The 72,089-nt window shown below is 41.6% G+C and overlaps 2 protein-coding genes across 4 annotated transcripts; one reads left to right on the forward strand and one right to left on the reverse strand.

The window, feature by feature from the left end:
- Nucleotides 1-27,878: 27,878 nt before the first annotated feature.
- Nucleotides 27,879-33,487, forward strand: LOC139411438 (BTB/POZ domain-containing protein 10-like). Its single transcript, XM_071157807.1, is given in 9 exon segments — nt 27,879-28,252; nt 28,255-28,292; nt 29,894-30,092; nt 30,250-30,562; nt 30,742-30,844; nt 31,456-31,576; nt 31,773-31,970; nt 32,332-32,442; nt 32,553-33,487. Coding segments are annotated over 9 exon segments (1,467 nt in total). The 5' UTR covers nt 27,879-28,197; the 3' UTR covers nt 32,882-33,487.
- A 43-nt stretch (nt 33,488-33,530) lies between these two features.
- On the reverse strand, nt 33,531-58,582 carry LOC139411436 (basic helix-loop-helix ARNT-like protein 1). Of its 3 annotated transcripts, XM_071157803.1 has the most exons (19): nt 58,487-58,582; nt 47,859-47,942; nt 44,051-44,119; nt 43,719-43,863; nt 43,331-43,351; nt 41,965-42,027; nt 41,656-41,813; nt 41,426-41,505; nt 41,219-41,311; nt 40,519-40,636; nt 39,829-39,978; nt 39,412-39,658; nt 36,643-36,749; nt 36,217-36,367; nt 35,721-35,797; nt 35,441-35,549; nt 35,164-35,257; nt 34,877-34,970; nt 33,531-34,776 (listed from the first exon to the last, which is right to left on the reverse strand). In XM_071157803.1, exons 3-19 carry the CDS (start codon nt 44,061-44,063, stop codon nt 34,619-34,621), a joined length of 1,878 nt encoding a protein of 625 aa, XP_071013904.1. In that variant the 5' UTR covers nt 44,064-44,119; nt 47,859-47,942; nt 58,487-58,582; the 3' UTR covers nt 33,531-34,618. The 3 variants fall into 3 exon arrangements, with proteins under 3 accessions (XP_071013904.1, XP_071013905.1, XP_071013906.1); XM_071157804.1 differs by lacking the exons at nt 47,859-47,942; nt 58,487-58,582 and adding an exon at nt 45,891-46,242; XM_071157805.1 differs by lacking the exons at nt 44,051-44,119; nt 47,859-47,942; nt 58,487-58,582 and adding an exon at nt 42,356-42,419 and having other exon boundaries at nt 43,719-43,751.
- Between the last annotated feature and the right edge of the window lie 13,507 nt (nt 58,583-72,089).

Consider the following 72,089-nt stretch of genomic DNA (forward strand, 5'->3'; position numbering starts at 1 on the left):
ATCCCCATTGGGGTATGCTGTTACAGAATCCTGAGTTTTAAGTCCTTACGTTAAGAACTGACTGATTTACACAGGGTTGAATGCACTATGTCTGTCAAACTGCAGGCAGGGTATGGGTAAACACTTTTAGGGGCATTTTAACCACTTCCGGTTGGTCCAGGAAGCTCAGAATCAACACAGGTAGACCTCATAGTGGCCTGATGGACTGGTACCGAAGACAGGTTCATACGGCATTCATAACCCATATAGACTTCAGGTTGAAATTAGGGGTGCAGGCAATGTATTCCTATGGGGAGAGATGACACTGTAATCTGTGAGATCAAAAAACACTGTTTTACTCTTAAGGGTTAATGCCACACGGTCAAGGTTAGGCTTGTACAGATCGGGAGGACCTTAGGAACATTCATGTGGTGGAATTTTTCTTCTCACCCTAACGGTTCTCTCACTGTCACTCAAAAGCAAATGACATTGTGGGGCAGGCTTCATTTTGGGCCTACTTTTCTAATGGTCGTTGCGCTTAGACCGAGCGAGCTACGGTCAAGCGGGATAGCTCGTTGAACTCAGCACAGTCTGGAGACTATGGTGATGCCATTTTTTGTGTTGATTTCAGAATGACATTTTGGTGATGGTCCCTCTCCGTTTAAACATATTGCAAATGCACAAAAGTCAACTAGCAAGTCAGTGTCCATCAGTCAATTAGATGTCATTATGACACCAAACCCACTTTTTACTACTCATTTAGAAGCCAACTATCACATATGTCAGAGCAGTCCCATAATTCACAGCGCCTTTAGTTTAAAACATAATAAAAAGGTAAAACACATAGTTACGTTCTAGCTGCGGGTCCAGTTCGGACATTATGTGAAGTCCTATGTGAGGCGACCCCGAATCCCGAGTTTCGGCTCGATAGGTCATTTGGCGTCCGAGAAAAACCCTAATTGGTGCTGAAAATCCACTTTTTTCCATGCCTTCCTACGGGGTCCTTGAACGAGCTATCGGACAGAAACGTTGGGGTCCGTCTCTATGGGCCGAGCCGGTTTCAATGCACCTAGCCTTGCGTCTCTGAGACTTTTCTAAACGTCGTCATTTTTGTAATGGTCAAAATGAATTGAAGGTATTGCAAATGTACGAGGCTGTTTCTCGGTCCGAGAACCGTCTAGAGCCACGTAACTCACCACGCACCATCGACCGGAGGTCTAGAACAGGTTTCTAAAGTTTCGGAACTCTAGGTCTGACGGTTCTTTTTTAGCTCGAACAAAGCTAACTATTGCAGCCACTGTCTGTCTCTACGCACCCCAATACGTCCCTCCATTCAAGTTGTGTTTTAGTGTGATTTTTTTTTCCTTTGAATTTTTTGGGGAAAAATGACTGATTTACAGTTCATGGGGGTTGCCTAATCACATATATGAAGTTTTGGACAGATCAGACTTTTTTAACCCTTTGAAACAGCCCCTGAGACACCAATTATGGCACTTCCGGTTGGCACAGGAAGCTATAAATCACCACATATCCTCATTGGGGTATGCTGTTACAGAATCCTGAGTTTTAAGTCTTTACGTTAACAACTGAGTTATTTACGGAGGGTTTAGTATGTGTGTGTTATTTCAGAAAATCATAGAAAATCACAGAAATCTCGCAGAGCTCCGCAGCACACTTTAAAAAGATTCGTATGAACACCCTGCAACTGGATCTGTAACCGTTGAAAAAAAAAAACGCCTATTTGTGACCATTGCCAAGTTGTCATTGTTCCATTTCTCTTAAATGACGATAGATAAATGGCTGGTTCTTTTTTTATTGACACCGGAGGCTCCTTGACTTTGACCTGAAGTGGAAAAATAATTTCTCTATTTCCATTTAGGACCTTTAATCCCAGAAAAACGGCCATAACTCAAAAACCGTCGAGGCCTAGACGCCATCTTGTTCGGGGCCAACTGCCCATTATGCCAAACCTACGCTCACCGAGTTTCGGCTTCGAAATATTTTCCGTTTTCGAGATAAGGCCCCGTCGTGATTCGTGATGTTTTGCCAAATTGCCATATGATTCCGTATGCCCTCTTGTGGGAAATTCCGGGATAGCGGAAAAACGGTCAAAAACTTGTTTATTTTATAAAACGGAAACCGAATGTCCGACAAAGTTCATTTGATGACTTCCCGGTAGGTCTGGCCCTAACGCACGGCCCGACGCCGACCGCGAATTTTACAAACGATTTCGGACGTCTAGTAAGGGACCGTACATTTGCAATATGGACTTTCTCACTGATCATACACGAAATGCCGAAATGTTCCCTTAATGTATGTAAAGCCTTCGCCACCCAAGGCAGGCAGAGAGCATGATTTTATTGACTGATTTCTCTCACAGAGGATGATGGAACACAACTGTTGAATCCTTGTAAAGAGGTGACTGGGGGAACTGTGTGTTTCACTATAGACTGGATAGGTGAGTAATTATGCTGTTGTGGGAAACTGGGGATACACCCACACCTCCAGAGGTGTCATGCCCATAGAAGGCTCAGGGGAAGGTGCCCCTCATATTTGTCCCGTTTAAACAATATATATTGCATGTTTTTGTTAAATTTGTTGTTGTTTCTCTGTAATACTACTAGCCACTAGCAATTTTATGAAGTTGGTTTTAGCTAGCCCAGATAGGTTCCCAATCTCCCAACCTCATAACTAGCTACCCCAGAAGCCATTTCTGGCTATAAAACACGTTTGAGTAGCATGCTTTTCTATCTTTGCTGGCATGCAATTACTAAATGTACTGAATAAGACTCACATTCCTTTAAAAAATGTTACCCAGATTTTAGCAGAGATGCAGGGAAGCATATTTAGTTTATTTAAAAGAATAACCACTTAGGGCCTCCCGGGTGGCGCAGTGGTTAAGGGCGCTGTACTGCAGCGCCAGCTGTGCCATCGGAGACTCTGGGTTTGCGCCCAGGCTCTGTTGTAACCAGCCGCGACCGGGAGGTCCGTGGGGCGACGCACAATTGGCCTAGCGTCATCCGGGTTAGGGAGGGCTTGTCCGGTAGGGATGTCCCTGTCTCATCGTGCACCAGCGACTCCTGTGGCGGGCCGGGCGCAGTGCGCGCTAACCAAGGTTGCACGGTGTTTCCTCCGACACATTGGTGCGGCTGGCTTCCGGGTTGGATGCGCGCTGTGTTAAGAAGCAATGCGGCTTGGTTGGGTTGTGTATCGGAGGACGCATGACTTTCAACCTTTTAGTAGCTACTAAAAACAATTGGATACCACGTAATTTTAGAGAAAAAGGGGTGAAATTTAAATAAAATAAAATTGTAAAAAGAATAACCACTTAAAATAACCACCAGTCTTAGATATGCTTAAATATGCAGAAAAATATACATATTTTTTTCCAAGAAATTAAGCATCATGATTATGGCTCTGGATTGCAGGAAAAAGCTGTTTCAGGTGTTTACATTAATTTTTTACTTTTTTGTACTTTGTGCCCCATCCGATTTTGGTGTTCATGCTGAAGTGATGTGTTTTGTGTGTATTAATGGCACAATACAAATGTAAAAGTGTGTCTTACTGTTAAAAGAATATCCCCACTGCCTCAGTTGGTTAAACTCAAAAATGTCCATACTAGCAATGCCACAAGAGTATTTGATATGGGCTCTCTTTTAAAAAAAATATACTAGATCTTTTCTCTCCTTTCCATTTTCTCCATCCCTCTTCAAACCTAACATTTTAACCTCCGTCCATGGAAACCCTTCAGAGCAAGAGGTTCCGCCTCGCCTCTAATCTCAAAATGTGCCAGCAGCCAGCAAATTCCTCCTGCAGACAGGCTGGCTCATCAGGTGGGGAGCCCTGGATGTGTGAGCGGAGTAGGAATAAACCACAGGGCTCACCACAGGGCTCACCACAGGAATCAACCACAGGGCTCACCACAGGGCTCACCACAGGAATCAACCACAGGGCTCACCACAGGGCTCACCACAGGAATCAACCACAGGGCTCACCACAGGGCTCACCACAGGAATCAACCACAGGGCTCACCACAGGAATCAACCACAGGGCTCAACACAGGAATCACCACAGCAATCAACCACAGGGCTCACCACAGGAATCAACCACAGGGCTCACCACAGGAATCAGCCACAGGACGATGACTCTGACGGTCCCTGAATCCCCACACAATTTGTAGATCTCACGTCCGCCATTGCTGTGTCTCAGCAGATCCGGGCAGGTGTATGTGCATGGAATGTTAACCGGTTGGAGCTGGGTCAGGACTCCCACTGTCCATCAACTTTGACCCTGTGACCCCCACAGCTCCATACAGGAGAACATGTTTGGAGAATTCCCTGCTCATTGTAGGAGAGCCAATTAGATGCCCTGCAAGGTTACCCAGAAAATAAACATCCAATACCAGAGACACGTGCTGTGTGCTGGGCTGAGCTGATAGGAAACTCCCTGGAGATTTACCTTCAGGAACCACTCAGTGTGGATGGTTCTATTGGCTAGGTTTAGCCACTTCAGACAGCTGAAATTCATTTATTAAGGACCAAAATTGGGGGGCTGGTTCATATGAATAATTCAGCACAGCTAGCCTTTGTTCTGAATGTAATTCATGTTATTCATGCTGAGGGTTGAGTCAATTAAATGTGCATTCTAAAGAGTTTTTTTCCTACTCTTCCTTTGCTAATGGATGATTTCGGATCTCCTTGACCCATACACCATACACCGTAATTTAGAGCTTACTGTAACACTCTGAAATGAGCGTGTGAGCATGTACAAGCGTCTACATGGTCATTTATGAGGCGAGAGAAAGGCGACGGCGATTCCATACAGTACAAATTTGGGAGGGGGTGGGCAGGGTCCTTCAACTTACCCCATAACTGTATTTTGGATACAAGGTTTGGTTTGGAGTATGAGACCCAATATTAAGAGGGTGGGTCAAGCTGTATGGCGGTTGATAGGCCGTTACTGTGGAGGCTGGACCTCCATCTCTCAGAGTACAGCTTGTCAGAGAGCCTGCCTATCAATCATCAACCAGTGTGCCTCAGTCCTCCGCAGGCATACCACACTGCAACACATCATCCTGGAAGAACCACACTGGAGTCACCCGGGCAGAGCAGACTCCCAGAGGTGCAGAAATAAACCAGTTTCTCCACAGAACTTTCTTTCTCACAGCCGCAAATGTGTACTTGAAGAGTACACACACTTTGATGTGCCCGTTGCAGTCCATTGCCTATATCTGTTACACTTTACCAGCTCTGCAACATTGTAGAACAGGGAAAATAGTAACGTTCAGAAATTCATATGAAAACCAATAGGCTGTGACATAGCTGAAATAGTTCAGTAGTTATAGGACCACTTCAGTACATTGGCTACTCACCAGACAGTAAGACTGCTAATTCATTGGAGGGATCAGAAAAGTTCTAGAGGCGGGATGAGATCATAAATCTTGAAGCAACATAATGCCTGAACTCCTAATCGAAACCAGCCGGGGCCACTTTCCTCGCCTGCAGAAATCCCATTACTGGACACCGATTGATCACCAGCACCTCCCCATTACATTGACAGAGGGCTCCAACGTTATGCTGTAAGCATGTGGGATGGGTTAAGACAGGATCCTAGATTTTGACAAAAAGGCATTGCGACAGGTAGGATTTTAAATCTTGTTGAAATAAGATGTATCATTGTCAAATAATGGAACTTGCCAGTGAATTTGTTTCCACTAAACTGTGTGGAAGCATACTGACCTCTTGTGGCTAAAGAATGGAGTTACTTATTTTATGTATAGTGTTGTGGGCAATATAAAACAACAGAACAGCGCAGCAATTTAAATCGCAAGTCTCTTTCCCTGCCCTCCTTTTCCTCCACACGTCCTGGGTAGTGATTCGAATGCAGGAAAAATACTTTTAATCCACAGTCTCTCTGCTAACCTCTCACAGCTCAGAGGACTTTCCTCTATCTCTGGAATCTTTGTTCCTGCTTTGACTCCCTGTGGAGCAGTTCATTTTGAATGACGTTCCAGCTCTGGCACAGGGATCAGACAACAAATAGACATGCAACTTGCATAGAGGTTCACCTGTAAAAGACAGGTCTGATGCCCTCATACAAAAGCAGCAATAAAGAGTTTCACATTCTCCTCAGTCCTGCCGCAGAACGCGATTGAGACCATGACAACGGCAAGGCGAAATGTACTAGTCATTTCAGTTAGAGAAGAATCCCAACTGTAGAACCGTGCATGCAACTCAATTTTCACTAAAGCCATTCAATGAGAAACTTTTATGAAAGATTGATTGTGCCAAGTCAAATAACGGTTAAATAAAATAAAAAAATATATAATAACTCTAATTTCTCTGACTTTCTCTCATGCCAAAGATCTTTGGCTTGTCTCTTAAAATTATATATATTTTTTAAATAAAAAATAAAAGAATTATCAACACTAATTAGCTACTTTTTTTTATTTTTATTGCCCCATCAAATTAAATTTGTATCTAAACATTTTGCAAAAACATTTGAGTAATGCTTTTTCATTCTCCTGCCTCAATGACTCCTCATGTTTTCTTTTCATTAATGCCTAGTTCCATAATGGAGACTGTGTTCTGATCTCAAGCAGAGATCTTTGGGAATTCCCTTTTGTCCATGCAAATGTACATCCGTACTGATGGCACATTAAAATGGTAACTTTAATCAATGTTTTTGAATATGTAATTCCTCTTTAAATATCTTTCCATAATTTTTGGACAATCTACTGAAGGAAGCTGAAAACTTGTCTTCACTTTCCATGTTCCAGGTAAACACTGCATAAGTTATCAGAGTGCAATTAGCAATACAGCGTGTCTTCTCCCTCACAAGGGATACACTCACAAGAGTTGACAGTAGTCTCAGTAGTGTCACACTGTACTGCTTTTATAGCTGTATAAGTCCACAGAAGGTGTTACATTTTGAGGAGCTGCCCTGGGATCATAGCCCTTCCATTCAAATTAGTGCTGGAACGTTAGTGTTTTATTTTTCATTTTTCTAGTTGTTACCTCTTCAAATTTCTGCCGCTGAAGCAGAATTTAACATAATCTAATTATGGTCTCTGAAATGCAAGGGGGCAACAAAGGGAGTAACTATGTGCTGAGAATAGAAAGCAGAGAGTTATGCTAGACTCTTCTTGCGGTGTCTGGAAATGGAGAGGGAAGCAAGTTTTGTGCCTTAGAAACAGCTGACAGACAGGGTGACATGGCAGAGAGACATCGCCACAGGCATCATCTGTTTGATATCCTATCCATGGCTACAGGTTGGCTATTGTGGGGAATGCTGGACAGATTGAAACCTTTTTCAGATGTTGCAGAGGCGTTTGGGATGTTTACACACACACCTATAAAAACGTGCATTGGTCTATCGTGAGCACACAGCAGCAGCCTCTATTTCCTTTCAGATGATAAAAAGCAATAAAAGTGTCACTCAAGGTCTGAGTCATTTTGCTGGTGGATATTTACTGTCCCTCACACTGTAGTATCACCTCTCATTGTGTTTTCCTCATCTAAACTAGATGTTTTCTATTGTTTTCTCATTGCAATTGCATGAAAATCATCATGTCAACAGACATAATGAATCACAAATATTAACAGTCTTAATGCTTCTCCATGTTTGACATTTACGGTGGTAGTGCACTGTTATATTTATGTTTTGAAAGGCATTGGTGATGTTTAGAGAAACTGTTAGTATAGACAGGGGAGGACAAAATGCTAACTTTGAGTTATTTCTCTAGTTGGCATTTAAGTTCATTTGCTAGTTCTTGGAGTATATGTAGGCTATCATGCACTCTGTGAACAAGAACCCAGAGATCCCAATGTGATTCTCTTAACACCTGTGCAAAGCAGTCAGACAGAACATGGCAAATGTACACTGTGATGGATGTGTAGGAACATGTCTACATTGTGTATCAGACAATTCAGTGAGCAAAACAGTTACACACTGAAGGAAGGAGGGCAGGCTTGACATGATGTTGGCTGGCCCCAGAGAGCTTTGATATACACGCCTTTGATACTTGTATAGCTATTGGCTGATCAAAGCATTCTAACATGTTCAAATGTGATACATCGTTTTATCACTAAATCGTTGTATGTTATCACTGCAGTTTCAGTAAACCTTGTGTTTGTCTTGGTATAATGATTAAATATGCTGTAGACCATCTAAATATAGCCTATTTTGTCAAATTATAAATACAAGTTTAGTGACCTCATTTCTCGAAAAATAGAGATCCATTTATAGATTTCAGGGAAAGCGAGGATAGCTGGTATGGCTTCGCATAGCCTTGGAATGATAATGTATCCATCCTTAGTGAAAACAATATACCGTACACAAACAGTTAAATATAGATTCCTTTTGTTCTACTTATCTGGTTAAAAGATACAAATTGAAAGGAACCCTGCGTGATTTTCATAAGTGTTGCTGTCATTGTAACATGGTGTAACCCAAGTTAATGGTTTGTAAGCAATTCTTCACCTTAATCCCTGTCGAGTCCCCCTGCACACCACTGCAGGGGCATACCATTAGTAGGATGGTTCACATTGTGCCCACATGAGGTAGTGAGAGCAAGTTTGTCGGGTATACCACACGTGTCCAAGCCTATCCTTTCCAGCAGAACACACAGGTGGAGAGCACTTTAAGCTGTTTACATGCAAGATGTATAGGATTTATGGACAAACGACTCAGCCTTAGTTAACATTATTGGTCCCCGCCTCCTACTCTTATTCCTTCTCCTCCTCCTCTACCTCTCACATCACACCACACCGCCCTAACTTAAGTTTTGTTGTACCCATCCAAGTTTAGATATCTGGCTAGACTAAATGACCAATTTAAAAATGTTAGCTGACATGGGCTAATTGAGTGACTGTCAGTGACTGACATAACAAGAGAAAATTTGCTGATGCACAACAAAATTCTAAATTGCACCTTGTGTATTCTATTATTCTACTATACTAACTCTCAACATTAGTTTTTTAATTTGAGACCCGACAGAGTTCTTTTAAAAATATAAATACAATTTGGGGGGGGAGGTCCCACTACCGGTCGTGGGGCCTGAAGCGTGACAGCCATCACATAAATCAACCTTTGACCTTTGAGCAGGATGCTGAACGTTTATCTATTCAACAACACCAAACAGTGTGGGGTGGAGCAGGTGTCCTATTAAAATTAGTATTCCTATTAAACATAGTATGTTATGAGCATATATAACAAGACATTGTAAGAGATCCACCCAAGGCTACTGTAAAGAGGTCATCTTGTGACAGCTAGATATTGTTCATTTTGTGGGACCTCCTCCTTCTGGTCCTTCTGTCATGGCATAGCCATTCCTCTTCCACATTTAGAAAACCTATCTCATGGTTACCTAATGTGTCCTGTGAAAGTATGACAAGGTTATCCACCACCCATAGATCATGTAAGGCACAGGTAGGCCCAACTAAAGTTGAAAATAAAAGAGAGCCGCACACTCTAGGAGCTCAGATGCAAAAATTTAATTACCAATGTTTTGACAGCCAAGCTGTCTTCATCAGGGTAATCAGCCCAACTAAAGACATCAATATAACAGTGGTGTTCTATGTAGCTAAATACAGTTGGAGTCTGAAGTTTACTTTTGCCAAATACATTTAAACTCGGTTTTTCACAATTCCTGACATTTAATCCTAGTAAAAATACCCTGTTTTAGGACAGTTAGGATCACCACTTTATTTTAAGAATGTGAAATGTCAGAATAATAGTAGAGATAATTATTTATTTCAGCTTTTATTTCTTTCATCACATTCCCAGTGGGTCAGAAGATTACATACACTCTAATAGTATTTGGTAGCATTGCCTTTAAATTGTTTAATTTGGGTCAAACGTTTTGGGTAGACTTCCACAAGCTTCCCACAATAAGTTGGGTGAATTTTGGCCCATTCCTCTTGACAGAGCTGGTGTAACTGAATCAGGTTTGTAGGCCTCCTTGCTCGCACACACTTTTTCAGTTCTGCCAACACATTTTCTATAGGATTGAGGTCATGGCTTTGTGATGGCCACACCCAATACCTTGACTTTGTTGTCCTTAAGCCATTTTGCCACAACTTTGGAAGTATGCTTTGGGTCATTGTCCATTTGGAAGACCCATTTGCGACCAAGCTTTAATTTCATGATGTCTTGAGATGTTGCTTCAATATATCCACATATTTTTCCCTACCTCATGATGCCATCTATTTTGTGAAGTGCATGATGCAACATGATGCTGCCACCCTCGTGCTTCACGGTTGGGATGGTGTTCTTCAGCTTGCAAGCCTCTCCTTTTTTCCTCCAAACATAATGATCGTCATTAAGGCCAAACAGTTCTATTTTTGTTTCATCAGACCTGAGGACATTTCTCCAAAAAGTATGATATTTGTCCCCATGTGCAGTTGCAAACCGTAGTCTGGCTTTTTAATGGCGGTTTTGGAGCAGTGGCTTCTTCCTTGCTGAGCGGCCTTTCAGGTTATGTCGATATAGGACTCGTTTTACTGTGGATATAGATACTTTTGAACCTGTTTCCTCCAGCATCTTCACGAGGTCCTTTGCTGTTGTTCTGAGATTGATTTGCACTTTTCGCGCCAAAGTATGTTCATCTCTAGGAGACAGAACGCATCTCCTTCCTGAGCAGTATGACGGCTGCGTGGTCCCATGGTGTTTATGCTTTTGTAATATTGTTTGTACAGATGAACGTGGTACCTTCAGACATTTGGAAATTGCTCCCAAGGACGAACCAGACTTGTGGAGGTCTACAATTTCTGAGGTCTTGGCTGATTTCTTTTGGTTTTTCAAGCAAAGAGGCACTGAGTTTGAAGGTAGGCCTTGAAATACATCCAAAGGTACACCTCCAATTGACTCAAATTATGTCAATTAGCCTATCAGAAGCTTCTAAAGCCATGACATCATTTTCTGGAATTTCTGGAATTTTCCAATTTTCCAACGTGTATGTAAACTTCTGACTCACTGGAATTGTGATACAGTGAATTATAAGTGAAATAATCTGTCTGTAAACAATTGTTGGAAAAATTACTTGTGTCATGCACAAAGTACATGTCCTAACCAACTTACCAAAACTATAGTTGTTAACAAGAATTTAGTGGAGTGTGTGTAATCTTCCGACTTTAACAGTATCTTGTGCTGATAAAATATTAGAAATGTATATAGAAACAGATTTTGATTTGTTACAGCCTGAATTCAAAATGGATTAAATAGATTTTTGTTCTCACTCATCTGCACACAATAACCCATAATGACAAAGTGAAAACTTTTTTTTTTTTTTTTTCAAAATCTTGGCAGTGTCTGGTGGAAAGCAGACTGAAACAAGTTTTCCTCTGGGATTTTGCCTATGCTTAGCTCCATTCCATTTATTTTTCTTCCTGAAAAACTCCCCATTCCTTAACGATTACAAGCGTACCACAATGCTTGAGAATATGTAGAGTCGTAAACAATAATGTGTTGTATTGGATTTGCCTAAAACATAACACTTTGTATTCAGAACAAAAAGTGAATTGCTTTGCCACGTTTATGAGGTATTACTTTAGTGATTTATTAGCAAACAGGATACATGTTTTGGGATACTTTTATTCTGTATAGGCTTCCTTCTTTTCAATTAGCTTAGAATTGTGGACTACGCTACAGGACAGTTTTGCTAGCACAGACTGGAATATGTTCCGGGATTCTTCCAATGGCATTGAGGAGTACACCACATCAGTCACTGGCTTTATTAATAAGTGCATCGAGGACATCGTCTCCACAGTGACTGTACGTACATACCCCAACCAGAAGCCATGGATTACAGGCAACATTTGCACTAAGCTAAAGGGTAGAGCCGCCGCTTTCAAACCCGGAAGCTTGTAAGAAATCCTGCTATGCCCTCCGACAAACCATCAAACAGGCAAAGCGTCAATACAGGGCTAAGATCGAACCGTACTACACCGGCTCCGATGCCTGTCGGATGTGGCAGGGCCTGCAAACTATTACAGACTACAAAGGGAAGCACAACCGAGAGCTGCCTAGTGACACCAGCCTACCAGACGAGGCAAGTAACACTGAAACATGCATGAGAGCACCAGCTATTCTGGACAACTGTGCGATCACTCTCTCCTCAGCCGATGTGAGTAAGACCTTTAAACAGGTAAACATTCACAAGGCAGCAGGGCCAGATGAATTACCAGGACGTGTACTCCGAGCATGCGCTGATCAACTGGCAATAGTCTTCACTGACATTTTTAACCTTTCCCTGTCTGAGTCTGTAATACCAACATGTGTCAAGCAGACCACCACAGTCCCTGTTTCCAAGAACACTAAGGTAACCTGCCTAAATGACTACCGACCTGTAGCACTCACATCTGTAGCCATGAAATACTTTGAAAGGCTGGTCATGGCTCACAACAACACCATTATCCCAGAAACCCTAAACCCACTCCAATTCGCATACCACACCAACAGATCCACAGATGATGCAATCTCTATTGCACTTCACACTGCCCTTTCCCACCTGGACAAAAGGAACACCTATGTGAGAATGTTATTCCTTTATCCTCAACACCGGGACCCCTCAGGGGTGTGTGCTCAGTCCCCTCCTGAACTCCCTGTTCACTTATGACTGCACAGCCAGGCACGACTCCGACACCATCATTACGTTTGCTGAAGACACAACAGTGGTAGGACTGATCACTGACAACGATGAGACAGCTTATAGGGAGGAGGTCAGAGACCTGACCGTGTGGAGCAAGGTCAACAACCTCTCCCTCAACGCAATGATTGTGGACTATAGGAAAAGGAGGACGAAGCACGCACCCATTGTTAAACAATATTTTTGCATACAGAGTGAGTCCAGGCAACTTATTATGTGACTTGCAAATGTTAACTCCTGAACTTATTTAGGCTTGCCATAACAAACGGGTTAAATACTTATTGACTCAAGACATTTCAGATTTCAGAAGTTTTTTACATTTTTAAACATGATTCCACTTTGATATTATGAGGTATTATGTATAGGCCAGTGACAAAAAAATCTAAATTGTATCTATTTTAAATACAGGCTGTAACACAACAAAAAGTATAAAAAGTCAAGGTGTGTGAATACTTTCTGAACGCACTGTATAATAGCTTGCTGCAAGATAAATTAGCCTGATGCTGTGAATACCAAGAGTAAACGCAAGTGGATGCTATGCTCTTTCACCCTCACATTGCTACCTTTACAGGAAGTGTGTAGTGAGTGACGGAACACTCTTGATGGGTCTGAAGTCAGAGGCAAATTTTGACGTCACAGCCTGGGTACATCTCTCTAAGCACATTTAGCTTTCTAATGTGTTGAAATACCAACGACTGTCTCCAAGGAAATGTTCTCCTCGCCAAAGTTACCAATAAATAGTCTGTGGATGGGTTCCATTGAGCCTTTGCTTTTGTGGTGGTCCAACAGCACTTTTTCACTTCAAGGCCTCATACACCCTTTACATGCTTGAAATAAATAAACAGCCTTGTTTCTATATTTATATGACAGCCAGAGACAGTAACTCTGGGTAATTTGAGGATAGCAAAGCTCTGTTACGTACAGCAAAAAAAATAAAGACATCAATATCAAAAACTTTCATCACATCCCAGGTTTCTGCAGTTAGTAGATGAATAGATAGAGATTTAATTGAAGTAGACCCTCTTGTTCAGTGTCATGTCATGGACAACCATGGAATAGGTTCAAAAGCAGTGTGATCAGCAGGGCCCTTGGCAGACGACTGAAAGCTGAATTAGTGGTGAGTGTTGGTGGAGGTGTCGTCATGCAGATGCCTGCACTGAAGGGGTGACATCAACATCAATAATGAAAGTGTCTCATCAATGACCAGGGGAGGGCTACTGTATAAAAAGGAGAGAGAGGTACTCTAAGCACTTATAAAAGACTGATCAACCAGCTAGACTGGCCCCTCCAAAGCATTACAGAAAAACATATCTAAACTTTGTGGAATACACTCAGACAGAAACTGGTAAGTAAAAGTTGTAATCTGGTATTGACAATCTAAGATACATTTAATAACTGTCTTAACGTTATGTTAAATGTGTAGCATTGTTTTACCACAGAGTTAAAGAGATAGACATGTTACTGACCTTTATGGAAAACAGATTACTAGTAATGAGTTAAACAAGTTCATAGGAGATTGCTGAGACGTGTTCTTAATTTTTCAGGCAATCAATATGCTTTCCATCATATCTTTGGACAAAATTGTTTTAATAATTGTCCTCTGCAGTTTACACACAGAGGCGAGACCAATGAGGTAAGTTGACCAACTTATCTGTCGAAATGCAATTTTGTGTATTGTGTTTCATACCATGGTTTATTCTTCAATGGCAATTCATTGCTTTGTTGTATCCTGTATTCTAAATCATCTCAATCTAAGTGGGTTGCAATGGTTATTCTCTGACCAACAGAAAGAGGTCCATCAGTGAGGTCCAGCTCATGCACAACGTGGGAGTACACAAGCAGGTTGGGGAGAGACAAGACTGGCTTCAGCTGAAGTTAAAGGATATAATTGCAGCTTCAATCAAAGCACAACAACATGGACAATCAGGGAAGATCCGGAGTCTGCTTCCTGATGATCTCACAGGACTGGGCCTGTATACAAGTTAAGCCTCAGTACTGAGTGTTTGTCTTCTCTTCAGTCTTACAGAAGTGTTACCTCGTTTAAAAAAAAACAGTTCAAATCTCACAATGAAACAAAGTTTTCACTGTAAATGTCATTTTAGTTTTAGACATTTTAAAAATTATTATTCTAATTCTTTTTTTATTAATGTAATTACTATTTATCTATTTATTTATATTTTATATATATATTTCCTGGTTTTACTGCATTTTAATAAACAATACATTTTGTTTATGACCACTACCTGGACTAAAGCACACAGAACAGTATATTTTTTTACATTGCTTTCCCACCTTATGTGTCAAATTACCGTTAACAGTGTCAAAAAAACGTTTGCTAATGTCTTTGATATGTCCATCTCTTTGACATGGCTTTATTTCAGTGTAAAGCACTGTTTACTTTAAATAATGTTCACAATGAGGATCATCTTGGTTACTGTTTGTACCGTTCTAATCATAATGACATCACTGTTTACTACTCTCACAGATGCTTTGTAATTTCAAAGTAAGAATTAATGAAAAGCACAAAATGTTAAAAAATAAACAAATAAAAAACATTTCTATGTGAATATCATGTGAGATCATTTTTATATGCATTAATAAATAGAATATTTGCAAAACAATTGTGCAGGTCTACATTTTGTGGGGTGGAAGCAGAGTTGCAGGGACTCAGGGACACCCTGAATGAGACATGAGTCCCCCTAAATGCAAAAAAGTCAAACTTTGGGGGGGTCTCTAAATAATGCTAATTATATATTAATTTTATGCTGTTTGTACTGCTATAGTAGTACATATTAAAATAAAAGCTTATTCCAAATTAAATTAACACCCCCACCTCTGTGTCATGGTTGAAACTAATTTCTTCCATGTATCTGAGCTAACCATCCTGGGACAGTCCCGTGTCTCAGCTCCTTTCAGGTGTCCCAGCTTTTATTTCGACAAAAAAATGTCCTTTTGACAGCAAGACACATCAATTAATTAAGGCTACAATAGTGTATACCCAATGACATTCGCCGAATGTGTTCATGACAAATTAAAAGGTAATAAAAAGACGTCTTTACTATTAAGCCCATGCACATGAAGCGCGTGCACACATAGGAGGACCGAATGTTACGGTATAATTCACACCCTTGGTGGAAGTAAGACAAGGAGTTGAGACACTGGAGGAAGAAGAAGAGTCTCTCCCTTCTCATGTAAAGTTAGACTTTGTGAGATACCCTAGCTTATGTGCACAAACCCCTTCAGTGTCACGAATGCAAAAGATTGTCATGTGTCACGTGTATGCCGAAGGGAAGAATATTGTATGCCAGCGGAGGTTACAGTGGCTTGCGAAAGTATTCACCCCCCCTTGGCATTTTTCCTATTTTGTTGCCTTACAACCTGGAATTAAAATATTTTTTTTTATTCAGCCCCCCAAAAGTCAATACTTTGTAGAGCCACCTTTTGCAGCAATTACAGCTGCAGGTATCTTGGGGTATGTCTCTATAATCTAATCACTGCAGAAGCTCCTTCAAGTTGGATGGGTTCTGCTGGTGTACCGCAATCTTTAAGTCATACCACAGATTCTCAGTTGGATTGAGGTCTGGGCTTTGACTAGGCCATTCCAAGACATTTAAATGTTTCCCCTTAAACCACTTGAGTGTTGCTTTAGCAGTATGCTTAGTGTCATTGTCCTGCTGGAAGGTGAACCTCTGTCCCAGTCTCAAATCTCTGGAAGGCTGAAACAGTTTTCCCTCAAGACTTTCCCTGTATTTAGCGCCATCCATCATTCCTTCAATGCTGACCAGTTTCCCAGTCCCTGCAGATGAAAAACATCCCCACAGCATGATGCTGCCACTATGGTGTTCTCGGGGTGATGAGAGGTGTTGGGTTTGCACCAGACATAGCATTTTCCTTGATGGCCAAAAAGCTCAATTTTAGTCTCATCTGACCAGAGTACCTTCTTCCCTATGTTTGCGGAGTCTCCCACATGCCTTTTGGCGAACACCAAACATGTTTGCTTATTTTTTTCTGGCCACTCTTCCATAAAGCCCAGTTCTGTGGAGTGTATGGCTTAAAATGGTCTTATGGACAGATATTTCAACCTCCCCTGTGGAGCTTTGCAGCTCCTTCAGGATTATCTTTGGTCTCTTTGTTGCCTCTCTGATTTGTTGCCTCAGTATTTCTCAAGTGGTGTCAGAAGTTCCAGAAAACCCAGCCACAGTGAGGAGTGCGTGCATGCTATAAGATGGAGAAAGGTGACGTGACGCTCGAGTTGGTGAACACTGCTTATGACTGGTTCTGGTGGATGAGCACAGAGAATGCCCTGTTTGAGGGGTCCTCTATCCGGTCATCACGGCCTCTATCCGTAAATTTCCACAGGCCTGGCAGCACTGGGCGGAGCTTACCTGGCCGACTCACCGTTGGAGCAGCTCTTCAAGGTGCAAAGGTTTCTACTGGAGGTGATGGGGGAGGCCTGTGTCTTGGAAAGGAGCTGTGCGACTGTGATGCCCGCACCCCTAAGATAAGGTGTGCATGTGACTGTGGCCATGACTGGGAAGTCTGCCCTGGTGGCAAGGCCTTGTGTTATCACTGCAACAAGCACAGGCACGTACTGGCTACCTGCGTGTTCCACCAGCCGTGGAGGTCCGCAGCGTCGGCTGATTCGCCACCTGTTGTAGAGGCCCCACACTCAAGCACTGTTACCGACGAGGAACTGTCCACTCTGTTCTGCGGTGCGCTCCTGGAGGAGAGTATGAGCTTTCCCTGTCTGCTGGTGAGGTCCCTGATCTATCTGTCCTTGATCTTCTGCTCCCTGCTGGGGGTGAGTCCGCACTGCAGGCTGGGGTGCCAGAGACTCCATCGGAGCTGCAGGTTTCTGATGCTGTTGATGAGCTGGTGGCTAGCCAGCTGCCCATGGCCAATACTGCTGAGCTGATGGATGGCGGTGGGGCGGAGTCTCTGCCGGTTGCTGGTAAGAGTGGAGAGCCTCTCACACACTATCTGCTGAGACTGATAATACTGAGTTGTGCCCTAGGCCTGAAGCTGGGGAGGGGTCTGACCCTGCCCTTGGTTCTGCTGGGTTACTGGCAGTCAAAACTGAACATTTCTTTCCTGATTCACCTGACTCCCCTTCTCTACAAAAGGTGACTGTGCCAAGAAGGGTGGACACACCCTCAACAACCAAGCAGGTCAGTGAAGACCCGGGAGTGAAGCTGGTGTTCAAGATGTTCAAGATTAACAATCATACAGAGTGCAAGTTCTCATTGTTTCAGGTGATGTTGTTCATTCGTGTTTACCTGTGTAGGACTACTGCAATGCAATGTCAGGACTCTGGTCAGGTAAAATCCCAGCAAGCTCCGATTATGGTTCCTGTTTCTGTACATTCAGCTTGGTTATGTAAATCCCCTGTTTTTGTGTTTAAATGCTTTTGACAGCCTTCTTTTCAAGGGAGGTTATAAACCTATAATGGTTTAGTGCTTTTTCTCTGCACTTCGTGCGTCAAGGAGATTGGGGAGTAAATGTGACACTTGTCATTATGTTATACGTCACATAATCTAAATTCTTGCCTGATTATGTATGTCCAGACATTGATTAACACCTGTTTATTAGGCAAAGCACATTTATTGACTGTTAGTGATGTGGGAAAATGTATCATGTGAATATATTACCTGAATGTGTTTGCATGTCATTGGCATACCTTTTATTGAAGTTGATTAACAATTAGGTAATTGGTAGGGGGTAATGGGTGTTGCTACAATAAACATGTCTTGGCTTTGTTTGGGAGACAAGACAGACAGGTAACAGGTCGGCATGTTTTGAAGCCTGGGTTTTCATTTATTAGGTCTACTAGCTATATCCACTTGCAAGTAAAAAGCACATCTTCCTCGTATGCCTCCTCACTGTTAAACTCCTACCGCATAGTAAGCTTCAGTATAGCCTGCACCAGTGAATGGGTTTGTTTGGTGTTACATTAGACAGAGCAACCTTGGATCATAAATAACTACTCATTATTATTTGTTGATCTGTCGGTCACAATTTAACCATGACACATTACTGTTTTTCATCCTCTCGAACACAGCTAATGTTTCTCAGCAACTGAGGGATCATGTCATATTGAGTGTGAAAAAGGTGGACTTTGCATCATTAATTGCAATGTTCATAAACTGCACACCACAAATGGAAGGAATCTGAGAAAATTGGCATCATTGTGAGTGCAGCTGAACACTTTTTGGGACTTTACACCAGAGGCCTGCAGGGAACCCTGTTGAAGAATGTTCCACCATCACAGGCCCCCCGAGCCTGTAGCGATGTGACTTGAATTGGATTGTGACTGAAGGAGTGAGATGAGGTTTTAATGTGTGTACTTTTTTATATTATGTCTGGGTTTTTTCTGCAATGTTTTATTTTTTATTCTATTGTTCACTACCCGGTACAGTAGGTGGCGGCAATACATCTTATAGGATGTAGTCTGCCTCAAACCTCAGATAAGCAGTGTGTAGGAGGGAGATTCCTAGATTTTATAAGTGTGCAGGAGGACATGAGAAAAAGGAATGTGTAGTGTGTGTGTGTGTGTGTAAACTGTAGGGGTACCCATGGTGCTGGAGATCAGAACTGTGTCCGGTGAGAGAAAGGCAAGTTCAGGTTGCCAGGATCAGAGTAGTGCAGAAGGTGTTGTATGCTAAGGCAGTGAAGAGAGTAGTAGAGGAAGGTGGGTGTGGGATCCTAAGAGGATCCCTGTGAGTAGGCCAAGGCCAATGGAGTGATAGGAATAACGTGCTTCAGTAAGGTTGTTCTTTTTGGCGTTCAAGGCCATGGTTGTCAATTGTACTGCAGGGATGGAGTGTAAATCACAGATGATAGATGATGTGGTGGCAGCTACTGAGAAGTACTTGGGTGTAGGAGATTTTACGGCCAAAGCATTAATGTTTTTGAATTATAGTGTCCCATCCTCCCAGACTGCTGGCCTGAAGTAGGATCAGATGGGGCCATTGTAGTGGACTAGTAGTGAGGTTTTAATGGGCGTAGGGTTAGTTGGAAGGGCAATTATTTTTTTTCACAAAGTGTAATGAATTCATACTTCAACAAGTACAGTAGGTGGCGGTATGCACTATTGATATTTGTTTGCGGACTGCCAAGAAGAAGAAAAAAATGTGAAGAATTTTGTACAGCCAAATCTCGCGAGAGCTTCTGAGTAGCAGGGACAACATCACTTTTGCCTTTTAGGGGAAAATGCCAAACCAAGATCCATTATTTTACTAACGGATTGGACTGATCCTTTGAATTCCGTGTATATGTTTTGTATAGGCTATATGCTAGTAATGCGATAATACTTATAATTTAAAAGGTAAGACTTATTTTAGTGAATGTAAGTGTTCTTATGTCTGAGCTTGCTAGCTAACGTTTGACAGCGAGAAAGCTAATTTACTGGTAGTTCCTCTGCAAATATAGCTTTTTGTAGCTAACGTAACTATTGATTATTTATCAATACCCTGAACTAATGTAGCTAGCTAACTTGACATGAAACTAGCAAGGTTTTGTTTTGTCCAGTTAGCCGACGAGTCAATAGCCAACTGTTAGCACATCATGTTTGCTCAGGTTAGCCACTGCACCTATGTGAAACTAGCCACAATAAGGATCAGCCACAATAGTGGAATTTTCTGTATGCCTTCAAAATAAAAGTCCCCAATTGACAGTGATGCAAACGGAAACAAATAGTGGTAATACAATTATTAGTTATTTTGACAAAAAAAATCAAAAGTTAATCGCACTGTGGATGTGTTAAGAGTTCAGAATTGCATTGGGGGCATACTAACATGCACGGTACAAGCCTTACCCCATTTCGTGAACCCAAGATCCATAGGTAAGGCTGTACATTGCAATATGAATGTCATATGGTCAATTCAAATTGTATTAGTCAAATATTCTGAATACAACAGGTGTAGGTAGACCTTACCATGAAATGCTTACTTATGAGCCCCTAACCAACAATGCAGTTAAAAAAAACACACATGAGAATAAGAAATAAGTAACAAGTAATTAAAGAGCAGCAGTAAAATAACAATAGCTAGACTATTTACAAGGGGGTACCGGTACAGAGTCAATGTGCAGGGGCACCGGTTAGTTGAGGTAATATGTACATGTAGGTAGAGTTGTTAAAGTGACTATGCATAGATGATAACAACGGAGAGTAGCAGGGGTGTAAAAGAGGGGGGGAGGGGCAATACAAAGAGTCACAGAGAGGTAGCAGAGAGCACAGTCTATGACTAGGGTGTCTGGAGCTTGGCCCCAGTGATGTACTGGGCCATTCACACTACCTTCTGTAGTGCCTTGCGGTCAGAAGCCGAGCAGTTGCCATACCAGGCAGTGTTGCAACCAGTCAGGATGCTCTCGATTATGCAGCTGTAGAACCTTTTGAGGATCTGAAGACCCAGGCCAAGTCTTTTCATTCTCCTGAGGGGAAACGGTTTTGTGGTGCCCTCTTCACAACTGTCTTGGTGTGCTTGGACCATGTTAGTTTTTTGGATATGTGGACACCAAGGAACTTGAAGCTCTCAACCTCCACTGCAGGCCAGTCGATGAGAATGGGGGTGTCTTTTACCTGTAGTCCACAATCATCTCCTTTGTCTTGATCACGTTGAGGTAGAGGTTGTTGTCTTGGCACCACACAGCCAGGCCGTCTCATCGTTGTCGGTGATCAGGCCTACCACTTGTGTCATCGGCACACTTAATGATTGTGTTGGTCGTAACAGGGAATACAGGAGGGGACTGAGTACACACCCCTGAGGGGCCCCTGTGTTGAGGATCAGCATGGTGGATGTTGTTACCTACCCTTACCACCTGGGGGCGGCCCTTCAGGAAGTCCAGGATCCAGTTGCAGAGTGAGGTGTTTAGTTCCAGAGTCCTTAGCTTAGTGATGAGCTTTGAGGGCTCTAAGGTGTTGAACACTGAGCTGTAGTCAGTGATTAGCATTCTCACATAGGCATTCCTTTTGTCCAGGTGGGAAAGGGCAGTGTGGAGTGCAATAAAATTGCATCTGTGAATCTGTTGGTGCAGTATGCGAATTGGAGTGGGTCTAGTGTTTCTGGGATAATGGTGTTGTTGTGAGCCATGACCATCCTTTCAAAGCACTTCATGGCTGAAGACTTGAGAGCTACAGGTTGGTAGTCATTTAGGCAGGTTACCTTGGTGTTCTTTGGCACAGGCACTATGGTGGTCTGCTTAGAACATGTTGATATTACAGATGTGGAGAGGGAGAGGTTGAAGATGTCAGTGAAGACACTTGCCTGTTGGTCAGCGCCTGCTTGCAGTACACATCCTGGTAATCCGTCTGGCCCTGCGGCCTTGTGAATGTTGACCTGTTTAAAGGTCTTACTCACATTGGCTGTGGAGAGAGTGATCACACAGCCTTCCGGAACAGCTGGTGCTTTCATGCATGTTTCAGTGTTATTTGCCTCGAAGCGAGCATAGAAGTAGTTTAGCTCGTCTGGTAGGCTTGTGTCACTGGGCAGCTTTTGGCTGTGCTGTCCTTTGTAGTCTAATGGTTTGCAAGCCCTGCCACATCCGATGAGCATCAGAGCTGGTGTAGTTAGATTCAATCTTAGTCATAGATGCACTTATTGATGAAGCCGGTGACTGATGTGGTATACTCCAATGCCATCGGAGGAATCCCAGAACATATTCCAGTCTGTGTTAGCAAAACAGTCCTGTAGCTAAGCATCTGCTTCATCTGACCACTTTTTTTATTGATCTAGTCACTGGTGCTTCCTGCTTTAATTTTTGCTTGTAAGCAGGAGGATAGAATTATGGTCAGATTTGCCAAATGGAGGGCGAGGGAGAGCTTTGTATGGGTCTCTGTGTGTGGCGTAAAGTTGGTCCAGAGTGGGGGGGGGGTTCTCCTCTGGTTACACATTTAACATGCTGATAGAAATTTGGTAAAACTGATTTAAGTTTCCCTGTATTAAAGTCCCCGGCCACTAGGAGCACCGCTTCTGGGTGGGCATTTTCTTCTTTGCTTATGGCCTTAGAGTTGCTTGAGAGCGGTCTTAGTGCCAACTTCGTTCTGTGGTGGTAAATAGATGGCTACGAATAACATAGATGAGAATTCTTAGTAGATCGTGTGGTCTACAGATTATCATAAGGTACTCTACCTCAGACGAGCAAAATCTTGATACTTTAATATTAGACATTGCGTACCAGCTGGTCTAAGGAGAATGGTCTTGAACACTGAGCTGTCGTCAATAAACATCTTTCTTACATGGGTGTTCCTCTTGTCCAGATGGGAGAGGGCAGTAAGGAGTGCAGTAGAGGTTGCATCATCTGTGGATCTGTTGGGGTAGTATGCGAATTGGAGTGGGTCCAGGGTGTCTGGGATGATGATGTTGACGTGAGCCATGACCTGCCTTCCAAAGCATTTCACGGCTATAGATGGGGCGATAGACATTTAGACAGGTTACGTTGGCGGTCTTGGGTACAGGATTTATGGTGGTCTGTTGAAACATGTAGGTATAAATAGACTGTCAGGGAGAGGTTGAAAATGCTCGTCAGCGCGTGCTCGGAGTACGCGTCCTGTTAATCTGTCGGGCTTCACAATTCTGAGGAGTTTACATAAATATTAACGTTGTAGCTCATATTAGGTAACTTTAACTGTGGGAAATCACCTCACTATTCAGCCTGTTGTGCATATTGAACATTAATATTGCAATTTACAGCCTTACCTATGGATGTCCGGTACTTATTGAGGTTTTTGGGTCACAGTTTGGTTCGTTTACGGTACAGCAGGAAATTGAAATGCCAACAGTTATTGTAGTTCATTTTTGTTTTTGGCAAAAGACTCAAAACAAAAAGCAGCCTATTTGTGGCCAGAGTCCAGCTTCTGTAACAGCAATCACAATATTCCTGCATTGTCTGTTTTTGGGCCTCTCAAGTAGTCTTCAGGGGTCCAAAATGTTGGACCCATTCCGAAATGGACCTGGGGCTTTCCCACTCGATATGCATAAATAAAATGCTCAATATAAAGACCTGTTCCGAAGAGAACTAGACCAGTTCCGAATAGACCTGGTCGGATCTGGACCCAATCCGAGTGAGGGAGGCAGCAGCCGAAAAGTCCATTTGTAAACTACTTTATTAACCAGAGTTGATAAAGCGTGAGGGAGAAAGAGGTGCCGCTGTAGCAGATGGAGGGGTCGTGTGTGTGTGTGTGTGTACTGTGAGCGAGTGACACGGGGAGAGGGAGAGACAGAAACCAACCATACCAAGCCGACGCGCTCTAGTAGACTAACTTCTAGCTTGTCATAGCTAAGTTATCATCCAATATGAATACGTTGTACCTGTCCTGACTGCATTATACCGAGAAACGCTAGTTGGCTAGCTAGGCTAATTGAGGCTGCATGCACATTTTACCTGTCCTACAGTTCAAAATATTACTTCCATTCAGATTAAGTAGCAGCCTAACTGTTGTCGCTTGGTCGTTGTAGCATATCCTTCTCATTGAACTTTTAGTTTCATGGTCCATTGATTTAAATATCTCCTAACTTGCTTTGCCACACTGAGGCTCTGACTGTAGGGCCACTTTGATGACTTGTGATAGCCCAAAAACACCAAGCTACACATGCCACTCTGCATAGGCTAATCTCAAAGAGCAGTGGTGACAACGTTTTACCCACAACTCTCTGTCCATCGCCGTTGTAATCTACTGTGAAGTCAAAATGTTTCCAAACTGGAGATGTCAACGATGGAGGATCCTCCATTTCTTGTTTATCGACCCCACCACTCGCCATTGTACCGAAGTAGTTGCCGGCTGCGCCTCACAAAAGTATAGTTTGAAATATGCCAGTTAAGATTTTAATTTTGATTACAAGGCTCTAGTTAATGGAATAGCCTACAATGTTTTTTTTCAGCTCAGTTTTACTCAAGAGGTAGTGGCATACATCGCAGTGTAGGCGTAGCCTTTTAGTAGTTTAAAATGTATTTAGTATGTTTTTATTCAGGTTCACAGTATGGACCAAACCGAGGACCCCGTACCGAACGGTTCAGTATGAATAAGTGTACCGTTACACCCCTACAACCTATGTACAATTGCATAGTTGGTTAGGGCTTGTAAGTAAGCATTTCACTGTAAGGTCTACTACACCTGTTGTATTCAGCGTTAGTGACAAACTTAGATTTGTATTGAACAATTATATTGCAATGTATACCTTACCTATGGATCTTGGGTCCATGAAATAGGGTATCAGCCTACTCAGTGACACCCACAGATGACACTTCTGAAGTGTTTACACAAATATTAGTGGTATAGCGTTAGTCATTAGTCATCTTTAACTGTCGGAAATCATCTCACTATACAGTGTTTAGTCTCGCAATAAGAGCTACGACGCTAATATTTGTGTGAACTCTTCAGAATTGTAATCTGTGGATGTCACCGAGTCAGCTGATACCTATGAATCTTTGGTCCTTAACAGGATAAGGCTATACAGTGCATTCAAAAAGCATTCAGATCCCTTGACTTTGTCACATTACAGCCTTATTCTAAAATATATATTTTTTTAGGTATCATTAATCTACACACAACACCCGTTATGACAAATCAAAAACAGGTTTAGAAATTAAAATTTCTAGAAAATAACTGGTCACATTCAGTATTTAGACCCTTTACTTAGTACTTTGTTGAAGCACCTTTTTGTAGCAATTACACCCAAGAAGACTTGAGGCTGTGAAGCTACAAGGTTGGCACACCTGTATTTGGTGAGTTTTTTCCCCCATTCGTCTCTGCAGATCTTCTCAAGCTCTGTCAGGTTTGATGGGGAGCGTCGCTGTACAGCTATTTTCAGGTCTCAAGAGATGTTCGATCGGGTTCAGGCTCTGGCAGGGCCACTCAAGGACATTGAGACCTGTCCCGAAGCCACTGCTGTGTTGTCTTGGCTGTGTGCTTAGGGTCATTGTCCTGTTGGAAGGTGAACCTTCTGAGGTCCTGAGCACTCTGGAGCAGATTTTCATCAAGGATCTCTCTGTACTTTCCTCCATTCATCTTTGCCTCAATCCTAACTAGTCTCCCAGTCCCTGTGCTGAAAAACATCCAAGCAGCATGATGCCACCACCATGCTTCACTGTAGGGATGGTGCCAGTTTTCCTCCAGACGTGACGCTTGGCATTCAGGCCAAAGTGCTCAATCTTGGTTTCATCAGACCAAATAATCTTGTTTCTCATGGTCTGAGATTCCTTTAGGTGCCTTTTGGCAAATTTTAAGAGGAGTGGCCTCCATTTGTCCGCTCTACCATAAAGGCCTGATTGGTGGAGTGCTGCAGAGATGTTTGTCCTTCTGGAAGGGTCTCCCATCTCTACAGAGGAACTCTGGAGCTCTGTCAAAGTGACAATTGGGTTCTTGGTCACCTCCCTGGCCAAGGCCCTTCCCCCTCGATTGCTCAGTTTGGCTGGGCAGCCAGCTCTAGGAAGTCTTAGGGGTTCCAAACTTCTTCCATTTAAGAAGGATGGAGGCCACTGTGTTCTTGGGGACCTTCAATGCTGCAGACATTTTTTTTGGTAACCTTCCCCAGATCAACACAATCCTGTCTGACTTCTACAGACAATTCCTTTGATTTCATGGCTTGGTTTTTGCTCTGGCATGCACTGTCAACTGTGTGACCTTATATAGACAGGTGTGTGCCTTTCCAAATCATGTCAAATCAATTGAATTTACCATAAGTGGACTCCAATCAAGTTGTAGAAACATCAAGGATGATCAATGGAAACAGGATGCACCTGTCTCCTCCCCTTCATCTACACTGATTTGAAGTGGCTTTAACAGATGACATCATCCAATAAGGGATCCTTGCTTTCACCTGGATTCACATGCGCAGTCAATGTCATTGAAAGAGCAGGTGTTCCTAATGTTTTGTACTCTGTGCCTGTAGAAAAGGTACACTCCCTTGAACTTTTTTCACATTTTGTTGTATTACAAAGTGGGATTGAAATATGTAATTTTTTTCTCATTGATCTACATGAAATACTCTGTCAAATTGAAAAAAGAATCCTACAAATTTTACAAATTAATCAAATATTTAACTAAAATATAGTCCCGCTTTGTTTAGGCAAGCCTAAATTAGTTCAGAAGTAAAATGTGGTTTAACAAATCCCACTAAGTTATATGTGAAATAATATGGGTTGACATAAAACAAAAAATGATGACTACCCCCTTCCTCTGTCCCCCATACATACAGTAAAAAGTTTGGACACACCTACTCATTCCAGGGTTTTTCTTTATTTGTACTATTTTCTACATTGTAGAATAATAGTGACAACATCAAAAATATGCAATAACACATATGGAATCATGTATTAACCAAAAAAAGTGTTTAACAAATCAAAATATATTTCATATTTTAGATTCTTCAAATAGCCATCCTTGCCTTGATGACAGCTTTGCACGCTCTTGGCAAACGTTTGACTGGTACTGTATATCCATAAGGTCCCTTAGTCAAGTATTGAATTTCACAGATTCAACTACAAAGACCAAGGAGCTTTTTAAAAGCCTCATAAGGAAGGGCAGTGACTGGTAGATGGGTAACAATAACAGATCAGACATTGAATATAACGTTAAGCATGGTTAAGTTAATAATTATGCTGTGGATGATATATTAAACCATCCAGACACATCAGACTAAGTTGTCATTCTGAACTGAGCTGCATGACAGGAAGGAAACTGCTTAGGGATGTCACCATGAGGTCATCAGTAATTTTAAAACAGCTACAGAGTTCAAAGGCTGTGATCGGAGAAAACTGAAGATGGATCAACAACATTGTAGTGACTCTACAATAATGACTTATATGACAGAGTGAAAAGAACAATTTAAGATTCTCCTTCCACTTTGACAGAGTATTTTGTGTCGATCGTTGACCAAGAAATGACACATCCATCCACAACCCTTCGCTAACTGGCCCAACGCGCTAACCGCTAGACTACCTGTCGCCCCACAATTCTCAAGTCTTTGTTTCGTCAAATTAACAAATTGTTGTCTTTTGCTAAGATTGTATAACAACATTTCGAAATTGTTTAGCATTATCTTGTCCAAATATGGACAGATTCCGCTATATGTATCCGTTTGCATCGCTTTCAATTGAGGACTTTTATCTTGAAGGCTACCCGCAAATTCCACTATTGTGGCCAATCCTTACTGTGGCCAGTTTCACATAGGTAGCCACTGCCTGGCTAGCTAAACAAATATATTGCAAGCATTCTAAATCATCTGCTATTTACTAGTTGGGACTGGTAACTAATTTACTGCTGGCTATGTTGTGATCACATTAGTTCGTTTGGGTGCTAGTGTCATGATTGTTAGTTAGCCACCATTAGTTTAGCTCGTATTATTCGGGATCATCGTGACATTAGCTGGCGAGCAGCTGTCAAGAGTTAGAATGCGAAGGGGAACTGAGTTCTAGTTTCGTATTCACTGAACGTATAACTTGCATTTATGTGAATATTTACCGCTTGTTTTGCTCTCCTGAATCAACCCAGTGAATTAATATCTAACTCGACTCCCTTCGTCATGTCAGATTATGAATGGTGAATAATCCGGGTTGGACGTCTCTGTGAACTGGTGATGGCAGCACGTCCACAGTCATATGATAGCAACTCAAGTGACACTGAGAATTGGGAACGAAAAACAACCGACCTCGCAAACTCTGCAAGCACTCGAGTTGAGGCAATTGCTTTGTATTTGATAGTGTGTAAGGTGAGAAAGAACTGACACTAACCAATGTAGTTGGCATTTCTGTAGAGGCATTTCACATCCATGATAATGTGTATAGTGCTATAGGTATAGGCCATCATATTATAGGCTAGACATATGTTTTTCAGCATAGTCACAAACTCATTGTGCATTTTGCAAATATTTTCTTACAAAAAAAATTCAAAAGCTCTGCATTGTTGGGTTAAGGGCTTGTTGGTAAGGTTTACACCTTTTGTATTTGGCACATGTAACAAATACATTTTGATTTCATAAGGTTGACATTGTCCTTTGTGATTTCCAATGAAGGGATGGTTACTCTTGAGCCCAACATCATAAAAGGCTACTGTTTTTATCATAACTGTAAAGTCAGATGGGCTGTCATAACGCTCCCAGTAGTCATTCTTTTAGAAGTCCACTGTCATGACAGCACTATGTACAGATGGGCTGTCATAACGCTCCCAGTAGTCATTCTTTTAGAAGTCCACTGTCATGACAGCACTATGTACAGATGGGCTGTCATAACGCTCCCAGTAGTCATTCTTTTAGAAGTCCACTGTCATGACAGCACTATGTACAGATGGGCTGTCATAACGCTCCCAGTAGTCATTCTTTTAGAAGTCCACTGTCATGACAGCACTATGTACACTTTATAACTACAAGTTTAAGTAAAGTGTTTGCTAATGGTCTATGCCCTTTACTGGCTGTTGTTTTGGCAGAAAGGAAGTCTTTGGCATTTCTTGGGTAATTGTAGTTCAGTTATTTAAGAGTCCCAAGAGAGACTAGCTACCTACTTGCAAAGCAAACTCTTGCAAAAACAGACCTTATTTTTCCTCATTTTTAAGGACTGGTGCAGAACATGACCATGCAAGTTTGTGTCTTTTGGCTTCTCTCCCAACAGGAACGTTGGCCTTTTTATACTTCCATGGCTCACTGATGTGATGTGCCCTCATATTAAGAGAACAGACTGGGACAATATATTCAATATTTCAATACGAAATGGGACACCATTACTCATGATTGTAGGCCTATATAGGGAAGCAACCATTTGTGATTAAAGACCCTGTTCCATTTTGATAGTGCTTTTAATGTCTGTTCCCTTTAAAATATGTACCATTAGACAAGTGGTCTGCCTACACTAAAAGGGATTCTGCTTTTGTGTGTACATTTGTCTTTTTCCATTCTGTCCAGTTAGTCTTTTTGGGTTCGATGGCTGCTTCTATACTGTCTGTCTTTCCAAATATCTGACTTTCACAGTATAGATGCATTGTTACTTATTGCTTTGAGTGTGTGACTACATTGTTTCTCTTGCTCAAGGCAGTGTGTCAGGTCAGAGCGGTGTTGTTATAATTACCTCTAGAGGTAAATACTGGTTCTAGTAAAGCTCTAGCCCCGAACCATACTTTCACTGTGGTTCTGAGTGTCTCTACGGTTACAGCAGACACAGGATTCGTGACCTGCAATCTGTAATAATACATTAGGGGAGGAAGGACAACAGAGTGTGTGTGTTGTGTGATATTTGTGTAGAGTTTAACTGCAATTAGTATTTAGTGTGCTTTCTATTCTGGCCAGCGCTCAGTCGTGTGCATCTCGACTGGAGGCAGACCTGGTGAAGATGAGCCTGCATGGTGCTAGCGGGGGCAATGACCGCTCACGCGACCGCCGCCGCTCCAGCGACCGCTCCCGAGACTCGTCGCACGAGAGGGGAGAGGGCCAGCTCACCCCTTGCATCAGAAATGTCACCTCGCCTACCCGCCAGCACAACAGTGGTGAGTAGAACGTACTGAGAACACTTTCACAAGTCTCCTAAAATAAGATTTCTAAGAGAACATGTTGGATTCTAATGTTGGCATGTAATAGGAGTAGTCTGTGAGAAAGGTCAGTTGTCATGCCAGTGAGTTAGTGCCTCTCTCCCTCCACCTCCAGACCGTGAGAGGGACGGTGGCTCCAGGCCCAGCAGCCCCCGTCCTCAGAGGATTTCCCCCAGCGGCTCCAGTAGCAGCGGGCTGGTCAGCAGCCGTAACAGCAGCCTGTCCAGCACTGAGGGCTGCTTTAAGAGCCTGGGGGTGGGAGAGATGGTGTTTGTCTATGAGAATAGCAAGGAGGGACTGGGCACGGGCCTGGGTACCCGCAGCATCCGGACCTCAGGCTCCGAGAGGGTCACTCTTATAGTAGATAACACACGGTTCGTGGTGGACCCTTCAATCTTCACAGCACAGCCCAACACCATGCTGGGCAGGTAGGGCTGACCTCATTGTTGTACTTTATTATGGTAAAATCATCAATCCGTATCAAGTTTTGTTTTACCAGTGTGGTTATATGAGGCTATATCACCTACATTGGGTTTTTCCTTTAGCTTTTTTATTGTATGAACGTTGAACAACACTGAAATGTGACCGGTTTTGTGGTTTCTTGCAGAATGTTTGGATCTGGAAGGGAACACAATTTCACACGGCCCAATGAAAAAGGAGAGTATGAAGTCGCCGAAGGCATCAGCTCTACGGTGTTCCGAGCCATCCTGGTCAGTCAATAGCACTGTATTACCAAGTACAACACTCCCTTTTACCAGCTTGGTCAATTATTGACTGTTTTTACTTGAAGAAAACAATTCCTTGATATAGCGTTGCAGTTGCTAACCTTTGCTCTTCTGAGCCACAAGGGTCAGCCTGCTACTCATAGTCATCCTGAATTGATTAACTTATTTGTAGCCAAAAACATTTACTCAAGGCAACAGAGTCAACCTCAGACTGTTATTATAGAATAGAGTAGATGCCATGAGTTGTCCACTGAGGCTATGAGTGTCTGGAGAACAAGTACAAGAATCAGTACCAGTGGGTGTAGGTTGCTGATGTGAATATGGAGGAATGGATTGATTCTAATGTGGGCTATTGTTGACAAACAGGGATCACTCTTAGAGGCATAGCATTTGATTTGAAAGATGTACCTTTTTATTTTTGCTAATCTAATCCATGCCCAGCTCAACTGGCAGTAAACTGATATCTCTACGTACTGTAAGGGAGACGGCGTTGGCCATTTTGACCATTTTAGGAAGGGGGGGCTGATGTCTGTGAGTGAGGCAGTCTCTGTAATGGCTGCCTTTTGTGTTTTCTCTGTTTACTCTCTAACTGGCAGGATTACTACAAGTCTGGAATAATCCGTTGCCCCGATGGAATCTCCATCCCTGAGCTGAGGGAGGCATGTGACTATCTGTGCATCACCTTTGACTACAGCACCATCAAGTGCAGAGACCTCAGTGTGTATACCCCCTTTTTACCCTTCTTGACCTGGTTGGCTCAGTGAACATAAATCATGAGCCCTTGGTTTTCATATCCCTTATTAGTGATTAATTAGGTTTCCATAAGACTGATGAAAATGTTCTGGGAAGTTAGCGTGTTGGTTTGCGTCTCTGAACTGCTGTCTCCTGACTGACCATGTCCCATTGTCCCTAGGTGCCCTCATGCATGAGCTATCTAACGATGGTGCCCGGCGTCAGTTTGAGTTCTACCTGGAGGAAATGGTTGTGCCTCTGATGGTGGCCAGCGCCCAGAGTGGAGAGAGAGAATGTCACATCGTGGTGCTCACTGATGATGACGTAGTGGACTGGGACGAAGAGTACCCACCACAGATGGGAGAAGAGTACTCACAGAGTGAGTGAATCCACACACACTCTCCACCCACCCCTATTTGACCTAGATATTTTGTGTGTACGTTACGTGGGCCGTTTTTAAATGTTTGTAGTTCTGTCCTTGAGCTTTTTCTTGTCTATTAATGTTCTGTATTATTTCATGTTTCATGTTCTGTGTGGACCCCAGGAAGAGTTTCAGCTTTCGCAAGAGCTAATAGGGATCCTAATAAGATACCAAAAACGTGATCTTCCTAATTAGTAATCCCTGCTGTGGATTAAACTGTTGTTCACTTACCTAAAGGGACAAACTTAATTGACACTGCTTAAAAAGTTGTTGTTGATAATGAGTTGCTGTTTCACAACATTTTATTTTCTCTCTGCAGTAATATACAGCACAAAACTATACCGGTTCTTCAAGTATATAGAAAATCGAGATGTTGCCAAATCAGTTTTAAAGGAGAGAGGACTGAAGAAAATAAGATTAGGCATTGAAGGTAAGATTATGGTTTTATCATGTATTTGCTGGGGTTCAGAGCAAAAATGTAAGATTTTGATTCAGCATTGCGAACTAACTGGCTCTGTTGTCTGCACCATGTATTGGTAGGTTACCCCACGTATAAAGAGAAGGTGAAAAAGCGTCCTGGTGGCCGTCCTGAGGTCATCTACAACTACGTCCAGAGGCCCTTCATCCGCATGTCCTGGGAGAAGGAGGAGGGCAAGAGCCGCCATGTTGACTTCCAGTGTGTCAAAAGCAAGTCCATCACTAACCTGGCTGCAGCTGCTGCAGATATCCCCCAGGACCAGCTGGTCAACATGCACCCTGGCCCTCAGGTGGACGAGCTGGACATCCTCCCAAACCAGTCCCCCAGTGGACCCCAGTACAGCTACAACAACGATGCTGGTGACCCAGATGCCCCCTCTCCTGCAGTCTGAGGACTGCCCCCTCCCTGACACCTCCCTGCTGCAGCATGGAGCAAGAGGGGGATCAATATAGAGGGGGATCATAACCATATTGCCTTGGCACCTCCTCCACAGCCTTAGAGCCTCAAGGATCTGGTCGACTGTAAAAACCCTATAAGGGACAAGACTGGCAAAAGGGCATATCTCTTTATTTCTTAAAAAAAATACTTGACCAAAGGAATTTATTTTTCTGTTAATTGTTTGAAATAAATTTAGCAAACCCAATTATTTTGTAGCTATTATTACTAATATATTATTATTTACAATGGTTATCGGGCTGTGCACTGTGTGGTGTTACTGTGTCCTCCCCCTGAGTTTTATTTCACGTGTGGTTCTGGGTATACTTCCTGGATGGCAAGACTAGTGAATACTGTATCTGTTTGGGGAACAGGTGCAGATCGTGATGCCTGGCCATGGAGAAAATCCTCTGATTTCATCACCATTCAGTGGAAATTACTGTTGAATTCCCCTCAGATATACTTTGAATCATGTAATGGTTGTGTTGGTTGACATCATAGGATTGGAAATGGGATTCTGTGCTCCCTGGATATTCAGCATGACATAAAGACATTAAAATCACTACATTGTATGGTGTTTTTATTCCTATCATTGTGCTTATTATCCATTAATAGCACTTGAGTTGAAAGAGGTTACTTTCACCTTATCCCTCTACATAGAGCCCCTATACTTTTAAACTGAAAGTTCAAAAAGTAGCCTAATACATGTGCAATACCTAGCCTGCAATTGTGGTTTGAGTTGGCCTGATTTCAGATCAGGAGGAAAGTTTTCCTTTTATGGGTCATTTGGATAGTCTGCCTGTTGCTAGGGAACAACTATTTCCCGGGGGTCAGTAGTAAAGCACATCCCGTGTGTGGGTGGATGCCTCTGGCAGTGAGGTGGTCCAGGAAGGTGAGTGGGTGATGAGAAATGGTGTACCCCCATAATATGCAAACATCACAAGTAGTGTGGACAATACCAACCAGTCTCCTAGCAACTCTGGCAGAGGAACTAGTCTGTGATTTGTCACATTTCATCTATTGTTGGCAAGCAAACGGATTACTCACTATTCCCACACAACATATTGTAGCAAAGTACCTTGGATTTCTGCATTGTAGCAACAATGTAAAATCCCGTCAGCTGATTTAGCAGTGATACTGTATGCCACTGGATGGTAACTTGATACAGACCGCCCTGTTTTGTATTTTTGAAAATGGAAATAAGCAATAGAGGAAGTTTTCTTTTTTAAATAATTCACTACTGATACAATACACTTTTACATATTTAGAGAAAATTAGAATAAACAAGTATGATACAATTTTCTTTAGAAATATTGACATGTTTTTTTGTAGTGTAAAAACACAAAAACAATGCCATTATAAAAGAGCTGGGTTCAATGCCTGTGAGGATGAATGGACATAGAAAAACCCGGATAACTGGTACAATAATACTACAGGGGTAATGAGGCAGTTTCACTTTTCCCCAACCGCACTGAGGTGGACTGTACATCATGGCCGATCCCAGGCCTAGTATTCCTTCCTTTTCAGGGCCCGCCTGCATTCAGCCTAACTGTGAGGCTACAGTCACATTAGCCCTGTTGATATGGCTCTCTGGTACTGGTCACAAACTAACACAATGTGAATACTGTAACACCCAGCCCTTACTCTACCATGTTCAGCCCATTTAGGAGGCCTTGCCTAAGCCTGACAGTCCTCACAGTGGCCAGGGTAAGTCACTGAAGTCCACTGGGCCTCCCAACCCTGCGTCTGCCTCCAGAAGGCTCATGATCACAGCCATGGCTGCCTCGTCATTACTCGGGCTGCTGGAGCCTGGCTCATCCATGATGTCAATGCCAATGTGAGAGTTATCACCTAAACAGGGTAAGGACAAGGGTTAAATATCTAAGATTGTATGTGGATAGTTTCATTAACTGTAATCAAGATTAGATTTCATAGCGGGGGAAATGCATACTTAGATTGGAGTTATTGGAGTACGGATAGCCTACGGAGTCTGGTCCCGGTATCAGCCCTGCTGAGGGATGTTCTGGGGTTCCACTGTTCTGTATCTGTGAGAGAATTGACATTCAGGAATCACCATTGCATCCTGAAATATGAGCCACCAACAGACACTAAAAATATCCACCAGATGTGCTCATTACTGACTTCACATGGATGAGCAGTGGAGTGATTAGCAGACTTCCTCCCAGTTGGGAGTGGTTGAAGTGGAGGAGAATGGGAAGGACAGGTCGGAGCTCTTACCTTCTTTCCCCCTGGGGACGACATGTCTGGCGGTGGAGTGCTGGTGAAGTTATGAGGACTGGAGCCACAGCTGGAGGGCGAGGAGCCTCTTATCCTGGAAGAGTAAAAGAAACACAGGGTAAAAACAGCAGGACACAGCCCCATACAGTTTCAGTCACACACAGACATTTTCATTATGCACTGGGGGTCGATGACCATGGTATGGTTATGACCATACAGACATGCCAATTTACGTTTGACAAGACAATCATAACACAATCCACATGGTTCCGCTCACCTCTGGATCTCCATCACCTCTTCTGCAATTATCCGGCCGATCTTTCCCGCCCCTGCCCTTGTGCCGCCGGGGATGCCAGGCACGGTCTGAAGGGCCCGCTTGCCGGTTCCTGCAACCAACAAACGCAAAAGCTCAGTCACATTTTGGAAAAATCAAACAATTACTTAGTCACAGTCATGCCAGGCACAAAGAAAATGTATGTCAACTCATCAAAGTACAGTCACGCTTCATCCAAGCGGGTGAACTGCTGTGTGAGAGCACAGCAGGAGGGCAAGCTTACCGTCTGTGAGTACACTATCCATGCTCTGGGGGGAGGCGGCGAGCTGAGGATAGATGCCATCAGATCCTTCAGGCACACTGAGACAGAGAAAGGGAGAGAGAAGAGTGAGCGTCATCACTGAGCATGCTCGTGACTTCACACCTCATTGGGCAGCTTATTAACATCTATTGCATAGATAGCCCAACAGCTCTAGAAAGACACAGTAATAAATATGCAAGAGTTCCAATAATACATGCTTTGTTTTCTGAGGCAAGCCAGACAGCTATATGAGTTGGGACATTGATTTCATGTTGAAACAATAGTGGTGGTGATAAAACAACTTTGACACAGTAGGCATTGTAAATGTAATCAGCTGTTTCAAATCTTACATTCATTATCCAACTTTATTAGGATATGACCCTAATATAATGAATACAGTGTTATATTATGCATTGACTAGTTAAATGAGGACTGTGGAAGAAAGTCCTAGCCGAAACAGATGTGTGTAGCTACTTACCAGACAACAGTGTTGGTGGAGACAATGTACTCCACCTCTTTGGTCCAAGGGTTCATAAAACTGAACCAGCGACTCCTCAGCGTGATAAAGGAGCCGTCTTTTATTTTGAACTTGTAGCAGTTTGTATTGATCTTCTCCCTCATCTGGAGCACTGAGAACAGAGGTGGCAGCCAGGGGGTGAGCTCAATAAGGCATGATATCTGCACACTTGGCCTCTGTGACATGCCAAATGGTAGCCTGCCAGGTTCTATATTAATTCATATCAGGGTCTACTCGCTATGTGACAGGCTTAGTGCAATACATTTTATATGACAAAATGACCAGACAAAATTATTCACGTAGGCCTGAGACTCAGGGATGTATCGCTGAGTCTAAAACTTTGCTCTTTGGTGTTATATTGGTGTCCTTGTTCAATCTGATACATACCTTGTCTATGACATTCCGCAAGGTGCCCTATGTCATCTTGATGAAAGTATTCATAAAACGATGTACCCAGCAACTCTTGGGGTAGATAAGCCAAAATGGCAGTGGCCCTACAAAAGAGAACAGTATTAAGCACAAGTCCTGACTATCAATGCAGGCCAGTGGTATTTAGGACATTTTTAAGGTAAGTCTAGACCATATATTTTTTTATTGTATACAAATAAAATAATATTCTCCTCCCTGCTTTGCATGTTTGATCATAATCAATGCCATGACAATCCAGGGCTGGGCGGTATACCCTATTTGACTATATACCGGTATTGATGTACGGACCGGTTTCAGTTTTTACTTTAACTTCTATAACGGTATTTCAATGTTTGGTTTGTTAAATGTAATACGCAACTCTGGCGGGTGTAATGTCTGTTTTTATAGTTTACTCCGTTTGCTTCTTGAGTCATGCTGCTAACCACGCCAAGCCCTGCCCCGTCACTCAAGAAGAGAGCAATTGCTCGACCATAGAGTCACAATAACTTTCTTGCCGTTCACTCTGCAAGGTCAGATGGATGCAACACTGTTGGTGACATGCTACTTTCCACGAGCGTTCTATAATTACTCTATTCGTTTGTGTATCTTACTGTCTGCTAGTTGGTCTTCTCTTAGCAAGGTGTTGCTCAAATCATTTGTGTTAGCCGTTAATGATTATCGATAGTTAGCTGGCTAGCTAAATGTACTAAGAGTCAGAGCAAACGTATCTAGTTAACTGTTAATGATTATCGATAGTTAGCTGGCTAGCTAGCTAAATGTACTAAGAGTCAGAGCAAACGTATCTAGTTAATGTTTATCGATAGTACATTTAGCTAGTTAGCTAGCCAGCTATCGATAAACATTAACTAGATACGTTTGCTCTGACTTAGTACATTTAGCTAGTTAGCTAGCCAGCTAAGTCAGAGCAAACGTATCTAGTTAGCTAACACTGCCTGTTACTTGTGCCGGTGTAAGCCAAGAAAAGCATGTTGTGCAACGGTATCTTATCAGAGGAATAGGCAAAGCATGAATATGTTGCTTCTTCTTCTATGATATAATGGCGGTCCGCAAACAAACGTTAAAGGTGCATGCCCTCACCTACTATGCTGGAGTGTGTGGTCAATCACGGTTTACAACATTAGCTCCACATTTCTAAATCCTCCTACCTAACTCAGTACTTCTGAGAAAATATAAAAGAGCCCTACTAAATTCTAATAGACCTTCCCCCATCCCCAAAATCCCTTCCAAACCGCATCCAACCTCAATGGCCTTCACTTCAATCTTTCCCTCTCTTTAACTCTTTTGGCTAACTGGTCTACAATTTCATTCCCTTCCACACCGGAGTTGAACTACTACAACCAGTCTCTCAATTCTCCATAATAACATTAATACCTCCAATAGTAGGTCACTCCTATTACATTTGCCAGATGATATACAGACAGGAAATCTGAGCATACTATAATTCTAACAGGTTGTACGCCAACTGTTAAACTGAGTATACTGACAGTTTAGTCATCTACATATCTGCACATTAAATTCAGGAACGTAAATGCCTGCTCCTGTGCGCCCACTATCTGGGTCCTTGGATCCACCTGTGAAAAGCGGTAAAAATGCATAAAAACTTCTACCAATGTAATTGTGAACCAGTTTTCCTATATCCTTGACTTCTGACCAATCATCCCTTTTTCTACCAAGGTCAGATCAACAACAGGCTCTGTGAGAAACCATGGAGAAACATCCCCTATCACCACAGAAGAGCCAACCTCCAACTCACTCAAACCACTAATCAGCAAGCTTTCCAAATGCCCAACCAAAACCGCTGCCTTGTCTACTAGTATATTCCCAACAGTCATCTAGAACAGTAGCAGTGGGATGGTAAAGAATATGTTGGCTAGCTAGCTACATGAAGCATGAAAACATGTCATGTAACACCTAATTAGAGTCACCTGTGATGAAAACTTTGGTTCTCACCCTATCGATAATTCCTCACTGTTGTCATGTCAAACAACAATGTATTCAAGGTGCTGCCCACTATATACCAACTATAGAATTAGAATAATCATTATATTTCCATGATTTCAATGGTTCAATTAGCTAGGCTTAGATATCATGCTGCGTGGCACAGTGTGGAAATGATCATACAAGTGCAGGAAAAGCAGAAATGGATGAAAATGCTGAAAATCACTTTTGTCTGGATTGAACAGTAAAAAGGGATAAAGCCCATTTGAAATCACTTATAATTTATGCGTTGCCACCCTAGGGTTATTACTCAGAAAACATTTAGAACTTTCATTATTCAAAAACATAAAATACTGTCAAATACAGTTTCAAAAAATAATAATATTGTGATATGATATTTTCTCCATATTGCCCAGCCCTATGACAATCACATAACACTGTAAAATTATCTAGAAATTCCCAGTGTACCAAACAGTATTAGTGACATGGTGAGGTTATGGGATTGTTTTGTCAGGGGGCAGTGGAGTATTTGTTGTCAACATATCTACTCTGAATCCTGTCTGCCCTCTCGGCCTCCATTACACCTCCATCTGGAACATTTTGCTGATGCTATATTTGGACATTGACAAAAACCTCACTCACACATAAGCTGTCACTCTGCAGTAAATCCAGCTCTGGACTACCCACGAGGTCCAGCCAGGTGTCAGAACATCACTGTGCAGGGGCCAACTGGCACATCCTTTGCTACATGTTTGTATGTCTGCCTGCGTGCCATAAAACATCTCTCACCTCTGATCAACAAAGACAAACTTCCCGTCGATGGCATGACGAGACACATACTCAGTGGGTTTGACACGGATCTCATTGTTCATTGGCTGAGGGACAATGTGGGGATGCAGCTGTCCAATGGCCACCAGGCAACTGAGGTTGCAGCCCTCGTTGTCTGGTTCATTGTCATCATCTAGACCCATCTTGGTGGGTGGCCAGCTCTTCAGGTAGCCAGTACTGTGTATTGTGCAGAAGCTCTTACGGTCAGCTGCGGATACAGTGGTTGGATCATCATCAATTAGCTCTACTCTGGAACTATCACTGACATCAATGAGTAAGTAGTATATTGGTATGAAACCAAATGAACTGTTAACTAAAATGAATCACAGGAGATTAAAAAACACCCTTACGTAAGGAAAAGACAGGAGGCTAAAGTACCTTTCTTCTTGGAGCAGGTGGATGGGAAGTCCTTGTCCTCCATTTTGATGAGGGGCCGATTGCACTTCATCCTGCAGAAGAAAGATCGCCTGGCTCCAGAGCAAAGTCTGGATGGGCCGGGGGTGATGTCTGTCTTTACTGGAAGGCCAGCTGAGGACAAGACACAAAATAGCATTTAGCCTTTGCTGCAACGACAGGAACAGTACCACCCATGATCCTTTATAAATATATACTGTATCAAGTCGTACTCTGGCAAATAAAGCTACAGCTACATATATTTTTGCTATTACAAAAAAATTGCTGAATTTACAGAAATTGTTTGACTGTTTATATTTACTCTAAACCCAGCGTGTCTTGATGTAAAAATAGCACTACCCTACATTTAGCTACTAGCATTTAAATTGGCTGAATTTACATAAATGGTCTGACTGTTTATATTTACCCTAAACCCAGCATGTCTTGATGTAAAAATAGCACTACCCTACATTTAGCTTCGTACATTTAAATAATGAGGAACACACAGTACAGGGGGATACATTGAGTGTCACTGTGCTAGCTATGTAGGGGACAGCAGGCTGATGATTACAGTCTGCTTTTCTACTCTATCAGACACGATGTCCCTGATTTCCTTGTTCTCCACCCCCTGGGTACTTAGAGAAAGGCTGGTAACTAGAGGCCAGGGTGCATTACTTTTGGAATCGATGAGGCGCTCCCGTGGCGCCGTGTCCGACGAGGACAGCTGCTCCTTGACTTTGGCAATGTCTTTAGGATGCAGGTAATCAAACAGGCTCTGACCAATCAGGTCATTCTGCACAGAGAGGGAGAGACTGCCGTAAGATAAGACCACGTTACATAAATGAGGCCTATAAAAAATACAAAATAACTAACACCCTTGCCTTTTGTGAACTAACACTTGTATTTGACTTTTTCTGACTAGCACAGACTGCTGATAGCTACTTTATTGTGGAAAAATGTACTGACTGATATGCAGTTGTCTTAGTGCATTCATCTTAAAATAAGTAACTAACTGTAAATCACTCTGGATTAGTGTCTGCTAAACGACTAAAATGTAAACGTCTGTAAAGTAAATGTCTCTAAAATGTAAACGTCTAAAGTAAATGTATCTAAAATGTAAACGTCTGTAAAGTAAATGTCTCTAAAATGTAAACGTCTGTAAAGTAAATGTCTCTAAAATGTAAACGTCTGTAAAGTAAATGTCTCTAAAATGTAAACGTCTGTAAAGTAATACCAGGTTACAGGGGGTCTACAATCATCAAAACGAATGAATAAATGTTATATTCATGCAATCAGGGTAGCTTATGAGGGTAAAAATGACTACAGTATCACAATTTAATGGAAAAAAAACTGCAACATATTGGAAAGGACGTACTTGGCTGTAGTTTAGGATTTTGTAGACTGACTCGGAAACAAAGAGTATCTTCCCTCGATCGCAGCCAACAACAAACAGAAAACCATCAGATGCCTTTGGAGAGGGAGAGACGAGAGAGAGAAAGAGAAATACTGAGTCACACATGCATACTTATTGTGAAATGCACTCTGAGGACACCATACAGTCTATGGAGGTAAGGACACCCACCCTCAGTATTAAGTGCTTCAGTTCGTCGTCTGACAGGAAGGCTGGTTTGTAGTTAGCTTCAGTGTAGGGGTTAGCGGCACCTGTGAGTCAGAAAAGGCTAATATGTAAGACAACTGAATCAATATGTCATTTGTATTTCTCTGATGTACTTTATTGATCAGCTGCATGGTGATGGTTGTCATCACTGTACTGTTCTGGCAGCAGTCCTATTAAAATCCTTCTCGTCTCACCTCTTAAGGTCTTCATGTGCTGGACAGCCATGCGCAGGACTGTTAGTTTGTCCAGTTTACGGGACATAGCGTTGCATGTAGGCACTAGTGCGGCCAGCTCGTCTATGAAGCTGTTCATCTTGTCCCTGCGTCTCTTCTCAATCTGACTGTGGGCCTCTCTACCATCCAAACAATACAAAGAGCATTTAACACAGACAAACAAATCAACACATCCATAGTCTGCCTGTATTTACAGAAACATGACTAACCTCTAAATTTTATTCCATCGATTTTTATGTCATCCTATGGGAGATAGAAACATTTGGTTACCTGGCATTTTTAATCCGGCCTTGATGATCACCAAGTCTATCATTGTCTGTGTCCATGCTATCCCTTTGAGGAGGAGCAATAACATTAGTACAAAGAAATATAGTAAAACAATTATTTTACAACAAATATTAAATAATGATGTTACAGTATGCAATGTAATTATGAATAAAGCAAATTACTAAAGTGAGAAGTCGTTTGAAATTTGTATAATTAAAAAAAACACGGAGAGCCTTTACTTGACATGAAACATCAACATTACTAATGCAAGCCATTCAAATATTTTCTTACCATCTTTGGTAGAATCTACATGAATAGTTATTAGAAATGTTCCTACAAAATGATGAACCTGGTTTCTTTGAGACCTTTCTTAGTGTAGATTCAGGTGAAATACCTTGTGCCTCTGATATTGTTCACAGCTGAACTCCTACTCTGTCATCCCACTCAGCCTTACTGTCCTTTCACAAACAAAAAATTAAGCCATGACATTTTTTATTTAACCTTTATTTAACTAGGCAAGTCAGTTAAGAACAAATTCTTATTTACAATGGCTGCCTAGGAACAGTGGGTTAACTGCCTCGTTCAGGGGCAGAACAACAGATGTTTACTGTGTCAGCTTAGGGATTTGATCTATCAACACTCTAACCACTAGGCTACCTGCCACCCCTAGAATGGTGGCACATATCCTGTGCCACTTCAAGACTTGTCAACTCCATACTATAATAGCATTCAACAGCCTCAAATAAAGGTTATTTCAAATATGATTGGCTCTACAAAATTGACCCAAAGGTATTCACACAGAGTTGTTGTCTTAAGTCTCACTAAGTGAAGTAAAAACAAATCTGTGCCTTTAGTGAATGAGCTACAGACAACAATATAATGTACCATCCATCATACATCAAATCAGAGTTCCCTCTCTATTAAATTAAGGCCTGATCAAACTAAATACCAGCAAATACATTTTTTAACACAACTGTAATACAGTCTTGGTGCTTCAAGATTGTTACTGCAGCACCCGTTCATGCTTTGATGTTTATCCTAATTCTAGCTATTTACAAATTTACACTATAGCATGACTTGCTCTCCCATATTCACAGCGATCCATAGTGTACAGACTAACTGACCAGTCACTCTCAGGGTACTGATCACCATAGCGCATTCCTTTTGATTGACCTAAATTAGGGATGAGGAATACATTAGTGTCTAACCTCTAATTCTAGGGGTAAATGCTAGAACAGTTTGTATAGTTTGATCAAAGAAGAAGCCAATCCTGACCAAACAAGGATCACACAGGGCCAACTAATCAGACACGGGATTGGCTCCTTTACTACAATGTACTTTAACATTCATAATTTGATTTGATACTTACTCAAAAGAAAATCCATCAATTCTGTGAAAGCAAGGAAGTTTGTATATTACAATTCAAATTAAGTATACGGATTATTCTGATCTTATCTAAATCAAGGTTATGCTACCATTTGTTCCTAATTGGTTGTTCATTTCTAGGTAGGTAGTTATCTTGTCAACTTTAAGTGGAAACCTTTGACACACAGTAAGAAAATATTTCCATATAGTTAATCAAAAAGCTGCCATGCAAACATACACATCTGTCAGAAAATGGCATAAATGACAAACAGAAAAATGTGATCTCACTAAACCAGAACTAACGTGACATTAATATAATAAAGATGATTGGCACATGTACTATCTTCAGGTGGTAGGACAAAGTCTATCAGCAGTTTTGAAGTCAGGCTTACTGGTAGTCTGTGGTGCTGCTTTTTCTCTTGCGTGTGTAGTCCATGCCGGGTGTGCCGATCGAGCTGATTAGATCAGTGGAGCCGGGAGACATGAACTCGTTCATCGTGGAGGAAATGTCCATTCTTTGGTCTGCCATTAGATCATCTATAGAGAGAAAACACACTGATTTCAGCACTTATTATTATCCATAAGACACAACAAAAAGGTCAGTTGACGTGAAAGCGACTTCTATGAAAGAACACAAGATATTCAAATCTCAATTCCTAAACAATGACAATTGATCAAAAAGTGAAATAAACTGTGGTTGTTTTAAAGATGGTGTGACACTCACCACAAATATTCATAAGGCTGGTTATCCTCAAAACATCTCACTCCGTTTCTTTCCAGCAGTGACCCAGATCTGAAAGGCAAGTCAGTGAAGAGTCAGACATCCTCTTTATATACAAGGCATGAGGAAAAAACAGCAGCATCATATAACAAAGCCCTCTGAACCTGAGCAGCTGCCGTCTGACCTGAACGTGGTGCTGATGTATACCGTAGATGGCCCATTCGGTAAAGGGGATGTAAGAGGACCGATTGATTTCTCTATGGTCTTACATAAGGTGAAAGCTATAGCAGAGTCTCAAGCCTCTCTCTCTCTCCCTTAGGCAACAATCAAGAGAATCTTTGAGAAGCATCATTCACTTGACCTCCAGCTAAAATGAACAAGAAGAATGTTATAATTTATTTTGTTGTCAATGAAAACCTTGGATTACTAAAAATGGATGGAATAGTGTTCATAACATAATGCAGCATATGTTACATAAACCTAGGTGTCAGTCAGAGACATGATTTAGTGAGATTAGTCCTTAATATAAAGGCTAATTCAGATAAAACAATGCCGATGTTACAGAGGAAGACAGATTGTCAGGAGGGATCACATTTCATAAAAAACCCATATCTGCATTGATAACTGTTTATATAATACAACCAGTATGGCCTTTTATAATATTTAATATGGCCTTTTCCTAACCTCACTTAGATTAAATTAGTCTCCTCTGCTAACCCATCACTTAGCGCTCCTGGTAGTTTCCCACGCAACGTCCTCAGATTACAAAACATTGTAATCCTGGTCAATTTGCCTCGATAGATGAGAAAGTCCATTTAAACCAATTAAAATATTATTTTTTTTGTCATCCTAGGGTCATCCACTACTTATAAAACCTATTTTCAACCTTTATTATTCAGAACAATAAAATACTATCAAATACCGCAATACCGTTAAAAGAAATTGACTATTTTGGTCATATCACCTAGCATGTTTCCTAGGCTTTGTAAATAACCTATTAACAATGCTTCTAGCACTTCCAGGTTTACAGTAAATGTAATCCGGGACACTCAAATTAGTATTATATGTTAATTAGGTATGGATACATAAGACAGATGGTTACTTAAGGTAAAAACAAAAGTATTTCGCGAACATCTAGCAACCCAATGGCTGCGAGTTCGAATCTCGTCACGGTCAATTTGAGCTAATTTTCAACTACTTACTACTGTTTAGCTACTTTGCAACTAGGTAGTATGTTAGCTAACCCTTCCTCTAACCTTAACCATTTAACCTAACTCCTAAATGTAACCCTAACTTTAACCCTAACCCCTAGCCTAGCTAAAGTTAGCCACCTTGCTAGAATATGTAACATATCATGCGTTTTGCAAATTCGTAACATAGAGTAACAACCCTGGGTTTATTAGCGCGGAAATCGACTCTGCCGCACGAGCATGCTTTTGCGGCAAAGACGATAGCGCGTTGGGCTAGAAGGTCGAGGTTTCGAGTCGTGCTCCCTGCTGTTTCATTACAATATTGTATTGTTGTTTTGCAAATTCGTAACATATTGTACATTTCGCAAATTTGTAAAATATAATACAAAATTGTAATTCGTAACATATCATACGAATGAGTGATGGACATCCATAAATTAATACATACCATATGAAACTTAACATGGAGTATCTCGGGTTTACATACAGAATAATTACGAAATGCTCCCAGACCAGGTTGCACAAAAATACCTTAAAAAGCACAGCTACCTCAGGTCACTGAGGCTTGTCCTGCTCCTGTAATCAGACCAGAACTAATGCTCTGCTCTACTGTGCCTGAAAGTCTTTTCATTGTAATTAGATTCTCCACTGACCTATTTTTCCCCAGCTCTTTTTCCCTATCCGTTTGATGTGACAGTTTCAGAGTTTAATTACATCGAACCAAACCATCATTACACCCCATAATTTCTTGCCTGCAGCAAGGAACTTTGTTATTGTCACCGTCTCCATAGACAACTACACTACAACCTGACCCTTCACTCTGGTATATGTCACAACAGACATCCGAACTGACCATGTAATCCACCGGGCGAAGAGGACTTGCTATACCATTCATCATTACATGTTTGTTTGTAAGCTGAATAAAACAGTACTTCTGAGAATAAGCCTTTTTGTAAATGTTCATTTTGTCACCTAAGCCAAAGGAAGGCTAAAAGACCTACACTGAGTGTACAAAACATTAAGAACACCTGCTCTTTCCATGACATTAACTTACCAGGTGAAAGCTATGATTGATTGTCACTTGTTAATTCCACTTCAAATCAGTGTAGATGAAGGGGTGGAGACAGGTTAAAGAAGGATTTTTAAGCCTTGAGACAATTGAGACATGGATTGTGTATGTGTGCCATTCAGAGGGTGAATGGGCAAGACAGAAAATGTAAGTGCCTTTGAACGGGGTATGGTAGTAGGTGCCAGTAGGTGGTGTCAACACAGGCCAGCATCCCGGTGGAACGCTTTCGACACCTTGTAGAGTCCATGCCCTAACAAACTGAGGCTGTTCTGAGGGAAAAGGGGGGGGGGGGGGGTGCAACTCAATATTAGGAAGGTGTTCAGAATGTTTGGTATGCTCAGTGTATACTCAAACACAAAATCTCTCAAATCTCTAAAAAAGGAGAAAAAGGAAACCCTGCGTTAAAGTCAGCTTAGCTAGTTGTGACAAATCTCTGGTTTCCCGGATACAATGGTGCAGGCCTCTTGAATGGTTGCCAATTAGGGAACTTTTCCAACTAAACATAACCCACTGATAGCATGCAGTCACACCTCTCCTCACGCCACCACTCCACTGCTCATCAGTCTAATGAAAATACTTTTGTGTCATTTTACCATCTCCATGGCATTCACATATTCAGTAACACTCAACACCATCCATGTTACAACACTAGAAGATCACTAAGGTGGATTCTGATCATTTCTAATGTTTTAATGCACATGACCTCTGTGGTATCTAAGAGTCAAAAAGGTTTATGTTTAAGCTGTGCGGAAACAAAAACCTTGATCAGATGAGAAGAAGCAGGGAAGAAGCAGAACCAGGAAGCAGTAACAGGGTCAGGGTGAACATAGTGTGTCAGCTCAGCTGGATACGCATGGTTAGCTTACACAGCACTACGATACTGTCTCCCTTTCATAATGTTCTTAATGCTATGTCACTGTTGCGTTCCTATTTAAGCCACTCCCCTGACGTGATCCCATCGTTCTGTCACGTTCAGATGAAACAGAGTGTTCTGTGCACTCAGCAGCATCATCATAGCGCTGTAAGGCTGTCTGTAATTCCCTTCTATTGTGTGCCATCCTGGAAAGCTCAAGCTTGGCTCCTGTAATGACATGGCCTATGTTCGCTATGTAAGTCAAGCTGTCCGTTTCTCAGTAGGCTCCTATACTCAGAACAGAGCATTCTAAGAGCCAGTCTAGAAAGATAGACAGGAGACGTTAACACTTTGGTGGAATAGATGGTTAGAAGACATGTTAAAAAAAAGCAGAAATAAGACTCCAGTTCAAGTTAATAAGATGCAAGATAACAATATTGATGAAACACAGATAGCTGTGAGAAAACCACCCTCACACATGACTGTGCTTATGTATGACTGACTGACTGCGCTCATAACTTACTTCATCCCTAACTGTTCTCCCCGCCAACTGCTCATGTGGTCATTTTGAAGTGAAACAGCAAGAAGCTGTGCGTCACAAATGTCAATGGTGATTCACTTCAAACGAAGGTCGTGAACTCCTTTCAGAGCGGCTGTCAATTCTTATGAAATCACACAGAACCATGTGCGTCCACATACCTGGATGGGTGGTGCAGGAAGTGGACTGGCCTCCTTATGTCAGAGCTGGGCTTTTTCTAACAGATGCACCGACCAGCACAGTACCTGGAGAGGGATCAGATAGGACAAGAGGTCAGGTCACAGCGTAAAACACACTGGCCAGCTGGGAGTGGAGACTCATCTAGGCCTATGATGTAAGAACGAGTGGTACTCTGATTAAGTGGCTTGTTCAGAAAGCTCAGATGGCCGACAGATGGGAGGTGATCTGGAGATAGTGTGAGTAGAGGAGATGGCTACAGATTCTCCTCTATGCCAAGCCCCAACAGGATAGTATTAGCAATGGGATCGCAATCACTGCCATGCTAAATCTCATGCCTATAAGACTAATCATACTGCAGTAGTTCTCCACAAAGTACAACAATTCGAACACCACACAGTATACTATGGATAACAGACAGCCCAGTCCCTGATGTGATTCCTGTAATTAGGAACAGAACAGCTAGGCCTATATATGTTTATGTTTCCCAGACTATCATGGCTCTATGGGGAGATGTATACAAAAGAGATCACTTCTCAATCCTTTTAGCATGTGCTCTTATGGCTCCACACACACCCCCCTTATTTATAGGTCAGTGAGACACATGCACACTTCTCCGCACCATAAACAGAACAACTTTCTGTTTCGACTTTTAACCTTCTTGCTCATATCATCATTGGAGTACAAGGATAACAGCAATGCCTTCTTTTGATTTGGAATGTTTACACCTATAGCTGCACTCAGCTACTCTCATAAACAACTCCAGAGGAAAATATCAAGCATGTCAGCAGAATGGACAAAACACATGCACAACTCAAAGGGAATGAGACCATTTTGGGTAAAAAAAATAAATAAAAATCAGCAACAGAGATTAACAAGTATTGTGCGTGCCTAAGGGAAAGGGCAAAGGAGACAGCTGGACAACCATTCACAATAGCGTAACAAAGCATTTCTGACCGGTCAGCTCTAGGCTTAGGTGGCAGCTTTTGCTCTACCTAGCCTACTACGCTTGTGTCATCCTTTGACTTTGTGAATTATTATTTCTGTATTATTACTCTATTATTGTTTGAGAAAACCTATTGCTTCAAATTATTGGGTTAGGTGGGTTAAGTGACATGAGCCTTACTCTAACACCTAAAGCAGGGATAATCAAATAGATTCAGCGCGGGCAGATTTTTTTCTTGAGAGGCTGGTCGGGTAGCATAGTTAGGCTACAAATCATTTGAAGAATGCAAATCTCACTGCAAGTAGCCCAAACAGATATAATATTTGACATAAACGTAATCATATCAAACTGCTAACATTTGTATATGAGCACGTCTCTCTCTATTATGCATGGGAATACTTGGGAACAGATTTCCTAAATTCAAATCACTTGGAGATGGTTTCCTTGTGTTTTTACAGCATGCAATGAATATTGTAAAAAATCCAAATAACTTCACAGATCTTCATTGTAGGGTTTAAACACTGTTTCCCATGCTTCATGGTTCAATGAACCATAAACAATTCGTGAACATGCACCTGTGGAACGACCGTTAAGACACTAACAGCTTACAGACGGTAGACAATTAAGGTCACAGTTATGAAAACTTAGGACACTAAAGAGGCCTTTCTACTGACTCTGAAAAACACCAAAAGAAAGATGCCCAGGGTCCCTGTTCATCTGCGTGAATGTGCCTTAGGCATGCTGCAAGGAGGCATGAGGACTGCAGATATCGGCCAGGGCAATAAATTGCTATGTCCGCACTGTGAGACGCCTAAGACAGCGCTACAGGAAGACAGGACGGACGCAGTGGCAGACCACGTGCAACAACACCTGCACAGGATCGGTACATCCAAACACCTGCGGGACAGGTACAGGGTGGCAACAACAACAGCCCGAGTTACACCAGGAACACACAATCCCTCCATCAGTGCTCAGACTGTCCGCAATAGGCTGAGAGAGGCTGGACTGAGGGATTGTAGGCCTGTTGTAAGGCTGGTCCTCACCAGACATCACCGGCAACAACGTCGCCTATGGGCACAAACCCACTGTTGCTGGACCAGACAGGACTGGCAAAAAGTGCTCTTCATTGACAAGTCACGGTTTTGTCTCACCAGGGGAGATGGTCGGATTTGCATTTATCGCAGAAGTAATGAGCATTACACTGAGGCCGGTACTCTAGAGTGGGATCAATTTGGAGGTGGAGGGTCCGTCATTGTCTGGGGCGGTGTGTCACAGCATCATCGGACTGAGCTTGTTGTCATTGCAGGCAATCTCAATGCTGTGTCATGACCCTCCAGCATGACAATGCCACCAGCCATACTGCTCGTTCTGTGCGTGATTTCCTGCAAGACAGGAATGTCAGTGTTCTGCCATGGCCAGTGAAGAGCCCGGATCTCAATCCCATTGAGCACGTCTGGGACCTCGGAGGTTGAGGGCTTGGGCAATTCCCCCGGACACATTATTCAATTTATGTTAGTCACATGTCTGTGGAACTTGTTCAGTTTATGTCTGAGTTGTTTAATCATGTCAGGCTGACTACACCGCTCACGTCGCGTGCGCAAGCGTTGCAAAATAAGTGTAGAAATCGATATTATTCAATTATTGCACCCAGACTGCTTGCACGCGCCAACGAGCGTCTGCATTACCAAGGGCTAAAATAGAAGTCAGTTCTATTTGTGACGCAGATCGCGCTGCAAGTCCTGCCTCTCCCATCTCCTCATTGGTTTATAGAAGCATGTACCCACATGCCATCTCCTCATTGGTTATACCCACGTGGGTGACTGAAAGACGAACAAGGTCAGTGGTGGTAATGCACCTAATTTATGAAAGTTGCCAATCGCAATATAAAGTCAAGAGAGGAAAAAGCCTGGAAGGAAGAGAGATGACTAGAAACGATTTGGTTGACCATTTTATTTTAGATTAATTGGCGGAGAAGAGGACCTTGTGCATGTCAGGTAAAATAACAACTCAATGTTTATATCCCAGGACAAATTAGCTAGCAACAGCAATCTAGCTAAATACGACAAATTAGCTAGCAAGTGCAAGCTAACTAGTTAATGCCTATCCCCAAATTAATATAATTGGTTCAGAGTTTCTTTTGAAATTTTAACTTGCGTGTTGTGATCGCGTACGATGGCGGTTTGGGTTCCGTGTTATGTTCATACAAATATTTACACATAAGCTTGCTGAAAATAAACGCAGTTGACAGCGAGAGGATATTTATTTTTTTGCTTCATAGTTCATAAGTACACACATATATCATATATATATATATATATATATATAATAATGTATGGGGATGGTGTGTTCAGCTGTGTTGCTTTTACGCCAAACATAACGTTTTGCATTGTTGCCAAAAAGTTCAATTTTGGTTTCATCTGACCAGAGCACCTTCTTCCACATGTTTGGTGTGTCTCCCAGGTGGCTTGTGGCAAACTTTAAACGACACTTTTTATGGATATCTTTAAGAAATGGCTTTCTTCTTGCCACTCTTCCATAAAGGCCAGATTTGTGCAATATACGACTGATTGTTGTCCTATGGACACAGTCTCCCACCTCAGCTGTAGATCTCTGCAGTTCATCCAGAGTGATCATGGGCCTCTTGGCTGCATCTCTGATCAGTCTTCTCCTTGTATGAGCTGAAAGTTTAGAGGGACGGCCAGGTCTTGGTAGATTTGCAGTGGTCTGATACTCCTTCCCTTTCAATATTATCGCTTGCACAGTGCTCCTTGGGATGTTTAAAGCTTGGGAAATCTTTTTGTATCCAAATCCGGCTTTAAACTTCTTCACAAAAGTATCTCGGACCTGCCTGGTGTGTTCCTTGTTCTTCATGATGCTCTCTGCGCTTTTGACGGACCTCTGAGACTATCACAGTGCAGGTGCATTTATACGGAGACTTGATTACACACAGGTGGATTGTATTTATCATCATTAGTCATTTAGGTCAACATTGGATCATTCAGAGATCCTCACTGAACTTCTGGAGAGAGTTTGCTGCACTGAAAGTAAAGGGGCTGAATCATTTTGCACGCCCAATTTTTCAGTTTTTTATTTGTTAAAAAAGTTTGAAATATCCAATAAATGTCGTTCCACTTCATTATTGTGTCCCACTTGTTGTTGATTCTTCACAAAAAATACAGTTTTATATCTTTATGTTTGAAGCCTGAAATGTGGCAAAAGGTCGCAAAGTTCAAGGGGGCCGAATACTTTCGCAAGGCACTGTATATATATATATACACACAGTACCAGTCAAAGGTTTGGACACACTTACTCATTCAAGGGTTTTTCTTTATTTTTACTATTTTCTCCATTATAGAATATTTCATAGTGAAGACATCAAAACTATGAAATAACACATATGGAATCATGTACATACACCTTAGCCAAATACATTTAAACTCAGTTTTTCACAATTCCGGACATATAATCCTAGTAAAACTTCCCTGTGATAGGTCAGTTAGGATCACCACTTTATTTTAAGAATGTGAAATGTCAGAATAATAGTAGAGAGAATTATTTATTTCAGCATCTTTTTCTTTCATCACATTCCCAGTGTCACGATTGTCTAAGGTGGAAACAGTGGACCAAGGTGCAGCGTGGGGAGTGTACATACTTCTTTATTATAAGCTGTCGCCAAAAAAACATCAACCGAAACCGTGCGGCCAACGTAGTGCTCACAGGACCACAACCCACAAATACATTTGGGGAAAAAGCTACCAAAGTATGGTTCTCAATCAGAAACAACGATAGACAGCTGCCTCTGATTGAGAACCACACCCGGCCAAACACACAGAAATACAAATCATAGAACAAGGAACATAGAATGCCCACCCAAATCACACCCTGACCAAACCAAAATAGAGACATATAAAGCTCTCTACGGTCAGGGCGTGACACCCAGTGGGTCAGAAGTTCACATACACTCAATTAGTATTTGGTTGCATTGCCTTTAAATTGTTTAACTTGGGTCAAACGTTTCGGGTAGTCTTCCACAAGCTTCCCACAATAAGTTGGGTGAATTTTGGTCCATTCCTCCTGACAAAGCCGGTGTAACTTAGTCAGGTTTGTAGGCCTCCATGCTCGCACACACTTTTTCAGTTCTGCCAACAAATGTTCTATAGGATTGAGGTCAGGGCTTTGTGATGGCCACTCCAATACCTTGACTTTGTTGTCCATAACTTCTTATGGCTGGGGGCAGTATTGAGTAGCTTGGATGAATAAGGTGCCCGGAGTAAACTGCCTGCTACTCAGGCCCAGTTGCTAATATATGCATATTATTAGTAGATTTGGATAGAAAAATGTTTTCTAAAACTGTTTGAATGATGTTTGTGAGTATGACAGAACTCATATGGCAGGCAAAAACCTGAGAAAAAAATCAAACCAGGAAGTGGGAAATCTAAGGTTTGTAGTTTTTCAACTCATTGCCAATCTATACAGTATACAGTGTCTATGGGGTCATATTGCACTTCCTATGGCTTCCACTAGATGTCAACAGTCTTTAGAACCTTGTTTGATGCTTCTACTGTGAAGGAGGGGGGAATGGGAGCTGAATGAGTCAGTGGTCTGGCAGAGTGGCATGAGCTGGTCACGCGCATTCACGTGAGAGTTAGCTTGCGTTCCATTGCATTTCTGAAGACAAAGGAATTCTCCGGTTGGAACATCATTGAAGATGTATGATGAAAACATCCTAAAGATTGATTCTCTACCTCGTTTGACATGTTTCTACGAACTCTAATATAACTTTTTGAACTTTACGTCTGAACTTTTGCCTGGACTTGCCTGTGCCTCGTGAGTTTAGATTTGTTTACCAAACGAGCTAACAAAAGGAGGTATTTGGACATAAATGATGGACTTTATCCAACAAAACAAACATTTATTGTGGAACTGGGATTCCTGGGAATGCATTCTGATGAAGATCATCAAAGGTAAGTGAATATTTATAATGCTATTTCTGACCTCTGTTGACTCCACAACATTGCGGGTATCTGTATGGCTTGTTTTGTTGTCTGTTTTCAGTAAAGTTTTTTAAATCTGACACAGCGGTTGCATTAAGGAGAAGTGGATCTAAAATTCCATGCATAACAGTTGTATCTTTTATCAATGTTTAGTATGAGTATTTCTGTAAATTGATGTGGCTCTCTGCAAAATCACCGGATGTTTCGGAACTACTGAACATAACGCGTCAATGTAAACTGAGATTTTTGGATATAAATATGAACTTTATCGAACAAAACATACATGAATTGTGTAACATGAAGTCCTATGAGTGTCATCTGATGAAGATCATCAAAGGTTAGTGATTCATTTTATCTCTATTTCTGCTTTTTGTGACTCCTATCTTTTGCTGGAAAAAAAGCTGTGTTTTTCTGTGACAAGGCGGTGAACTAACATAATCGTTTGGTGTGCTTTCGCTGTAAAGCCTTTTTGAAATCGGACACTGTGGTGAGATGAACAACAAGTTTATCTTTAAAATGGGGTAAAATACTTGTATGTTTGAGGAATTTTAATTATGAGATTTCTGTTGTTTGAATTTGGCGCCCTGCACTTTCACTGGCTGTTGTCATATCGATCCCGGAGATTTCAGTAATACGAAGTTTTTAAGCCATTTTGCCACAATTTTGGAAGAACACTTGGAGTCGGCAGGTAGCCTAGTGGTTAGAGCACTGGACTAATAACCGAAATGGTTGCAAAATCGAATCTCCAAGCTGATAAGGTAAAAATCTGTTGTTCTCACCTCTGAACAAGGCAGTGTTCCTAGGCCATTGTTGAAAATAAGAATTTGTTCTTAACTGACTTGCCTAGTTAAATAAAAATTGTCCATTTGGAACCAAGCTTTAACTTCCGTACTGATGTCTTGAGATGTCGCTTCAATATATCCACATAATTTTCCTTCGTCATGAGGCCATCTATTTTGTGAAGTGCACCAGTCCTTCCTGCAGTAAAGCACACCCACAACATGATGCTGCCACCCCCATTCTTTATGGTCGGGATGGTGTTCTTCAGCTTGCAAGCCTCCCCCTTTTTCCTCCAAACATAACAATGGTCATTATGGCCAAACAGTTCACTTTTTGTTTCATCAGACCAGAGGACATTTCTCCAAAAAGTATGATCTTTGTCCCCATGTGCAGTTGCAAACCGTAGTCTGGCTTTTTTATGGTGGTTTTGGAGCAGTGGCTTCTTCCTTGCTGGGGGGCTATTCAGGTTATGTCGATATAAGTCTCGTTTTACTGTGGATATCGATACTTTTGTACCGGTTTCCTCCAGCATTTTCACAAGGTCCTTTGCCGTTGTTCTGGGATTGATTTGCACTTTTCTCACCAAAGTACATTAATCTCTAGTAGACAGAACGTGCCTCCTTGCTGAGCGGTATGGCGGCTGAGTGGTCCCATGGTGTTTATACTTGCGTACTATTGTTTGTACAGATGAATGTGGTACCTTCAGGCATTTGGAAATTGCTCCCAAGGATGAACCAGACTTGTGGAGGTCTATAGTTTTAGTTCTGAGGTCTTGGCTGATTTCTTTTGGTTTTCCCATGATGTCAAGCAAAGAGACACTGAGTTTGAAAATAGACCTTGAACTACATCCACAGGTACACCTCCAATTGACAAAAAAATGATGTCAATTAGCCTATCAGAAGCTTCTAAAGCCATTACATAATTTCCTGGAATTTTCCAAGCTGTTTAAAGGCTTAAAGGCACAGTCAACTTAGCGTATGTAAACTTCTGACCCACAGGAATTGTGATTCTGTGAATTACAAATGAAAGAATCTGTCTGTAAACAATTGTGGAAAAATGACCTGTGTCATGCACAAAGTAGATGCCCTAACCGACTTGCCAAAACTATAGTTACTTAAACAAGAAATTTGTGGAGTGGTTTTAATGACTCCAACCTAAGTGTATGTAAACTTCTGACTTCAACTGTAGTAACTGTTGGCTGCTTTTCCTGCACTCTGCGGTCCAACTCATCCCAAACCATCTCAATTGGGTTGAGGACGGGTGATTGTGGAGGCCAAGTCATCTGATGCAGCACTCCATTACTCTCATTCTTGGTCATATAGCCCTTACACAGCCTGGAGGTGTGTAAGGTCTATTTGGCCCAAGCAAGTATCTTCTTATTATTGGTGTCCTTTAGTATTGGTGTCCTTTAGTAGTGGTTTCTTTGTAGCAAATCGACCATGAAGGCCATTTTCTTCTGAAAAGTTGAAGTTGAGATGTGTCTGGTACTTGAACTCTGTGAAGCATTTATTTGGGCTGCAATCTGAGATGCAGTTAACTAATGAACTTATCCTCTGCAGCAGAGGTAACTCTGGGTCTTCCTTTTTCCTGTGGCAGTCCTCATGAGAGCCAGTTTCATCATAGCGCTTGATGGTTTTTGCGACTGCACTTGAAGAAACTTTCAAAGTTCTTGAAATTTTCTGGATTGACTGACCTTCATATCTTAAAGTAATGATGGACAGTCGTTTCAATTTGCTTATTTGAGCTGTTCTTGCCATAACATGGACTTGGTCTTTTACCAAATAGGGCTATCTTCTGTATACCAACCCTACCTTGTCACAACACAACTGATTGGCACAAACGCATTAAGAAGGAAAGAAATTCCACAAATTCACTTTTAACAAGGCATGCCTGTTAATTGAATGCATTCCAGGTGACTATCTCATGAAGACGGTTGAGATAATGCCAAGAGTGTGCAAAGCTGTCATCAAGGCAGGATGGCTCAACAGCAAATTTGCAGAAAGAGCAGGATATGCCGAGGGAGAAGAAAGGAGAAATGTTTTTATGCTTAGAAAACTTGGGGGGCCAAATAAAAAACCCTGCGGGCCACCAGTTGAGGAACCTTGACCTCAAGTAGTCCACATCATACAAGGTCTTTAGACTCCATTGTATAGAAATTCAAGGTCAGATTTCTCCTTTCTTCTCCCTCTGCATATCCTGCTCTTTCTGCAAATTTGCTGTTGGCTTCAAGCATGTTGTACAATATTCCTGACTGACAAAAAGCAGCTTGAATTTCTTAGCATGTTCTTTGAGAGCTACTGTAGGCTCAGAGAAACCTCAGTGAAAACACTGAGAGGAGCATCATACTGGCAGGGCAGGCAGATATGGTCAGGTTATGGTCATATACACTGTAGGAGTGTGTTCAAATTCGATGCCTTGTTTGCTTTTCAATCCCCCCCTTGAAACCTAAAATTGGCTTTGGGTTGAGGGCAACATGAAGAAAGAAAGACCGAGAGACTTCAGAATAGAAGTGAAAAATCAAGGAGTATGTAATTTTGGGTACCCAACATAAAAGCTACTGCGAGTTGCACAGCTCCAGTGGAAACAACCAAGCACCACACATAATGCAACATGTTGCAACTCGCTAAAGTAAAGGATGATTACCAACATTTGATTAAGTAGCCAATAGAATCCACTTTTCCTGTGTTAATATGCAGTACCGACAGGTAAATATTTCCTAAAACAAAAACAAGACCTGTCTTATAGCCTACTACTGTCCATCAAGGAGTTAGTAAAGACAACGCAATCACAATTGAATTTTCTCTGACCCCAATGACCTCTATTTACCTTCATGGCATATTATGTCAAATTAAAACAATGTAGCATCATCTATGTTATTACTGTCACATTACTGATACACTTGTTGACTTTTTCAGGAATAGCTGTTTCATATTTTAAGAATAGCATGAAGAGTAATGTCCTTCTAAAAGTGAGCATCGGAATGTGCATTCCCTGGACATGGTGTACTGTAGCCATTTATTCGTCAGGAATAGACAGCATATTGAGACTCTTTTTATAAATAGCTTGCCCAATTTATATAGATTTTTTACCGTTTTTTTTTTTTACAGCAGTCTGCAGTTAATGGTGTACTTTTATGAGCAGAGGGATTTGCTCAAATTATAACAAAATAGTATTTGTTTTCACTAACATTGGAGCTTGGAAGAAATACTCGGCTATTATTAGACTATTCTGCACTAGGATGTGTCGAGCATATAGGCCTATTGACAACGGTAAATAATGAAACATAATCGGTTACAAACGGCAAGAAATCTGTCAGTGACTGTCACATTGATTTGATATATTCTGAAACAGAACAGAATCCAGTGCAGTATGTTTTCATTACATTGTATCAATATCAGCCCAACATCCGCATTGCATTGCTCATATAGAGGAGAAACATTGTTGCTGTTAATTAAAGGATGACTATACAGGCCTATAAAAGGCAAATGATTGTAACAGGTAATCAACCGCCCGTCACTAGTTGTTTTATGCAACACAGCTATGACCTCGTTTAATCCGAGCCGTGGTAGGGAAGTTCAGGCAAATCACGCAATGTACAAATAGACAAAAATAGCCTCCCAATCAAATAAAATGACATACGGTCATTCCAGATGTGTAAATTAGGTTAGACACCTACAAATCGCATTTTTCTCCCGGCATTACATGCCACTGTGTGCCTTTAAAAGTTACACTGTAAACCGAGGACTGCACCTCCTCGGGAATGGCTTTAGACAGCCAATTGAAACCATAATACGAGTAAAGAAATGCACACAGTATACCAAATTCACAATGTTGAATAAAGGAAACATGATATAGTGTTTTTGCATAATATATAACAAAGTATGTGACTTACGTGTGGAAAGGCAGCACATGTGTACTGAGGCGGATTGGAACGACAATAGGCAAGAGGAATACACTGACCTACTTTCTTCCTCCTGTGATGATCGTTGCACCACTAACCCAGTTTATGAACCAATTGGGTGCTTTCGAGATCAAGGCATTGAGCTTCTAGCAAATAGAATAACTCGGTGCATTTATGGACCAATGAACATGGGGAAGACAATATAGGCTATATCCAATGAAATTACATGAAGCATCAAAGGAAGCTACAGAATAACGCAACGACTCAGCCAATGGCAAAGTAGAATACAGTCAGCAGGAATATATATTGTATCACAACACATGTGGGCAGTAAACTCGAATCTTTGTGCTGGACTCATCTGTGGAACTCTTGTAATGGACCAAGTCAATAATGTGTGTTACAATGCATAGATGTGTAGCCTATTTATCTCAGGAAGATAAAACATTCAGTGTGGAATGTAGGATAAACGCATAGCAAACCATTAACACAAACAGTATGTCTTTGACATTTTATTAGAAATAGTTACAGTATTTACCTAATCATTACTGTTCTATTTCTTTAGGAATAACTTGATATACTACTCTGTAACAATCTTGTGAGTATGTAATTATTCATAAATAATATGTTTGTGTATTCTTGGAAAACATAATTACAATGCACCAAAGCATTGTAATTCAATGTTGTTACAATGTATAGTTACAAAAATGTGTAGTTACAAAGCAAATATCAACCAAAAATAACTAACTATCTAATATAATAAAGAACCATCACTGCCTGTGTCTAAGTCAAATATGTTGCCATACCAACAGCCGAATTGAAATATGAGCCACAAACAGTACATTCTTACCACATCTAAGTCTAATACAAGTACATACGAGACAAATATCTTCAGATGAAATATGGAAAGTCAATGTTACCAAAAACAGAGAAACAATGGATATTCAAAGATCTGGCATGGTTTTATAACATGTTGATGAGTGGGGGTTCTTAACTTTAGGGCTATTTCGTGCTTCCACCACAGATGGGCAGCAGAGTATAACGTATAGATGTGAAGAGGGCGGCCAGTTGTAATTTGACATTTACATACATATATGGCTGGCTACAGTATGTCTCCTTAAACAACTATGTAATTTGCATATATAGGCTATTCAAATGCAATAGAGATGTTTCATGTTCCCTTGGGATGGTTTCAGATGCATTGTAATATGACGTTTTCTGAGGCTTGCTGAGATTTCTGTTAAAGAAAAGTATTCATACTCTATTTTAATTTACATAATAGGGGATTGTGTTAGGCAGATCTCAGGTAATACAGTAGACTTCTTATATGGTAATCCCCAAATATGTCTCCATTTCAGACAGACTGGATCAGAATTAGCCTGACTATTGGAGATGGGCAGGTCAGTGGTAATTGTTAATAAATGGCAGATTTGGTTTGGCATATCCACTGACATCCACAGATTCTCCTTTTGATCTCTGCACTGTGGAATATGATGACATATTAAGTTGCACCTGGTGATCAGTTCAAAGTGTATCAGCTGCTTGGAAAAGGTGCTTGTGTCCCAGCTTGACTTGACGCCTGCTGCATCACTGAAGCATTTATTTTCATTCGCCCCATGTGAACCCTGTCCCTGCATACCCCTCGGCTCTCTCCCTGCCACACAAAGGGGGAAGGCATCTTGTCATCTCCTGCCCATAAGCGAAGCAGCTACAAAAGCTCTTCGCAAACAGAGCCTTGCTGTTATCACCCAACCTGCAGCTGCCACCCAGCCACATATTCAGCAAAACATGAGCAAAAAGAAGAGATTGTGAAGGGCTTTATTCAGGCTGCCATTGCAATGAGGGCATGAAAGCCCCTGTTCCCCTGCCCCGCGGTAAAGGGGACTTGCTGATCCCTCAGTTGCTGTTCCTATCATTTGTGCTGCCTGACAGTCTCAGGGGATTTGTGTCCCATCCGTGATGATTCAGCATGTCTCTCATGTCTTTGAGTCCAGACGCTCCTCGTCCCAAGAGGCTTAGGCAGACTGCAGTGGATGAACTAATGTACTTTTTCAAGAATTAAGAGCTGTAGTGGTATCATAATGCATCCTGTGTTTAAACCAGATTTTCGGTGCTCTTTCCCGTCTCCCTTCCCCTCTCTGCTCAGGGCAGTTGAAGGGGAGGTGGAAGAGTGTGAACCATGTGTGGTGTGTCACACAGTTTAGCTTGGCGATGTGAAGCAGCAGAGCGGCAGGACGGGCATAGAGAGACAGCTGCGTCCAGTCAGCTGTCATGCAGACAGAGAAGGTTCAGGGGAGGTAGTCAGATTTCTACACCTCTTACCTGACTCACATCTCAGTGCGTTATTGTTCCTTGACAGACACAGCCCATAGTAATATCGTATCATGCATAAAGCTTTTTCTATGTGAACAAACCCAGATGAAAACATAATGCTAGATATGAGTAACTGCAATTACCACTCCGGTCATGTGAATGGTGAAGCTGTGTGGGGTTGTATGGCATAGGCCATGACCTGCACTGTGAAGACCTGCCCCGATTGTACTTTTTTCTTTTATTTTCTCACAAGCAGCTTGTATAGGAAGTGATTGTGAAAGGAAAGTGCTTGACAAAATGTTCTGGCTGCTGCAAGAAAACAAAAGGTCCCATTGCCAGACCTGTCACGTGCCAGTGAGCGCAACCTTCTGATAGGCTGTTTCCATTTTCTATCAATCAACCTTTCACCTTCTTGTGATAGAGGGGTCTCGTGAGGTGAATTCCCTCTCCAGTTGCATGCCTGTGCATTTCTCCTCCAGACCTCCATAAGGAAGAGTGTGGGAGGGTATTTAGCAAATCTTGGGATTCTCTGTTATACAAGATTTATATAACGACTTAGGAGCTTGTCATGTTTATCCATCGACTAACTAAATGTTGGTGTTATAGTGAACGTAACATTCAAATTGCAAATTTTGTTTGCTGTTTGTTATTAAGGCCGGGTTTCACAGCTCATGCAGGTGATTTGTGCTCATCATGCATGACTGGTCTGCTGGAAAACCGGCTCGCATTCAGCGCTGCTTTCTGTGCCACTGAACTCGCACTCCTGAACTACGACTGTAATGTGAGAAACACTAATTTTATCAAATATATACGGTGTGCTTGTTGTTCCACTTTGGACAGTAGGGTGAGGGAGGAATGGGTTTCATTTTACATAAATAAATACTTTTGAGTAAATGGGCCATGGACTCACCACGTATCTGGGGGTGATGAGGGAGTCTGTTGTAGGGCCCAGATGTTGGATCAGCCATATTAAGGGTAGTGAGTAACAAGAGGCAGCAGGATCAGGTGCAAAATAGTATCCAGTTAATTCACAGTGAAAATGTTGTACAGCTGAAAGACAAAATACAATGGATATTTACGTAGGTCTAGAAAGATATTTACAAAATAAACAGATTTCAAATACTGTCAAAACACTGAATGAATCAGGCTTACCCCAAGCCAACTATAGCAGATTGGAGTATACCAGCCTATTGCCCCTCAGCTTCCCCACAACTCACGTACCTGAGCTAAAACAGAACTGAAGTACACCTGAAAAACAGGTATCTTTATACAAATGGCCTCTATCATATGGACCAAACCATTAACCATGTATACTCTTAACCAAAAACATTCATTACATTATGCAACAGGCATATTCAATGTATCCACATTTAAATAGAAATAGTGTAACATTCTAGGAGTAAACTCAAAGCAGGAACACTTTTAATAAATGTATATATTAATATACATGTCATAGTACTGCAGGACAATAGGCAGCAAGGTAGGACTATTACTAGTTGCACCTATCAGAGTCCAAAACGTGTACGCTTATGCACAGCGGTGTTCTATAATATTGGACCGTTGGCTTTTATACTTTTCGAATTCTCAGCGCGGCTCAAACAATTATTCCAACTGTGAACACATCCAAATGAAAAGAGGACGTGTACAGTATGTGGAGCCGCGTTGGTTGGGAATTTTGTCGAGCTGCAGATGCTGTTCGAGCCGCATTGGTGGGTGATACATTTTACCAGTATTATAATTGTCTTTGATTTGTCTAGAAACAATATCTGATAATGGATACGATCGTACTATTCAGGAATTTATATGTTTTGTTCTTTTTCCCAGACAGCCATAGGCAAATGTCAGTTCCATGATGTCATTAAACATCCATTTTAGTTGAAAATGAAATATCATATAATTTATTTATAACACATTTTTTACACATTTGTACATAAATTGTATTGAATATTATTTTAAGTGATTTTTAATGTTTTCCTAATATTAATAATTCAACATGACGCCTGAATGTATCAACTTGCCTTAGTGACAGCTGAAAAAAAATTTTACCATGGAAAATAAGATATTTCCACCCATCCATTTTGTGAGATTATGATAACAACCATATGATTTCCCTATCTAAAACAAATAATTCAATGTAAATTATACATAATATACTAATTTACCTCAAAAACATGGGTTGTGATGGAAATGACATGTGGAAATGGAAATGTGGATATGGAAATGACAACAATATTTTATTGCAAACATGTTGAACAACAACCATTATTAAACATGTAATTAATAAAAGCCAAAGTAAGATTCCAAAACACTGGAACTAGCACCTTTTCAACATAAGAACAATGTTTTAGCTACACACAGACGTAACAACTAGAAATTCTAGCACAAATATATTGAGGGATGAGTTAATTGAGAGCTACACATGTTTTATTTAATGTATGATTTTATGTCCTGCTTTGTATGTACTGTATAGTGAGTTTCCAAGGGCATCTACGGCTTAGAAAGAGAGCTAAGTTGCTCCCAGACCAATGTATCCAGCTCCATAGGCCTTTTGGTCACTGGATGGGGCTCAGGGACAATTCCAAGCTTATGCTGGGGTCTGTACCATATGATGTCATCTCTCATCTGGTTACAAAAAAAACGGTTGGGGCCAACGCGACAAGAGCACCACTCTCTACGTGAACGTCTTGCACGATGCCAGGGTAAACGTCCTGATCATACTCCACCACACTACTTTCCGATGAATGCTTCACTTATATCTTCAATGGGCTGGACGGCGCTGGGAGATGTGCTGGACTTTCCATCTTGGTCTGCGTCTGTTTTTTTCAACCAGAATCAGTCTGTGGGCTGAAACAGCTGCAGTGATGTGGAAAGAAACAGAAGTATCCTCCAAGTTATCTCTCCTGGACTGTCGGTGACGATCTGGAAACACAGGACATTCAAAAATATGTAATGATAGCATTGTCTATCATCGTCTATGTTTGTATAACAAATGTGAGATTTGACATAAAATGACCCATAACTATTACCTGGTGTATCTTCATTGTCCCACGGATTGTCTCCAGGTGATCTGGTAGGAGGGCCTCCATGCTCGCTATCTCCTCCTCTGAGATATATAACTGCTTGGATAGCTGACTGATAATTTTGACATTTCCTCAAATACAGTTCTTCCATTTGGGAGGTGCTTGCCTTGTGTCACAATTCCATCTGCTCTTTGTTTCACAGCTGCTCCTACCTCATCAGCTTGTCCTTTTCCATGTCTGGCTTCTAGGAAATTCCATGTGAGTCTTTCACTTTATTTATTTTTTTACATTTAACCTTTACTTAACAAGGCAAGTCAGTTAAAAACAAATTCTTATTTACAATGACAGCCTACTCTCTGGAAGCCCATTTCAAAGGGAAGGGTAGAGAGATGGTATACATTTTTTTTAGAGCTGTACTGGGTTGAAGGCCCATCACTCACAAAGAGTATAGCAGTAGCCAATGGGCAGAGCTCAAGGAAGTAGGTCAGTGTTTTTGAGAGATGGGCCCAGATAGCAGAGGTGTCATGCCACATAGAAGAGCTCAGTGAGCAAAGTGAAACTGTATCATTTGTGGTATATCCAACACAGGTGTGGAGAATCTGCTTGTGAGAATCACAACTCTCTGGATTTCACTGGTGTATTTACTTCTGCAAAGTCAATATGCATGATGATCTCCTCTTTCCCCAGATTATCTTTGAACTTAAGGATCGGACCCTTTTTTTCCTAAAATGACATACCCAAATCTAACTGCCTGTAGCAAGGATATGTGTATTCTTGATACCATTTGAAAGGAAACACTTTGAAGTTTGTGGAAATTAATGTAGGAGAATATTTTTTATTTTATTTTACTAGGCAAGTCAGTTAAGAACAAATTCTTATTTTCAATGATGGCCTAGGAACAGTGGGTTCACTGCCCTGTTCAGAGGCGGAATGACAGATTTTTACCTTGTCAGCTCTGGGATTCGATTTTGCAACCTTTCGGTTACTAGTCCAACACTCTAACCACTAGGTTACTTGCAACCCTAATACAACACATTAGATCTGGTAAAAGGTTACATACATTGAGATAGGATTGTAGGTATAATTTAGATGTTGTCCACAAGATGGAAGCTGTGTGCAAAGTTTCAGGCCGATCCAGTGAAGAATTACATCACCACACAATATTTTATATCAAGTCTGCCAGGAGTTTGCTCAAATGTGCCTAATTTGTCAATGTATCCATTTTCAAGAACATAACCATAGAGAATATACAAAAATGCTATGGTAATAGGAAATGTAAGTTTACACACTCCCAGGAATGTCATACATGATGGATCATTGTCATACATGATGGATCATTAGCTTCCATACAGAAAAGACACTAACCTTCACACATCTAGATGGCCGGGTGGGGTGGGTGTGGAGCCAGAGACAGCAGTGGGGTCAAACTGTACAACCCAGTTCCTACATTTGAATATAAAATATTATTTTTTTCAAACAAAACTACACTACATTTTTTCTCTGGGACCCTCAGGATGGCAAATCAGAGCCAGATTACTAAATGTAAGTACATTATTTACCTTCAGAGGTGAATGTATCAAACCACTTGCCGTGATAAGTGCTTTGTTGTTGTGCACTGTCCTCAAACAATAGCATGGTATTTTTTGCTGTAATTTCTACTGTAAATTGGACACTGCAGTTAGATTAACAATAATTTAAGCTTTCTGCCCATATAAGACATGTCTATGTTCCCGGGAAAGTTGGCTGTTGTTTACAAAGTCATTCTAGTCACATTATTGCATATTTAGCCACAACTGTCCCTGTTTAGGGACACTGATCCCATAGAGGTTAATTCTCTCAGTTTGCAATGTTGATGTTGAATGTTGTACACAGGCTTTCCCCAACTTCTCTTTCAATCCTTTGTAGAAGTCTTCCACATCTTTTCTTTTACTGTCAAATGTACAGTGAACTTCTTCATGTTTCTGTCTTTGTTTTTCTTCTCTCTCTCTTCAGTTCTGTTTTCCACTCAAACCGCCATGTCTGCTCACCAGCATCAAAGTCATATGTTTTAAGTTCTTTTGCTTGGCAAAGGGAGCACTCTCTATACATGCACTCCTTCTTCAGGTTCTCACAACACAAAGACTCAATAAGGTTCTCAATCTTGGACTGCTGGCTTGGCAACAAAAAATGATGTATTTTGCAGAATTCATAGTAGGAAATGTGAATCTCTGAATATGCCCTCTTAAACTTCTGATACAGGTTCTGAATTGTGCCATTCAATAAGTGCTTCTGCTTCTTTTCTTGTTCCTCGTTAGTGTGTCTTTTTTCCCTGTTGTTGCTCTACTGTTGTCATCACATTCATAGAATCTTGTGATTTTCTTTTTGAAGACTTGATGGCCTGTTGTCATTTGCCCTCCTTGCTTCTGACGAAAATCCAAATTCTTGACCAGTCCATACTAGCAATCATGCTAGAGAGTGCTACACTCTTAGGAAAAAAAGGTGCTATCATATCCTACAGTAGGAGAACCCTTTGCTATCTATCTAGAGCCTAAAAGATTTCTTCAGCTGTCCCTATAGGAGAACCCTTTGAAGAACAATTTCTGCTTCCAGGTAGAACCCTATTATATTCCATGTAGAACCCTTTCCCCAGAGGGTACTTGGAACCCCAAATAGTTTTACCTGGAACCTAAAATGGTTCTACCTGGAACCAAAAAGGGTTCTCCTATGGGGACAGCCAAAGAACCTTTTTGGAACCCTTTTTTCTAAGAGTGTACCTAGCCTGCTTACTAGCTTGCTAGCAATAGCAGGAGGGTGAAGCTAGAGTGGCTATCCGAATTACCGTGTTATGTGGAAATCCCCTCCCTTGTTCATGCTCCCTCGCCCATGCTCGCATCACCCAATGGTCCCCTCGCCCACTTCACTTCCCTCCATTGAAAATGAATGGCTTCATCTCCCTATCGTGTTCAACACAGATCAGTGGATCTCGGCAGTCGCTCACTCGCGAGCGCTCCTAGTACGCACCTGACAGACACTGACAGACATGGAGCCCCGAGATGCTCAAATTACAAACAAAGGAAACAAACAAATTGTATTTTTTGTAAGCTCAGAAGGTGTTCATGTCACCTAAATATTGCATCCACTTTGAGGATGCAAACAGGTAAATTACTGCATTTAATAATGAAACTGAAATTAAATTAAATGTGCCAATAACCAAGCATTTCCTCAACACATGTAAATACTCGTGATTTGGGAGAAACCATTTATAAGGGGATGTATTAAAAAGCGTGCGTGCGAGCGAGCATTCCATTCCCACTTCATTTTATGTTCAGGGCCACTTCATTTTGATCATACAATGAAAAATCTCTAAACTTAATTCCCATTGAAATATTTATTTTGAGTTTCTAACTAAAACCGTGAATAATCCTACATCATCCATGGTGTGTGATCTTTCGCTCTATCTCTACTCTATCTCTCTATATCTCTTTCTCTCTCAACAGCTGGGCAATAACAGGCTCTTGTATCCTCTAATTCAATATTCCTTCAGACAGAATGATGAGAGCAAGCAACATTATACAGTAATTTGATTATGAGCTACTCCACCCATCTGCTCTTTTCGGAGTGAAAGTGTCATATTACCCATCAGGGTAACAGTGAACTAAGTGGCTTATATTCAGTTATAGATATTTTGTAACACACCAATCATACCCACCAGAAGCGAATATTTAGAATTGCTTGATGCAACTTGTTGCAGTCCATTGTATTGCCATAGATACACAAGGCCTACCCATTGCATTGAGAGGCAGGTTTACAAAACAAGCCAGTCAGTGAACACAAAAAAGGGATTGTTAGCTGCAGGTACTGCCATTGGGGACCACAGGAGAAAATGAGATCCAGTGCACTTCTCCCATCTTCAGTTTCTTTTCTCTCCATTCTTACTTAGGCTCATCTCTTGTAAGAGTGCCCTGAAAGAAATTGCACATCTGAATGGCTTCATGTAGATAATGCTCTCATTCTTCCACCAAAAGTCCTATTAGCCAAGACCATCTTAAGACGTTAAGTTTGTCATTGGTAACTCACTCCTACCTTACCATATAGTTTGTACACTATAGAAAGTATTCTAGGTAATGAGGCTTAGAGCAGTACCTCACAATGCATAACCAAATACAAGGCTGGTGGACAGAAGTGTTCTCATGAAGTGGTCTCCGGTCCACATTTTTGTCTTTGGTGACCATGCCTTAGGTAGAGTTGACAAAGTCAAGCAATGCGTTCAGCAGGCGCTATCTTTTCTTTATGTGTCTCTTTTCTCCCTGAGAAATGTTGAAGCCTTTTTTACATGACCTCTAGGGAGGCAGGCACAAAGCTGTCTCTGTGTGCACATTTGTTTAGTAACACCCAGCAGCACAATGGCAAATCTTTGCCTCAATATAGCATTAGATGAAAAAGTGTTCTCTCAATAAGGTTTTCTACAGAGCCAACAATTATGTTGTGCATTCATGAGAAATGACATATGTTGTATGTGGAAATGTTAACTCTGATATAGTATTTTGGTGTTTTTTTATCCTTGCATTTGATGTTTTCCCCAGTCATAGCTTTGTAGCACAGAAGACCTGTCTGGACAGGTAGGTTTGAATACAATGAGGCCCTCAACCCTTTTAGACCCCCCTAATGTCCATCCTTCCTAAGCCTCCTGCAGTACTGAGACCTTGCCTCCTTTCGCCCCCTAACCCTGTAAATTGGGACACATTTTGTTGGGAGGGATTTAGACAAGTTGTCAATAGAGATGGTCCCCAGGAGCTTTCAGGTGACTGCTCAGGTTACTCTGAGTCTGCACATCAGCTGCTGAGGGGACGTAGAGGGACACAATACTGCTTTTCTTCTCTCCTCATGTAGCTGGACTGTAGTTTGTATACTACTAGTTATTCTCCTTATAGATCTAAAGGACATTCAAGCTACTATGACAAATCCACAGCTGGATAAATGTATATGCATGATCACAAAACACACATTTCAGACATGTAAAATGTATTTCTAATCGGAGCCCAGTTTCCTGCAGAGCAAAGCTGTGTATGACTTCCATCTCCTTCCATAGAGGCATCAAAGGACATCAAATATCTTTATAGAAAGGTAAGGCCAGTCATTTTTGTATAAGACAGTGTTACAATAGGCCTAAAGAATTGTCTAGGCTAATTGTAACCTAACCATAGTAGCTTAGCTCATATAAAAATAATTGAACACAGTTCTGATTATATATGATACCTTTAATGGTCTTTTATATTCTCTAGCTTTGGCAAACATACTGTAGCATCCGGGAGAAAACTATTCTATGCAGTAGTGCTCATGTATCATCCCGCCCAGACAACACATTATCTCAATGGATCCCCCTCATTCCATTTATTAAAAAGCCTGCGCTGAATTCCCCCTGATATCATTGTGTCTTAATCTTTAGCAGGGACAGCAGTTCACACACTGTCTAGACAAAAAAGAAAAGTCCCAGAGGCTTCTCTTGGAATCCAAGGGCATGTTGGGATTGTGAAGCTGAAAGGGTTGTGGTGCTAGAAGAATCCTGTTCGCACAGAGCTAGAGAAATGCCAGCTCTGGTACCTGGGCCCAAATTGTGCCCGATGAGTAAGCTTTGCTATTGTCTAGCATTGTCTGGCTTTGGGAGAACTCATTGTGATAAATCAGAAATAATAAATTGTGTGGTAGACAATCTGATAACAAGTCAGTAAGTCAGTCAGTCAGACTCAGTCATAACACAAACATCTCCTTAATTAAAGTGCGTTTGCAGACACATGCCATGCGATTTGCTTTGTCTTTGATTTCTTCCGCATCGTATGGATTGGAACAATTTGATTTCTTCCATCTCGCATAAAACAATTCTGACGAAAATATATTTTTTCCCCCAGAGGATTATCAATTTGTGTTTTTCCTTACATGATTGCAAACAAGAATTTCATCTAATTTTGCTACGCATCTTGGCTTTGGAAGATTTAGTAGACTTGATCATCATATGTTTGACTATCGGTGTGTTATAACCAGAAGGAACAATGAGGAGTATGGTGATGAAGTTTTCAGCAGTTGCTTATGAGGCAAGAGATGTAGAGTCGTTGATCTCAGTGCTCTGAGAGAGATGTCACATAACCCAGCTGCCAGAGAGACAGGACAGGACAGCCTAGGTCCCTTTCCTTCTCTGCTAATGGGAATTCCTGATGAGATCACTCAGCAGACCCTCTCCAACAAGCCAGCTTTTATCAGGCTGATTACAGCCAGGCCTCACCTGCTGTGCAACAGGTCCATAGTCTCTTTTGATGTCGGCTCACCTTGAGCCTGCATCCCTGAGCTCACTTGCTCTCTGGAAGAGGAGTGTTGACTCCAGCTAGAGATGTTGTCTTTGACAAGGTATTGAAAATTGAACCCAGATTGTATATTTTACTGTGATCTAAGTATTTAAATAACAATCATTTTAAGTCAGCCCCATTATTTGCATATTTGTATTTTCCTTTTTAACACAGCTACACACAGACACACATGGTACACTCGTAACCAGTCCTTGCCACTGTTTATAACACATGTCCATTCTCTTCATGATGGTTTAGTGTGAAGATATGTAGAATCTGATTCTCCTATACAAACCCCTGATCACAATAGTAGCGATAGGTTCATGCGTAGAAACACGTCATCAGGTCTAACGGTTGTTTTTCGCCGAACTGGGCATGTGCAGGCCGTTAAATCAAAGGTGCTCCTTCAATATAAAGGAGTTTTGACGAAAATGAAAAGTGTCAGTTTGTCACTTTCACGAGGTTGGAGTAATAACATGTTCAGCTATTTTGCTCCAATCTAGGTTGTGCCTTCATTGACTTCTCAAACCCCATTCTGGCCTGCCGAGTCTGCTTCCCAAGCGTTCTTGGAAGTATCACGATTTTGGGCCTCTTAGATTAGAAACTCTTTGCTACTGCTTATACCATGCAAACCCCATTATATTTTTGTTTATTCCCCCATGGTGTTAATAATCCTTCTCCGTGGGGTGGCCTGTTGTCTACCAGTCCCAACATATAAATGCAGGTATTAAAATGCTCTATAAAGACTGGGCGAGGCCTGAAATACAGAAAGTGACATTTGAAAAGACAAGGCTCACTAAGGCATACGCTGGATATTTCTCCGGCCGCAATAGTAATGCTGATTTAAGTGGGTGGTGACCTTCTTCTCAGTAAGTGCAGGCTTTTCCTTTTTTTCAAATGTAGGCCTTCTTCGGACACACATTGAGTAACCATTTTATTTAATCTCTTCTATAAGTTCTCACAGATGTCCAGACAACAGGTTGCCAGGACAACTCGATTGACCTTTTTACCTCGAAGGAGGCCTCGGCTTTTAATGGCAACAGGGAGCTATGCACTCAAGCACATTGATCTGACAAAAGGTCCCAGTTCCCACTCTATACTTGCATTGTTAGTAGAAATGCTACATATGTGAGTCAAAGTTTCAAAGTATTTCTCAGCTATAGTATACTGGAGCCCGATCATAAATGTAGTACACTGTTTTTACAGAGGTGTATTTCATCAAATATATTGGTGTCTGTGAGGCAGATAAGTCAGACTTTTGAGAAGTACTGAGAGAAATCAGATGAGTATTGAGCATTTTGTTGAAAAGTAGAGCAGGATGGGGCAGAGCTGTTGCTGAAGTATCCTCTCATTTCATGATTAATTCCCATCATCAGAGAAACCAGCTCCGGATACCCCTTACCTTGGGCTTGCCTTCCACTGATTAACATGTGTTCCACTGATAAAATAATGTGTGGTACCAAGACTGTGAGAATTAAATTGAAACTCCCAGGTCTTCTTGACGGCTCTTATAAATGGAGAGAGAGAAGGAGAAAGAGAAAGAGAGTGAGAGGGAGCACAGATTAGATCAATATTTTTGGATCAGGTTTAATAAAGGTACAGATGTAGGATCTTAATTTGATCACCCTGTTGCAGGATAACTTAAAACTTGTAGTGTATTTGATGGTTAAAAAACCTTCTGAAGTTTGTAATTTCCACTTTGAAATTTGATTTTACCTTACAAAAAAATGTATCAACCTCTCCAAAATGTCCATTAATTTGAATTCACATAATAATTCAAATTTCCTGTAGTTGCAGGATTATTATCCTACTGTAGCAAACTGGCTGAAATTAAGACTCAAACAAGGCAGCGCAACAGGCACGAGAGGCAGCCCCCAAATGTTTTTGGGGGGGCACACGGGGAGATTGGCGGAGTCAAGCGATAGACCTGAGCCAACTCCCCGTGCT

Source organism: Oncorhynchus clarkii, chromosome 6 (genome assembly GCF_045791955.1).
Source record: "Oncorhynchus clarkii lewisi isolate Uvic-CL-2024 chromosome 6, UVic_Ocla_1.0, whole genome shotgun sequence".
Classification (NCBI taxonomy): Eukaryota; Metazoa; Chordata; class Actinopteri; order Salmoniformes; family Salmonidae; genus Oncorhynchus; species Oncorhynchus clarkii.

Excerpts from the sequence above, each read along its gene's own strand:
- LOC139411436 (XM_071157803.1), bottom strand. Across the intron at positions 41,506-41,655 it reads GCACATGAAGACCTTAAGAG|GTGCCGCTAACCCCTACACT; the intron begins GTGAGACGAGAA and ends TCTGACTCACAG. Across the intron at positions 36,368-36,642 it reads TGCGGAATGTCATAGACAAG|TGCTCCAGATGAGGGAGAAG; the intron begins GTATGTATCAGA and ends CTCTGTTCTCAG.